The sequence below is a fragment of the Procambarus clarkii genome, chromosome 49, assembly GCF_040958095.1.
Source record: "Procambarus clarkii isolate CNS0578487 chromosome 49, FALCON_Pclarkii_2.0, whole genome shotgun sequence".
NCBI lineage: Eukaryota > Metazoa > Arthropoda > Malacostraca > Decapoda > Cambaridae > Procambarus > Procambarus clarkii.
This window is the reverse complement of record NC_091198.1, coordinates 27,612,265-27,684,353: the sequence shown is the minus strand read 5'-3', so window position 1 is coordinate 27,684,353 and position 72,089 is coordinate 27,612,265. Positions and strand designations below refer to the sequence as shown.

The following is a 72,089-nucleotide window of genomic DNA, read 5'->3' as shown; positions in this document are numbered from 1 at the left end:
GGTTGGATAACAAGAACTTTTCACACTAGAGATGCTATACCGATGATGATGCTTTTCAAAACGCTTGTGCTCTCTAGAGTGGAGTACTGCTGCACAATGACAGCACCTTTCAAAGCTGGAGAAATTGCTGACCTGGAGAGCGTGCAGAGATCCTTTACTGCTAGAATCCACTCAGTAAAACATCTAAACTATTGAGACCGACTAAAGAGCCTAAAACTGTACTCCCTTGAGCGCAGGCGGGAGAGGTACATAATAATTTACACATGGAAAATATTAGAGGGGCTGGTCCCAAACCTGCACAAAGAAATAACATCACATGAAACCAGAAGACATGGCAGGATGTGCAGAATACCCCCGTTGAAAAACAGAGGTGCAACAGGTACTCTGAGAGAGAACTCTATCAACATCAGAGGTCCGAGACTGTTCAACACGCTTCCACTACACATAAGGGGCATAACTGGCCGACCCCTCGCAGTGTTCAAGAGAGAACTGGATAAGCACCTCCAAAGGATACCTGATCAACCAGGCTGTGACTCATACGTCAGGCTGCGAGCAGCCGCGTCCAACAGCCTGGTTGACCAGTCCGGCAACCAGGAGGCCTGGTCGACGAGCGGGCCGCGGGGACGCTAAGCCCCGGAAGCACCTCAAGGTAACCTCAAGGTAAGGTAAGGTACTTTTCGGAACACTGCATTTCAACCCCATGTATTTCTCAGAAAAATGTATTCCCGCTCCCGGTATTGGACAGAACGTTGTATTCCTGCACACAGTAGTTCTCAGATCTCTCTATCATAGCACCAAGGAGTGCTCAGAACACTGTATTCCAGCAACTAGTTGTGATCAAATCACTGTATTTCAGCACCCCATTGTGGTCAGAACACTGTATTCCAGCACCTAGTAGTGATCATTCCGAACAATTTATTCCAGCACCTAATAGTGTCGGAAAATCCGACACCATTTAATAATCATACAGATAATAGCTGTATTGTATAAACAAGTTACCCATAGAAAACGTAACTTGTAGTGGAATTACCGTCTATAGAAAACGGGATATCATCACCACATACTATTACAATTCACCACCTATTATGGTGGGAATTATTCTTAAATACATTAGTCTTTGGACTTTACCATCATAAAACATCTTATATAAATTAACTTAATTATCAATATTAAAGTAGAGTAAATGTGACCCTTCTATCACTTTCTGAAATCTGGACAAAGTAGGCCAGGCGTCAGGGAGGAAGGAGGGAGCCATTGTTGTGTCACCTCCGAGACGTGTGGAGCAAATTTAGCTCCTATCATATCTGGACAATGTCGGCCAGTAACGTCAATAGTATGGAGTGTTAAACAGCCATTGTTTATATTGAGACCAGAGGCTCACATGGGAGCAAATTCGGCTCCTGTTAATTTTACTTGGACGTAGTGTTATGGAAACCAAAGGTACCATCTCCAACACGATGTCTACAATTCAAGTTAAGTGTTCTTTCCGAAACCCATGTATCTTTCATTTATGGCCATTAATGTCATTATATAGGGTGACCCGGTTAGAGCACGTGGAAGCCTCAAACTAAAGGTAATTAAGCCAGGTCTTCATGTTCCATGTACAGTTTTCTCTGAAATACTTGTCATATATAGGATTCTGGCTTCACAGCTAGCGCACTTTTGACAGGTCAAGACGAGGATGGAAGATTTTGTGCACCAGTTACTGGGTGATGGAAGCTACCTCAAAGAGGATAATTTGGTGTCTACACCCTAGTTATACCTGGTGGACTAACCTGCTGTACTATAAGATAAGGAACCTCATCAATGTATGTAGCTATTACTGTAGTTTGATTGGCTGCATATATATTAATTTAATAAACCCCCCCTAATGTGTAGAGGATCGATTTGCGAGATTATAAGATTATTGCAGAAATACAGTCCACTTAACATTATACAAATTGCTATCGAAGTATATAAATTAACGTAAATATAAATTCATATAAATTAAATAAATATAAATCTCACAGGTCGGTTCCCACAAATAGTTCTCAGAACACTGTATTCCAGCACCCAGTAGTGCTTAGTACACTGCATTATAGCACTCAATAGTTCTCAGAACACTGTATTACAACACTCAATTCTGCTCAGCACACTGAATTCAAGCTGCCAATAGTGATCATGCAGAACACTGGATTCCAGCACCCAGTACAGCTCATGAAGGACACAGTATTCCAGCAACCAGTAGTGCTCAGAATATTGTATTCCAGCACCCCCGAGTAGTGCTCAGAAAACTGTGTTCCAGAACCAGCCCCTCTGCCGAATAGACAGTAAGTTTTAATGCTAAATGTAATAAGTACAATCCTGACTATCGGTACATAAATACACCTAATTGCCAGCATCGCACCAAAATATTGTGAATATTAGAGTTTACCTGAAAAGTTGTATAGAACACAACGACCTAACCTAGCCTTGGGAGTGTAGGAGGAGGAGAAGCATGTAAATAGCATTTATTGCTTCTTAATTACAGTTAGTACTTAACCTATAGCTATATCGATATTAATATTTTATAAAACTAATCAAACAAAACTAAAGTATTTCAATAAATTATAAAGTAACTCAGGATATTTTCAAATTTTGAATAAAATCTCTATTGTTTAATAAAATTGAAAAAGAAATTCTTTATATTTAAAACTACTGTATATTGAATTAAACACGAAAATTTCAACCTAAAAATTTTGAATATATTAACAGAAAGTGAGGAGAATATATAGGGAGGTAAATGTAATGTATGTAAATAGTAGGGACGAAGCCTTAGCGTCCCTTTTTTTCGGGAAAAAGGGACGTAAAGGCGTCAGGGTTTCGAGGTAAATTGGGAGTTCGGTTTTATGAAATATATTTCAGATTTCATTTTATCATAAAAGTGTCTTTACGAGTTTATGACCAAAATTAAGAAAAACGATCATTTTCAGAGAATATGTTCATAGATGTTTTGTTAAGGAAAACAGACATCATAGCCGTGACTTTTAGTTATTATGTCCATTTGCGACTATTTCCTCTGAAAAAGACCGATTTTCATCGGAGACCAGCTGAAGATCGATTTTTAACAGAGACCATTTTCAGATCGATTTTCTTCAGAGTCCATTTAGGACAGATTATTTTAGACTCAAATTAGTCTGAGACCAGTAAAATTTGTCTGAGTCCAGTAAAGACAGACAATAAATCTAATCAGAGTCCATTTTTCAGACCAAATTTCACCAGAGTCCAGTTTATGCCCCAAAATCGCCAGAGTCCAGTAAAGACCAAAAATTAGCAGGGGTCCAGTATAAGCCCCAAAATTCATCAGAGTCCAATAAAAGACTAAACTTAGTCAGAGTCCCATAAAAAAAACGAAAATTAGTAAAAGACCATTTTAAGACCGAAATAATTCAGAGTTTTACTTACACCTTCGTTCTTAAAGAGTTCTTATGGAAGAAATTCAAATATTGTCAGTTTGATCCCAAAAATATTCAGAGACCATTTTCAGACCAAATTCATTAGACGCCACATTTATAAGAATAGTTTCGCTACTAATAACCCAATGTTAGCCCAATTTTAAACAGTCATATTTCATATGTAGTAAATAAAATAAAGTCAGTAAGCAAGTTCTAGCTCCTGTTTTCCACCTTACGTCCCACTTGTATCTTCTTTAGTACCTAACAAAATCCCTTGAGATTTAAAACATAGCTATTTCAAATGTAGTAAATCAAATCCAAGCAGTTACCGAAGAAACTATAGCTCCTGTCCCTGTCTTAACCCACTCTTATATCTTCGTTTATATCCTATCATTGTTCCTGAAATTTAAACCTGCTGTATTTCATACACAGTAAATAGGATCCAATAATTACCGAGCTCCAGCTCCTGTGCCTTGCATATTATCTTTAGTATCTAACCAATCCCCGTGAAATTTTAATCAATCATATTTCAGACGAAGTAAATCAAATCTAGTCAGTATGCAAGTTCTAGCTTCTGTTCCCGCTTTACTTTATCCCCGTAACTTCTTTACTAACAGTCCAATAACCCTGAAATTTTAAACAGTCATATTTCAGACGTAGTAAATAAGATCCAAACAACTACCGGTCTCTAGCATCTGTTCCCACCTTAACCCCCTCTTATATCTTCGTTAATACCTGAACAATATCCCTAACATTTTAAAACAGTCATATTTCAAACATAGTAAAATAAAGCCCCAACTCTTGTCCTCCACCTTAATTCCCTCTCGTATCTTCTTTAATATCTTACAGTCTCCGTGGTGTAGTGGTAAGACACTCGCCTGGCGTTCCGCGAGCGCAATGTCATGGGTTCGTATCCTGGCCGGGGAGGATTTACTGGGCGCAATTCCTTAACTGTAGCCTCTGTTTAACGCAACAGTAAAATGTGTACTTGGATGAAAAAACGATTCTTCGCGGCAGGGGATCGTATTCCAGGGACCATAGGATTAAGGACTTGCCCGAAACGCTACGCGTACTAGTGGCTGTACAAGAATGTAACAACTCTTAATTGTATATATCTCAAAAAAAAAAAAAAATAATCTAACCAAATCCCTTAAAATTTAAAGTATAGCTAATTCAGACTCATGTAAAATAAATCATCAAGTAATTTACCGAGTTTCAGCTTTTGTCCCCAGCCTTAGTTCGCTCCTGTAAATTCACTACTATCAGTCCAAATCCCCTGAGATTTAAAGCCCCAATACATTTCAGACCCCTGTAAAATAAATCAACAAGTAAATTATAGTGCTAAGAACTATAATTTAGAATTTTGGTACTCGCCTATGTAAATAATCACTAATGTGCTAATATTTACATGGTCAGATCGCACCCTACTCTCAATACCTTTTGTTTACTCAACTAAGCAATAATCACACGGGTCAAATTTCACCTAACCATTGTCCTCTCTTACCTTCTCATCCCTTACCTACCCCTTTATCTCGCCCATTCCCCAACTTATCCAAACCTTTAATAATCGTACCTTATTTGCATATTCTCTCCAGATTCTTAAAATATACTCCCAAATGCCCATTCCATGTTTTTTACCTGTTTCTCCATTTTTCTATGTTTTTGTCATATTTTCTATATTAGCTGTGTTCTTTATCATGCCTTCATGTTCATCTCATGTTCTCTGTACAACTTTTATACGCACTATTCTTGTTCATGAGTTCTTTCTCAAGTTCCTTACTTGTTCAATGCATTCTCTTCACGTTCTATATGTTCTTTGTCAGGTCCATCTTGAGCTGCCGTGGGGTGAGGACGTGTCGCCTGACCCCTTCGGTAGTTTGGGGTGTTTGCCGTTTTCGTCGGAAGGGAGTGTGGGTGTTTCTACCCTCCCTGCTGTCCCTGACTGGTGTTGACGTGGCGCTTTTGCGATGAGCGGCCATTTTCCCCCTGTTGTGAGGGTAAACTCCATGGGTTTGGAGTTTACCTGCCATGCAGGGTATCCTCTCATGGAGCAGGTCATGTGTGACGTGCTACATATCTCGGTCATGGAGATCTACGGGGTTGAGCTGATGACTGCTCGCTGGGTGATCATCAAGTTTGTAGGAGAAGCGGCGTACAGTGACTTTCTCCGGTGGTACAAGGGACGTACGTTGAAGTTGCTGGATGGCACTGGATCCGTGGCCATTTCTGAGCGGAGTGGTGCCGTAACGTATGTGAGTGTCCATGGAGTTTCCTGAGTCCCTCTTCCGGCGTTTCTTTCAGAGATTTGGCTCCGTCGTCAGTGTGAGGATGCACAAGCTATCTTCTGGGAAATATACGGGAGTGAAGATGAACATTCGTACCCTTGGGATGCGCCTGAGGTCGGACATTCCATCCTCTGTCCGACTTTTAGGATATTACGTGCAGGTGTATTATGCCCGGCAACCCTGTACTCGTTTCCAGTGTGGCATGTTGGGGCATCAGGCTCCCGGTTGCACTGCGGATAAGTTGTTCCAGTCAACTTGTTCCGGGAAGAGGATTTCCCGCCGCTCCTTCTGGAGGAGGTCTCCGGGGATGAGGAGGTGAGCGTCCAGTTAGCAGATGCGGCTCTCCATGCGTCGCCCGACGTTCCTCCGGTTGTTGCAGACCCTCCTCCGGGTATTACAGTGCCGTCGGATGGTCTACGTGCTCCTGTCATTGTCTCCGCTGCTCCTGAGGGCCTTCCTGATGATCATTGTGAAGCGCCGCCATCTTCTCCCTTGTCTTCGGCTGCTGCGCTTGGCCCTGTGTCCTAGCCTCGGGTCCCAGCTGTGCTGGGTGCTGGGGTGGCTGCGGAGCCTCCTGCTGTGTGTGGCCCAGTTCCCCCTGTGGTAGAGGCTGCTGCCGTTCTGCATCGGGCGTCGGTTTGTCTGGCAAGTGGTACCTGTGTTTCTGGGTCCTCTTCCGGCTCTGACGATTTCTGGCCGGAGCCCAAGCATTCCAGGCGTTCGTCGTCTGCCTGGGCCGATGTTGGGGAATTCAGTGACTGTGGGTCTTCGTGAGTTGACGGTGTGGAACCGGATGTGTCGCTGTCTCCACGGTTAGTGGTGGCGGAGGTCCATGTGCCTGCTGGTGCTCGTGTCTCGGGAGTGCCTTCTGTTCCTTTTTCGCCTGGGGACTCTCCGCAGTGGGGAGTGGTGGCTTCCGCTCCCAGGGATGGTGTGGTTGCTGGTGCTGGGTGTAGCCTGGTTGTGACATTACGGAAGGATGCTTGCCGCCCTGGTTCCCTGCAGTCATCTGGTGGTGTACCCGTGGCCGCTGGTGCCCCGGTGGTGGTGTCCTATGTCCGGGTTCCTCCTGTGAGGGGACCTGGAGAACGTGTTGCCGGCGTCTGTGATGCCGCCGGGTCACTGGGCGGCGATTGCGGAGTTACTGCTGAATGACGAGCTGGGGAATTTCATGGTGGGGGGATTCCCATGATGTGGGGGATTGTGGCAGTTACTCACGTCAGAAGTGATACCATCTGGGTCCCCTGTTTGCGGGTGTTTGTTGCTAGGGTTCCGGATGATATAGCGTCCCCGGTGGATGAACGAGACCCTTGGGGGTGGTTACGTTGGGAGGCGTACAATGTGCGGTTCCCACAGGTTTTGTTCCCGGGCAAGTATGTCCGCTGATTTCCTGTTTCTTTGCTAATTGTAGTGTTGTGTGCCCCTCTGGCGTTTTGTTTGCCCTACTGTATCTTGTGCCCATGCCTCTCCTTTTGTTTGTTGAGGGGCCGGTGTTTTGAAGTGAGTGTTCTTATTCATGTATTTGCTTTTGTGTTGTTACTTTCCCCTGTGTATTCTATTCATGTATTGCCATGTTGTGTTGTATTTCCTTTTATTTTTTATTTTTCCCTTGTTTTCCTTGTTTGTATTTATGGCTTGTTGTGTGTGTATTTTCTTGTGTGATATTTTTTTATACCTTATGATGTGTTTTGTTGTCGGTCCTTCCGGCCGGTGCTTGTTTGATTTGTTTTATATTGTTCCTATGTTTTGTTTTATTGCTTGCATTGTTTGCTTGTTTGTTATTGTTTTATATTTTGTGTCTTGATGTATGCTGTGTTTCTCAGGCGTTTCTCCATTTTTGCTAATTGTTGTCTTGTGCTGTCGGTCCTTCTGGCCGATGGCTTCTTATTTTGTTAGTTTGGTTTTCTGTGTTATTTTATTGTATTTATTGTATTTACCTTGCATGCTTGCATGTAAAATAAAATATATATGTTCTTTGTCATGTTCCCCCATATGTTCCCTACTTTCATTAGTTTTTCTTACATGTTTACTGTGTTCTTTGACATGTTCCCCACAAGTTCACTGTATTCATCTTACCCTCGTTCTTGTTCTCTACAAATTCCCCTCATGTTCTCTATGTTCTTTGCCATATTCTCCATGTTCTCTGCAAGTTCATATTACCCACAAGTTCACTGTGTTTATCGCATTCCCTTAATTATTCTTTATAATAAAATGTACCAAGACATTCTTTTCTTAACATTCCTTAACTAAATCAATCGTCAGTCAACTGAAAATAGTCAGAATTAACCTTGTTCAACACTGTTCTTAAATAAATAACCTTTTTCTCTTGGCTAATTAGTAAAAGGAAACTTTCCAACACTGTTCATAACTAACTTTATTCATCGTCAATCAACTAAAAAAATAGTCACTTTCATCATTTCCTAACTAAACTTATTTGAAAATCAACAGAAAATAACCATGTTCGTCATGTTCCATTGTCATTGCTTAACTAAAATTATTCGTCAGTCAACTAAAATATAGTCAAGTATAGCTTCGTTCAACACTTTCTTAACAAGAGTTATTCATCGATAAACTAAAAATAGTCATGTTCAACATCTTTTCTTGTTCATTTTCACTAAAATTTTCCATCAATCAACTGATAATTGACGCTTTCAACATCTTCTCTTGTCATTTTTAACTAAACTTATTTATCAATCATCTGAAAATAGTCATGTTCATCGTGTTTTCTTTTTGTTTGTAACTAAAATTTTTCGTCAATCAACTAAAAATTAGTCAGGATTAACCTCGTTCAATACTGTTTTTATCTAAAATATCCTTTTTCTCTTACTTAAAATAGTTAAAGGAAACTTTCCAACACTGTTCATAACTAACTTTATCCATCGTCAATCAACTAAAAGTAGTCAAGTGTAGCTTCGTTTAATACTTTCTTAACTGTTATTATTCTTAGTAGAGTAAGAAAAAAACAGTCGAGGACACACTCAAACACATCAAAGATATCAATGACAGACTCAAAGACATCAAAGATACACTCAAAGACCCCAATAAGATACACTCAAAGACGTCAAAATACTTTTCATGTCCTCGAAAGTTATTCTCAGAACTATCAAAAATACTACTCATGTTCTCAAAAGTCATTCTCAAAGTATTCAAAAGTAAATCTCAGTCATCAAAGTTAATTTCAAAGTCACTTTCGTTCATCATCGTTATTCTCTAAGTCATAAAAGTTATTCCCAGAGACATTAAAAATTAATCTCAATCATCAAAGGTATTCTCTAAGACATCAAAACTTATTCTTAAAGTCATCATAGTTATTCTCAGGGACATCAATAGTTAATCTCTAACTCACTTTCGTTCATTAAAGTTATTCTCTAAATCATCAAAAGTTGTTTTCTAAGACATGAAAGTTATTCTCAGAGTCATCAAAGGTAATCTCTAACTCACCTTCGCTCATCAAAGTTGTTCTCTAAGTCATTATAAGTTGTTCTCTAAGACATCAAAGTTATTCTCAGAGCCTCAAAAGGTATTCTCATGTCCTCAAAAGTTCATCTCTAAGTTATCAAAGTTAATCTCAGTCATCAAAGTTGTTCTGTAAGATATCTTCGTTCATCAAAGTTATTCTCAGAGTCATCAGAGGTAATCTCTAACTCTCCTACGTTCACAAAAGATGTTCTCTAAGACATCAATATTGTTTTCTAAGACATCACCAGGCATAAAATTTCTCTCCAAAATGTAAGAAGTCCAGCTTTTCATATCAAACTTGTACTTCTGTTAAAATATATATCACATCTAACCTAATCTATTCCCTCCTGTTCCTCCTCTAACTGATGTATCTTACCTAATCAAACTTACCTAATCTAAGCTAACTAACCTGACCTAATGTAACTTACCTAGCCTAACTTACATAATCTAACTTAACCTAACCTAACCTGATACAACTTACCTAACCTAACCTATCCTAACATAACTTACCTAACCCAACCCTTTGAACCTTATCTAACCTAACTTAACCTAACCTAACTTAACCTAACCTAACTTAACCTAACTTAACCTAACCTAACTTAATCTAACCTAACTTAACTTGCATAACCCATCATATCTTATGCTAACTTAACGTATCTTACCTAATCTACCCTAACTTAACCTATCCTAATTTAATGTAAATTACCTAACTTAACCTATCCCAACTTAACGTAAATAACATAACTTAACCTATCCCAACTTAATGTAAATAACCTAACTTAACCTAAGCTAACCTAACCTAACTTAACTTGCATAACTTAACCTATCCTAGTCCAACCCAACCTAACCTAACTTGACTTAACCTAACTTAACCTAACCTAACTTAACCTAACCTAACATAACCTAACCTATTCTAACCTATCCTAACTAAACTAAACAATCCTAACTAAACTAATCAATCCTAACCTACCCTAACTTAACATATCTTACCTAACTTATCCTAACCTAACTTAACTAACCTAACCTAACCTAACCTAACTTAACCTAACTAACCTAACCTAATTTAACTTCCATAACCTAACCTATCCTAACTTAACTAACCTAACCTAACCTATCCTAACTTAACGTAAATTACCTAACTTAGCCAATCCTAACTAAACATAAATTACCTAACTTAACCTAACCTAATTTAACTTGCATAATCAACCTAACCTAACTTAACCTAACTTAACTTACATAACCCATTCTATCCTAACTTAACTAACCTAACCCAACCCAACCTAACCTAACCTAACTTAACTTATACTTACTTAAGATAACTAATCTAACCCATTCTAACCTAGCCTAACTTAACCTAACTTAACTTACCTAACCTAAGATAACTTACCTAACCTCCTCCACCTAATGAATCTCACCTAACAAAACGTCCCCAAGCTGACATAACCTAACCTAACCTAACTTATACAACGTATCATAACTTATCTACCCTTACCTTCCCAACCGCTCCCACCTAACCTTTACTTAGCTTATATTCTCTCATACTTTCCCCCCTTTAACCTAACCTCGATTTGATCTTAGTTTATTTATTAGGCTTTATATAATTTATTCCTATTCTCCACCCCTTAACCTAACCTCTTTTTGATCTTAGTGTATGTATTGTGTTGGATATAGTTAGTTCATATTCTTTGACCTTTAACCTAACCTTTCAGATATAGTTTATTTGTTTATTGTGTTTTTATATATTTGTTGAATATGTTATCTTTATCCTAACCTTTCAGATGTAGTTTTGTTTCTCCTTTTTGTATATTTTTACCCAAATCCACCATCCCACTTAACTTTCCCTCCTTCTTTTATTTTGTTTTCTCTTCCTCTTTCTCTCTCTTCCTCCCCCTCTCTCTCTTCCTCCCCTTCTCTCTCCGTCTCTTGCTCCCCTCCCCATGCTTTTTCCTTTTTCAGTCTCGAATCTTGGAAGATCTGTCTCTTTGCTACTGTACTCATATTATTATTATTATTAAGATAAATGAACACATATAAAGAACATATATATATAGGTTAGATTAGGTTAGGTGGGTTGGTTTGGTAAGTTATCTTAGGATAGGTAAGTTGCATTAGGTTAGGATATGTTAGTTACATTAGGTTAGGTTAGTTACATTAGGTTAGATTAGTTAGCTTAGGTTAGGTAAATTTGATTAGGTAAGATATATCAGTTAGGGGTGGAATAGGATAGAATAGATTAGGTTATGTTAGATATATATTTTAACAGAAATGCAAGTTTGATATGAAAAGCTGAACTAGCTACATTTTGGAGAGAAATTGTATGCCTGATGATGTTTTAGAGAACAACTTTGATGAACGAAGGTGAGTTAGAGATTATTTTCGATGACTGAGAATAACTTTGATGAAAGATATCTTATAGAACAACTTTGATGACTGAGATTAACTTTGATGACTTAGAGATTAACTTTTGAGGACATGAGAATACCTTTTGATGAATCTGGAAATAACTTTGATGTCTTAGAGAACAACTTTTGATGACTTAGAGAACAACTTTGATGAGCAAAGGTGAGTTAGAGATTACCTTTCATGACTCTGAGAATAACTTTCATGTCTTAGAGGACAACTTTTGATGACTTAGAGAATAACTTTATTGAACGAAAGTGAGTTAGAGATTAACTTTTGATGTCCCAGAGAATAACTTTGATGACTTTGAGAATAACTTTTGATGTCTTCGAGAATACCTTTGATGACTGAGATTAACTTTTAATGTCTCTGGGAATAACTTTTATGACCAAGAGAATATATTTGATGAAGGAAAGTGACTTAGAAATTAACTTTCATGACTGAGAATAACTTTTGATGACTTTGAGAATGACTTTTGATGACTTTGAGAATGACTTTTGAGAACATGAGTAGCATTTTGACGTCTTTGAGTGTATCATATTGGGGACTTTGAGTGTATCTTTGATGTCTTTGAGTATGTCATTGATGTCTTTGATGGTGTCTTTGATGTGTTTGAGTGTGTCCTCGACTATTTTTTTTCTTACTCTTTGAAGTATAATGGCAATTAAGAAAGTATTGAACGAAGCTACACATGACTATATTTTAGTTGACTGACGAATAATTTTAGTTAAGCAATGACAAGGGAACATGACGAACATGGTTATTTTCTGTTGATTTTCAAATAAGTTTAGTTAGGAAATGATGAAAGTGACTATTTTTTTAGTTGATTGACGATGAATAAAGTTAGTTATGAACAGTGTTGGAAAGTTTCTTTTAACTAATTAGCTAAGAGAAAAATGTTATTTTAGGTAAGAACAGTGTTGAACAAGGTTAGTTCTGACTACTTTCAGTTGATTGGCGAATGATTTAGTTAAGGAATGTTAAGAAAAGAATGTCTTGGTACATTTGATAATAAATAATAAGTAAGGGAATGCGATGAACACAGTGAATTTGTGGGGAATACAAACTTGCAGAGAACATGGAGAATATGGCAAAGAACATAGAGAACATGAGGGGAATTTGTAGAGAACATGAACGAGAGTGAGATGAAGACAGTGAACTTGTGGGGAACATGACAAAGAACACAGAAAACATGTAAGAAAACTGATAAAAGCAGTGAACATATCGGGAACATGACAATGAACATATAGAACGTGCAAGAGAATGCATTGAACATGCAAGGAACATGAGGAAGACCACATGAACAAGAATATTGAGTATAAAAGTTGTACAGAGAACATGAGATGAACATGAAGACATGATAAAGAACACAGCGAACATAGAAAATATGACAAAAAACATAGAAAAAATGGAGAAGCAGGTGAAAAACGTGGAACTGGCACTTGGGAGAATATTTTAAGAACCTGGAGAGAATATGCAAATAAGATTCGATTATTGAAGGTTTGGATAAGTTAGGGAATGGGCGAGATAAAGGGGTAGGTAAGGGATGAGAAGGTAGGAGAGGACAAAGGTTAGGTGAAATTTGACCCGTGTGATTATTGCTTAGTTGAGTAAACAAAAGGTATTGAGAGTAGGGTGCGATCTGACCGTGTGAATATTAGCACATTAGTGATTATTTACATAGGCATAGGAATTTACAGGAGTGAGCTAAGGCAGGGGACAAAAGCTGAAACTCAGTAATTTACTTGTTAATTTATTTTACATGAGTCTGAAATAGCTATGCTTTAAATTTTAAGGGATTTAGTTAGACACTAAAGAAGATACGAGAGGGAACCAAGGTGGAGGACGAGAATTGGAGCTTTATTTTACTATGTTTGAAATATGACTGTTTTAAAATTTTAGGGATATTGTTCAAGTTTTAACGAAGATATAAGAGGGGGTTAAGGTGGGAACAGGAGCTAGAGTTTGGTAGTTGTTTGGATCTTATTTACTATGTGTGAAATATATGTGTGTGGTATATTTCAGGGAAATTGGACTGCTAGTATTGAATCTACGACAGGTGACTAAGGTGAGGGCAAGAGATGGAGCTCGGTAATTATTTGGATTTACTGCACTATGTCTGAAATACAGCGCTTTTAAATTTAAGGGAAAATGGTCTGTTACTAAAGGAGTTATACAAATGAACAAGGTTAGGGGACAAGAGCTAGAGCTCAGTAATTACCTTGCCCTTATTTCCTACACTTGAAATGTGAACATTTACAATTTTAGAGATATTGTTCAGGTAATAACGAAGATATAAGAGGGGGTAATGGAGAGGACAGGAGCTATAACTCGATAATTGTTCGGATCTTATTCACTACGTCTGAAATATGACTGTTTAAAATTTCAGGGGATTGGACTGTTAGTAAAGAAGTTACGGGAATAAAGTAAAGCGGGAACAGGAGCTAGAACTTGCATACTGACTAGGTTTGATTTAATTTATCTGAAATACGAATGATTAAAATTTCACGGGGATTAGTTAGATACTAAAGATGATATGCGAGGGAACTAAGACGGGGGACGGGAGCTGGAGCTCGGTAATTGTTTGGATCTTATTTACTGTGTATGAAATACAGCAGGTTTAAATTTCAGGAACAATGATAGGAAATTAACGAAGATATAAGAGGGGGAAAAGGTAGGGACAGGAGCTAGTTTCCTCGTTAACTGCTTGAATTTGATTTACTGCATTTGAAATAGTTAGGTTTTAAATCTCAAGGGATTTGGTTAGGTACTAACGAAGATATGAGAAGGACATAAGGTGGGGGACAGGAGCTAGAACTTGCTTACTGACTTTATTTTATATACTATGTCTGAAATATGACTGTTAAAATTGAGCTAACATTAGGCTATTAGTAGCGAAACTATCCTTATAAATGCGGTGTCAAATGAATTTGGTCTGGAAATGGTCTCTGAATATTTTTGGGATCAAACTAGACTCTGTTAATTTTAGGTCTTCAAACTGACTCTGACAATATTTGAATTTCTTCTATAAGAACTCATTAAGAACGTAGGTGTAAGTAAAACTCTGGACCTAGATTCAGGAAGCTCTGTGTATTTCTTCGTAAGTGGGTTTGCTACGAAGGTTCCTAAGTGCGCCCTAAGAAGATGCTTAGGTGCGATTCAATAAGGTATACTTAGGAAGAAAATTGTTGGTTCACCTGCGTGCCGATAGAGGTCACTACTGTGTTTCGTTTGGCCAATCAGAGAGCAGCAACATTCTTCATATTGAAGATTTAGCGCTGGCTTATCGGAGCTCTACTGCCTCCTATATACGTCGAATTTTCTTATAAAATTAGTATATTTCGAAGTAAAACAATGTTTTTTCAACTTCTACCGCCAGCACCGACATTGTAGTAAACAAATATGTTACATTTGTTGTTTACCTACGTAATTCTAAGAGATACTGTGTAGCTGTCCTTGTTGCTCGGAAGATGCGCTGACAATTATTGTATATATTTACTGAATTTACCCATGGGCCACTAACTATCTTGTGACCTCGAAGCGGACATAAAGCCGGCGGCTTGTTAAAGGGCCCGCCAATTGTCTTAATGATATTTTTTAGCTGGAATTTGGCATTTACGGCTTCAGCGGGTAGGCAGTTCCATGGGTTTATAGCCCTCTTGGTGGAAAAAAAAACATCTGTTTTCAGTCCTACTTGAGAGAACATACTCTCCAACACTATATCTGTGATTGTCCTGTTATCAGTGACTTCATACCAAATGGTATGAGGTATTTTGAGCTCTGTAATTACTTCATACATTCAGGAATATTGTAAGATAGTCTTGTGCTGCACCCAGATTTTGCCAGTGGAGGCTAATAGATCAGCATTAAGTATTTTGTTCTCTCCTAATTCCATGTATGACTGGCCATCCTGTGAGGTGAGGATGTTGGGTGAGCTTGTAGCTGGTTTTTGATCTACACTGTGTGGTCCTTTATACAGAATAGGGAAGCAGCACATTGCTGTGTATACCTAAACATGTTTAAAAATACATTGTTTGAGAGGAGTTTTGTAGAAACTGGTAAGAGTAATTATAATATAATGTTTCCATGATTCAGTGCTTACCTCTTGTGAAAATTGCTTAGAGTTGTTTAGTCAGAGTTGATTTGTTTTTTGTATTGAGGCTGGTATTTTCTAAATTGATTCCATGTACAGTATGTCTAACCATCCTGTAAGAGGGGAGTATTAGATAAACTTATAGCTAGTTTTTTATCTACACTGTGTAATATTCCATATAGAATAGGGAAGCAGCACATTGCTGTGTATACCTAATCTTCTTAATAAAAAAAATCAGTAATAAAGATTTTAAATTATAGTTTGTATTATTACAAATACAGTACTGTATTATCCTTATTAAATCATGTTGATCATGGATCATTATGATCTCATGTTGATATGTAATACAAGTCATATTTCTTTTGAACTGCTAATCCATGCTAATCATTCATTAAATTGTGCATTATGTCTCAATTTTTCACTTTCTTGGATATACTGTACAGTACAAAAAGATAGGATAAAAATAAACCAGTAATATTTCTTTCATTATATTTTTCATTTAAATAACTGCATCAATATTTTTACAGCTGACAGGATTTGTTTTACCATACAGGTGCATTATTTGTTAAAAAAAATTTGGTTTATTGTTACACACAATGGTGCTACATAGCCTTCCCAGCTTGGTGCCTTCTTTTAATACTTACTGATTAAAAAATAAATAATAAATACATTTTATTCAGGAAAAGTACATACAGTTGATTTACAAACATAATGTTGGATTTATAGGCAGAGCTAGTACATACAATACCTAAAGCCACTAATACTCATAGCATTTCGGGCAAGGTGTGGGGGGAAAAAAACACAGACTAAAACTTAATAGTAATCGGGATTAGGTATAAATTGTGTTGAAAGAAGGAATAAAAAATACAAAAAGGGGGTTAACATAGCATAAATCAGCAATTGCACATGTTAGTGAACAGCGTTGTTTAAAAAATAGCAAGACATGGGTTGACATTTAGGAGGTAAGTTAGGTTACATGGAGTTAATTAGGCAGTACTTGGTTTAACTCTTAAACTGGTTGAGAGAGGTACAGCCTTTGACATGATTCGGGAGGTCATTCCACATTCTGGGTCCCTTGATTTGTAGAGCACTTCTAGTTTGGTTACACACAGCCAAATTGAGTAACAGGAAGAGGTCTTGGACACAAATTTGTTCCATGCTAAATGTACAGGAATCAGCTGAGTATTCCTCAAATAAAATAAGTTGCCTCAGCTTATAAGGTAAATAAAATAAGCATTTCTCAAATAAGTAGCTGCCTCACCTCACTGCCTTACTGCTACATAGCCTTCCCGGCATGGTGCCTTCTTTTGATAATTACTTGTTCCACACCCAAATTGTATAACAGGAAGAGGTCTTGGACCCCTACTTCCCTCTCTCTTTTTTAATAATCTATATAGTCATAATTATAGCTTTAAGTATTCAATGAATAAAGTTTTTGACATTTTTACCCTTTTCCTTACCTAACATCATTTGTGCAGCATATATTTATTTTATGTCTCACCCAGATTTAATTTCAAAATAAAACCAAACTAAATAAATTAGAAATGGGTATGTATAGCTAAGGTACACCCTTACTACTAGGTGAACAGGGGCATTTGGTGATAGTAAATGATCCCATCAGGCAGGGCTCATCACCTTCTCTCATATTTCATGTTCACCAGTGTTTATTTACTTAATAACTACTGGTATAATATCTTGCTATTATAAAACTAATTCTACTATCATCAAACACATATTTACTTCAAATTTCAAACAGAGAATGCATATATAACTAACACGAAGGACTCCTCTCCACTAGATTAACCAGCTATAATATTTTGGTCATGTTCCAATATCATAAATCGATCCCAGTGTTATGTAGTAGAGAAAAAATGACTTATATCCAGTTTACGTAAAGCTACGAGTGGTCGAAACCACACTTAAATCCCGGAATGAACTTACGAAGGTTTTTCCACTTAGGGTAGTTAATTGAATACGGACGTAGCCGCCACGAAGGCGCTAAGACAGAAAACGCTCTTAGCTAAGAGGAAAAACCTTCGTAAGTACCTTCCTGAATCCGGCCCCTGAATTATTTCAATCTTAAAACTAAATTATTTCAATCTTAAAACCAGTTTAAGCTTAAACTGGACTCTGATGAAAATTGGTCTGAAAAATGGACTCTGATTAATTGTCTGTCTTTACTGGACTCTGACGAATTTTACTGGTCTTGGACTAATTTGAGTCTAAAATAATCTGTCTTAAATGGACTCTGAAGAAAATCGGTCTGAAAATGGTCTCTGATGAAAATTGGTCTTTTTCAGACGAAATAGCGATAAATGGATATTAGAACTAAAGGTCACGGCTAAGATGTCTGTTTTCCTTAACAAAACTTCTACGAACATATTCTCTAAAAATGGTCGTTTCTCTAAATTTCGGTCATGAAATCGTAAATACACTTCTATGATAAAATGAACTTTGAAACATTTTGATAAAACTGAACTCTGAAACTTTTTGAATTTCTCCCATAAGAACTCTTAACAAACTTCTAAGATCTCTGAAATTATTTTTATCATAAGAATTCTTTAACACCAAATGAATGATTTTGAAAACAAACAAAAAATGTCCGTAGAGTTTATTCTTAGTAAGAACTCTGAAAATTTTAAATTTCTTCCATACGAAACCTTTAAGACCTTTGCGGCCTCTTCCCCAATTTCCCTGGAAACCCTGACTCCTTAGTGTCCCGTCTTCCCGAAAAAAGGGACGCTAAGGCTTCATCCCTACTACTTATATTACAATTACCTCCTTATATATTTTTCTCATTTTCTGTTAATACATTCAAATTTTTTTGGCTGACGTTTTCGTGTTCAATTCAATATACAGAAGTTTTAATTATAAAGAATTTATTTTTTAATTTTATTAAACAATAGAGATTTTATTAAAAATTTGAAAATATCCTGAGTTACTTTGTGATTTATTGATGACGCCTTAGCATCCCTTATTCCCCAAAAAAGGGACGCTAAGGCTTTATCCCTACTAATGTAATATCACAATTAAGTGTATTTATGTACTATACAGACAGTCAGGAATGTACTTATTGTATTTATTATTAAACTGTACTGTCTATTCGGAGGAAGGGATGTCCAGAACCCAATAGTGCTCAGAACACTGTATTCCAGCCCACAGTAGTGATCATGCTGAACACACTATTCCAGCACCCATTAGTGCTAAGAAAACTGTATTCCAGCACACAGTAGTTCTCAGGCAAAACACAGTGTTCCAGCATGCAGTATTGCTCAAGCAAAACACTGTATTCCAGCTAAAAGAGGTGCTCCGAACACTGTATTCTAGCGCCATAAGTGCTCAGAACTCTGTATTTCAGCCCCCCCAATAGTGCTCAGAACACTGTATTCCACCAGTAGAGCTCAAACACTGTATTCAATCACCCAGTAGTGCTCAGAACACAGCACTCCATCATCCAGTAATGTTCAGAACACTGAATTCAATTACTCAGCAGTGCTCAGAATACAGAATTCCAGCACCAAATAGTGCTGTGAACACTGTAGCGCCCCAAGAAGTTCTCTAAACACTGTATTTCAGTACCCATTAGTGCTCAGAACACTGTATTCAAGTACACAGTAGTGTTTCTGCAAAACACTGTTTTCCAGCACCTTCTAGTGCTCAGAACACTGTATTTAAGCACCAAATAGCGCCAAGAACATTGTATTCCAGAACCAGGCATTGATCATGGTTAACACTTCTTTCTCCCATCCAGTTGTTCATAGAACACTGCATTTCAGCACCCAAAAGTCAACAGAACACCGTATTTCAGCCCTAAGATTTGATCATGCAGAACACTGTATTCCAACACCCAGTAGTGCTCATAGCACTGTATTGTAGCACATAGTAGTGCTCATGCAGAACACACTATTTCAGCACCCAGTAGCGCTCATAACACTGTATTCCAGCACACAATATAGATCTCAGAACAATGTATTCCAGCACCCAGTAGTGCTCATGATGAGCACTGCATTATAGCCCCAATCAGTGCACAGAACACTGTATTCCAGCCACCTCTAGTGCTCAGGTAACTGTATTCCAGCCTCCAAATGATACAAAAACGCTGTATTCCAGTCCCCAATAGTGCGCAAAACACTGTATTCCAGCACCCAGTAGTGATCATGCAGAACACTGAATTCCAGCACCCAATAGTGCTAAGTACACTCTATTCCAGCATGCAGTAGTGCTCATGCAAAACACTGTATTCCAGCAACAAGTAGTGCTTAGAAGAATGTATTCTAGAAACCAGTAGGACACAACATTATATTCCAGCCCCCAATATTGCACAGAACACTGTATTCCAGAATCTAGTAGTGCTCAGAACACGGTATTAAAGCACCCATGTAGTGCTCAGAATATTGAATTCCAGCACCACGTAGTGCTAGGAATACTATATTTTGCACTAAATAGTGCTCAGAACGCTGTATTCCAGTCCTGAGTAGTGTTCAGAACACTGTATTCGAGCATCCAGAAGTGCCCAGAACTCTGTATTTCAGCACCTAGTAGTGCCCAGAACTTGTATTCCAGCACGCATAAGTGCTCATGCAGAACACTGAATTACAGCACCTAATAGTGCTCAAAACACTGGATTCTAGCACCCAATAGTGCTCAGAACACTTTATTACAACATCTAGTAGTGCTCAGAACACTATATTTAAGTACCCAGTGGTGCTCAAAACACTGTATTGCAGCACCCAGTAGTGCTCAGAATACTGTATTCTATCCCCCTGTATTGCTCTGAACACTGCATTTCAGCATTCATTAGTGTTCAAAACACTGTATTCCATCATACAGCATTTCTCAGAACACTTTATTTACGTTCCCAGTAGTGCTCAGAACACTGTATTCAAGCTCCAGTTGTGATCAGAACACTGTATTTCAGCACCCAATAGTGCTCAGAACACTGTATTTCAGAACCCAATAGTGCTCAGAACACTGTATTCCAGAACCCAATAGTGCTCAGAACACTGTATTCGTGAACCCAGTATTGCCTATGTATTCGTTGCTTTCTTTGGTTGAATGTTGGTTGTAGTTATACACTGCAGACACTTCAGTAGTTTTATTGAGTGAGGCAACAAGGTGTATAACTGGCCAGCCGAGGTCCAACCTACTCTGGGTCTGTGACAATACTGAGGCCTGCTGGAAGCACGGCTGGTGCCGCTCTGTCTGGCATGACGTCAGAGGCCTACTCGCCTGTGATTGGTTATGTTTCAACCGTCATACAATTTGAGTATTAACACCGCTCGGACACGCTACCAAGTCGACAAGCTCTGGCTAGCTATATAGTTACAATGATACTGAAAGGACCTCGGTGGCATTCAATAATGGCTTACATGTGAAATTTGCATAATAACCATTAAAAGAAGATCAGGTGTGAAAAATCATGGTAACAATGCTTTAAATAAACTAGAGCATTAAGAACATGTGTGTGTCTACTTATCAGATATGAACAATACAACTCAAGGTATTGCCTAAACAAAGTTATTAACATGTGTTAATGGCATGTGCTTGGATACAATACAAAATTAAAGACAATTATTTACATTAATGGAGCAAAATTTCTACCTAACTACCACAAATGAATTTTAAGATTAGATAATGAGGATTTTTTTTTTGTTAATGTACCATATATTTACAATATATTTACAAGCTATATAAAAGACCTGGATCAAGAAGACTAACATATGAGTGATAGCAGTCAGGATTCACTGGCCTCAGTGTGGCTGCTAGAACGTTAATAAACTCTTTATGACAAGCACTGTAAAAAAATAATACAAATGGCAGTAGACTTAACAATGGCATCTAATTTATAACACAAAATAAAGTTGAGAAAAAAACTTCATTATACTATATATATAATGGTAATAATAAGACACATGTGGTGGAAATACTGCAAATGAGGTTTGCAAAACAAAACAGAATATCTGCAGAGTGCACTTAATTATAAATTCTGCGGATATCTACACCAAGCTCATCCAGAGCACTATACAACTCTGGCTCTGACTGAAGGTCAGGAACAGATGAAACTGCATGTGACAAACTATCATCTTGAGAGATAACCTCGTTAACATGTAGCCAATGGACATGGGGTGAGTGCATGGTTGAAACAAGAGGTCTAGATCTAAGATTATAGGTGCTAGTATGGGGTTGCTGAACATCAAGTGGTCTGTCAACCACAGAAGGTGGTGTCCCAATAGGAGGATCTGTCTGGGTAAATTCATTGTCATTTTCCTCATCAGTCTCATCAACAGTCATTTTAGTTAACTTCATGTGGTCTAAATGTTCATTTATATACTCTCCTGTTAACAAGTTCTAAAGACTGTACTTGTTACCTTTAATAAGCTCGATTACCTTATATGGACCCAAAAATTTCTTAGTTAACTTGTACATAGGACCAGACCTGTGTTGGTTAAGTAACAATACTACAGATCCAATAGTTATTTTACTGGGTTTAGCTCGTGCATTCCTTGCTAGAGTGAACTCGGCTGTAGTTTTAGACAGTTGTTCTTGTATTTTCTTGAATACTAGTTGCATTTTTCTACGTTCACTTGAACAAAATCATCTACGTTATATAAGGGAGTAGGAGGTACGTTAATCAATTCATTAGGGAGGATCTTATCTGTACCATAAAGAATAGCGTGAGGTGTGTCACCTGTAGAAACATTAATTGAAGAATTTATGGCACACTGAATTAAGGGTATAAAATCATCCCAATTGTTGTTATCAAAATTCAACGTGACTCTCAAGGCATCTAACACTTTCCTGTTAGAACGTTCTGCTAATCCATTACTTGCTGGATGGTAAGGCATGATACTACATTTTTTAATGTTATATAAATCACACAAGCTAGTTAAAATACTATTACTGAATTCTGGACCATTATCTGAAAGGATTACTTTAGGCAAACTATATCTACAAATTATTTGTTCATGGAATGCAGTGGTTATAGTTTCTGCTGTTTTATTCGGGATAGGAACTAGTTCGCAAACCCGTGAAAAATGATTAACAATTACAAGCAAATGTTTGTTCCCTTGCTCTGTTTCCACAAAATTTGTCAACAAATCCATCGATACTCATTCCCAAGGAGCTTTAGTTGCTGGGTACACCTGAATTGGATTAGGTCCTGAAACATGACCCTTGTGCTGTAAGCAAGTTAACCCTTAAACTGTGCATGGCGTATATATACGCCCTGAGTAACATGTCCCATGGTGCGCATGGCGTATATATATGCCATAGGGTGCCAGGTCTGATTCAAATGGCCCGCAGCTACACAGGGTTCACAGTAGCTTCCTCAGGGCTCTTGTAAACAGATGCCATTTAAAAAAAAAATCGTGGGCAATATTCTCAGGTGTGAGAGGCACAGTACTGTTGTAGCAACCAAGGCCAGCGCACGCAGCATGAGCGAACAGCATTGCTGTTCAGCTTGTGACCACAGCATCGCCGAAAAATGTCAAAATAAATATATAATTGTTATTATTTAGCGATGACAATATTACAGATGACCCATGACTGTGATATAAATAACCAGGGTTGTGATAATAGCAGGATTGTTGTAATAATTAGCGCTGTGGGAGGAGTGATTCTGAGAGATGGAGGGAGACAGCATCGTTTACTGACTGTGTGGCTACCTTTTATTGTTGGCATTCACCATACCAGCTCAGTGGTTCTCTATGGTGAACACAAATGTAGATACTTATATATAATGTGTGTATTAGTGTAATAACAGCAAAAGGATTATGCTGGGAGGAGCCATATGGGTGACGGAGGTGACGTCGTCTGCACGATTTGTCTAGCTGTTTAGAGGGTGGCCACTATGCTCTTTGGGCGCACTACAAGCTTAGGTGTACAGTTACGGTGCATAAAACATGTAGATATTTATATATAATATGTGTATATAGGGTAATAACACTGCAAAATGTATTGTTGGGGAAGAAAGTTTAGTGCGTGTGACCTTGAAAGAGTGAGGGAGCCGCCAGCCGCCATCTGTGTATAGCGACGACTCTTAGTGCCTGAACTAACTATATCAGCTTAGCTGTACAGTTGTGGTGAACAAAATATATACATACTTATATATAACGTCTGTATATAGTGTAATAACACCACAAATGGTATTGTTGGGGAAGAAAGTTTAGTGCGTGTGTTGAGGGAGTGGCAGCGAGTGGCTGGCTGGTGTGTGGCGGTAACTCTTCGTTGCTTTTCGACTCTCAATACCAACTTAGTGGTTCGTTATGGTGACCAAAACATGCAGATACTTATATATAACCTGTGTATAGAGTGTAATAGCAGCAAAACTATTTGTTTATTGTTCTATAAACATATTAATTGAATCACTAATATGCACATCATACTTTTGAGTATAGTGATTATTCACCACTTTTATTATATATTGTTGGGGTTTTCACTCCTTTACTCTAAGTCTTGTCTTAATCTGGGGTGAGCAAATGCTATGCTCAAGGTAACTCACCGTAGCCCTGCGGGTCTTCCCTCGATCCTCACGGCGCCACTGCACGCCAGGAGAGTCTCCCAGTCAATCTTAACGGCCTCTTATTAAGAAAGAGTGAGAACATGACTCGATCACATCGACTGTCGTGTGCCCTCCCCAACAATAGGGCTCTACGGTTAATCACAAGGTCGCCAACTGGTGTTTTTAGGTGGCCAGTAACACCATCAGTGGACTGGTGTATTCAGTGGTAGTCTTGGCAAGGTCACACTCAAAGATCAGGAATCAGGCAGGTACTTATTGTTATCACTCTATGTTTACCAGTATAATATAGCCACAAGATCAATGGAGGGGATGATATAAACACAAAGATAGTTTTGTATTTTACTTAAAATGTATGAAAGATGTCATAAAGGCCAAACAATAATTAATAAATCAACTGATCCTGACGCGGCCGATAATTCCCACGGTTAGTATGCGATCACGAGGCGGCAACATCTCCCTTCCTCATCAAGTGTCAAGAACAGCTGATCGCAATGGCCTCTCCGCGCGACTTTGCTTGTTTTCTAGATTCACGCGCGCTGTTCCTTTAAAATTCTCCAATATTACTAGAAACTCGCACACATTCGATATTGGCACAAATAAACCGTATTACTCAGTTACACTGTACTCAGGCTCAAACAGTCTTTTCTATAATCAGTGCTATAATGATTCACTGTAATGGCTTTACATTGTTCTTCACTCAGCAATATATTAAGAACTATTAACACTGGAGTTTTCAATACTTTCTCTCATGGGCGATAACGCAATAATTCACTGTACTCACAACTGATTATTCACTGAATGAACATAGACATATATATGGTATATAAATCAATCATCAATACATGGACAATAAATAGTTTCTGGGCACATAGCCTAACCTCCAAATACTGGCATAATATTATATATAATTCACCACTATATGTTCATACTAAAATCTATAGAAAGATATACACAACACAGTAAATTTATCACTGGTTCCTGGTGCCTGTACACACCAATAATCAACATGAATATTACAAGTACTCTTGATAGTACTGTCTAGCACACTGGTGCTTTACCGTGACATGGGTGAGACTTGCTCACGACATATAAAATCCTCAGGCTAGATAATATAGCCGAATAACATAGCTAACTAAAGGGGAATGGGGAGGGAACTAGAACCACCTACTTCACCCTATCCTCCGATGAGAGTCGAGATGTAGCTCCTGGTCCTCGTGTCGGGAACGCCCCCACACTACACGTCGTCGTGTCCTACCAGAGCCTCTCGTCGTCCCACCGTTTAGCGCGTCGTCTCCGTGCCTCCTCACTGCAGGTCCGTCCTCCTTCTTAACTTCTTGAAGGTTGGAGTCGGTCTCCTGGCCGTCGTCTTCTCCCAGCAACGGCTGTCGCCTACGTCTCAGCTACAGTCGTCCGGTTTCCCCAAATAGTCCTCTCTTTCCTCAGCTACCCAGTGGCTCTGTCTGCCACTACGCTGTCATGAACTGGTGAATTGCCACAGACGCCACATACGTCACTGCACGGCTTCACTGCTACTGGCACAGTACCTGACTGGAGCACTTGTTGCTCAAATAACCGTCAATTCCCTCTTCTGGTTCAACACATGAACTAGGGAAGACTTCTCAGAGTACTGGCGGACTTCCGGTGACGCGTAAATCCACGGGAGCGGGAATAACTGTCCAACTGACAGGACCATCCGTCGCACGTCCGACCTCTGTGACGTGTCGTGTCTGACTGATGGCGCCAGCTCGGCACGCTGGCCGGACCCCTTTCCTTCGTGACGTCACTTTTGCCACGGGAGGTTTTCATTGGCTCCCGGTGCCACATTGCTGTCGGTGACCAATCCGGTGCCACTGACGTCACACGGTTTTGGCGGGAGATCAGGGAAGCAAGCGCCATCTTGGCTCCCTAAAGGGCCTAAACCACAGGCCAAAACATTACTATTTCACAAATTTCTCGGCTCTCCGAGAACACTCCACTCTCTCCCATATATCAAATTGTAGCCTGCAACGTAGAGAACGCTTGGGAAAAGTAGACATGACTCTTACTGCAGGCGTGGGAGAATTATAAGGGGGAGAACTCCGTCACATACCCCTCCCCTTAAAATAAGAGTCATGTCTGGTTAGTGGATGCGGGATATGGCGTCCGCTACTACGTCGTCCTTCCCCTTGATGTGCTTGACCTCGATCCTTGTCAGACTCTCAGTGCGGGTGAGACTGGTGCCGTCCGCCCTGGACCACTTACTTTCCTCCTCCGGGAGTTCTCGGTCCCTCGGTACACTCAGACCCGTCTTCCGCTGGGTTTCTCGGGACATCGTTCCGTCCTGCGTGTCGGCTCTTCCTTCCACATTGAAGAAAGGTCTTAGGCGGTCTGTGTGACACACCTGTTTCTTTCGGGGTCCATCCGGCTTCCCAATCTCGTAGGACACTAGACCCAACCGTCGCAGCACTCGGTATGGTCTCTTGAACCGCGACTTGGTCACTCTACCTTTACCTGGCAGCACAACTATTACTTGTGATCCGGCCTGAAAATCCCTCTGCGCAGCTCTCCTGTCGCACCACTCCGACATCTTACGTTGCGCCTTCTTCAGGAGTTTCCTAGCCAGTTTCTTCGCTCTAGTGAGACGTTCTTTGAACTTTTGGACATATTTATTCACCGTTCTCACGGTCGCTCCTGGTGTCCATCGTTCCTTCATCACGAATAGCATGGCATATATAATATAGATAAATGGAAAGTAAGCCTTCTCAGGACCCACACGTCCTCCTTCGGCCTTACTAACCAATTCGGGGAACTCCTCCTGCTGTAACTCTCCGAGACGAGCGCGGTTTACCCCTGGAGAACCGGTGAGTGTCACCTGCAACTCACCATTCGGGCTACCTTCGCCCTCCACTCGTTCTCCGGGTCCTACGAAGAGGTGATCTGTTCCCAGGCTGTCAGTCGTCTCCTCAGCCCCATCAGATCCACAACCTCCTGGTTCTTCGCGTTGCCTCGGTGTCACAGTACAAACTGGGATCGCCACCGGTGCGATTCCCTTCTCGTCCCCACAGGCGTTCAACTCTCCGCCTGTCTCCTCGTGTTGTTCTGTGCACTCTTTGCCTTTCACGAGATGTGGGAGGACGTATCCTCCACATGCGTCATTCCCCAAGATGACCTGTGCCTCCATCTTGGGCATTGATGTACAGACTCCCACCACTAGGGTCTGGCACCCATAATCGGAATCCAAAGTTACCTGGTGTAGGGGCATCCTCACTGGGCCTCCCACAGTGGCCACCCGTGCCACCCCCACACTGGTACTTTCGTAACCCTCGGGGAACAGGGTTTCACTTACCAGGGTAAAGTCAGCCCCGGTGTCTCTTAGCATCTTCACTGGGATGGGGTCTGCGACCCCCATCCTTACGGTTCCTTGACACATGAATGGGTGAACTTTCTTCTCCCCATTCAGCACGGGTTCATCCCGCACTCCCTCGGCCCTCTGGTCCTCGAACATCACTAAAGCAACGTGTCCCCGCTGCTTAGGGCGTCTGCATTCCCGCGCGACGTGTCCGGGTATTCCGCAGTTGTAGCAGCGACCCCTCGGCGGAGACCATCCGCCACCGCTCGCCTTAGCACTGCCCCCAGAGACCGTCACACCCTGTGTCTTTCCCGCCTCACTTGTCGTTTCTTTCCCTGCAGTAACAGTTCCCGAGCTCTCAGCTTGGTTCTCCTCTATCGGCGCTACAGCACCTTTTGATCCTCGGGTGTTCCAACTTGAGAAATGGGACTTGGGAGAACTCGTTCCTGTCCTCCATCCATCCGTCCTTCTATAATTCCTATCGTTTCCGACGTATGCGGGTGGTCGGTTCTGTCCCTCTCGGCGTGGGCGTAGGGTTTCTTCTAACATGTCGGCCCGGTCGGCTGCGGCCCTCAGGTCCTTTATGTCCGCCTCCTTTATCCTCATCCTGATCTCAGGAGAGAGCACGGACATAAACTTTTCCATGACCATTAGTTCCTTGATTTCTTCGGCCGACCCCGCTTCTTCAGAGTCCATCCACTTAAGGAACTTTCTTTCCATGTCCCTCGCCGTCTCCGCATACGATTTTCCTGGCAACCGGGTACATTCTCTAAACCTCTTTCTGTAACACTCTGGCGTGAGCTTAAAGGAACGGAGCACAGCTCGTTTTACCGCATCGTAGTTAGTGCATTCTTGGAAGTCGAGCATAGTGAAGGCTTCACGAGCTTCACCTGTGAGCCTCCCTTGGACCAACTCCGCCCACTCCGCCCTCGGCCACCTCTTCATAGCAGCAACTCTCTCAAAGTGATCGAAGAAACTTTCGGCTTCACTAGGCACAAAGACCGGCAGGTCTCGTTCCCTCACTCGTCGGTCTTCCTGTGGCGGGGCAGGGGCACCTAGTCCCAGTTCAGCTCGCTTCAGCTCCACCTCCTGGTTGGCTTCTATTTCCATTTGTCTCAGCCTAACTTCTTGCTCTCGTTCTTCCCTGCGTAGCTGTGCTTCTCGCTCTTGCTCTTCCCGGCGTAGCTGTGCTTCTCGTTCCTCACGCTTCATCTGTGCTTCTCGCTCCTCACGCTTCATCTGTGCTTCTGCTTCTCGCTCTCGTTCTTCCCGGCGCAGCTGTGCTTCTCGTTCCTCACGCTGCATCTGTGCTTCTCGCTCCTCACGCTTCATCTGTGCTTCTCGCTCTTGCTCTTCTTTGCGCTGTTGTGCTTCTCGCTCTTCTTTTCACTGCTGTGCTTCTCGCTCTTCCTTGCGCTGCTGTGCTTCCTCTCTCCTCAGCTGCGCTTCTGCTTCTCGCTCTTCTTTTCGCTGCTGTGCTTCCAGCTGCAGCTTCATTATTTCCAGCTTAATGCTGTGCCTGCTGCCGCTGGATCCCCTGCTGCTTCCACCAATACTCAGGTGTTCACCCTCACTGGCAGGTGTTTGGGGCCGTTCCTCCCCCAAAGCTTCGTCTCGAGCCTTGAGCTGAGCCATTATCTCTAGCCTTCTTTCACCAACTCTGGCAGATTTCAGCTTTATTCCGAAATGATCCGCTATAGCCTGTAACTGTGCCTTGGTGCACTCTTCCAGCACCTGTTCGTCTCTAGAGTCAATAAACCTGGTTACTTTATCACCCTCCATCTTGTGCTATGAGTGATAACCTGCGCCTGATCTCTAACACCACTGCCAAGTACCACCACTGCAACCTTTACTTCGATCGAGATCCTGGCAAGGTCGCCAATGTTGGGGTTTTCACTCCTTTACTCTAAGTCTTGTCTTAATCTGGGGTGAGCAAATGCTATGCTCAAGGTAACTCACCGTAGCCCTGCGGGTCTTCCCTCGATCCTCATGGCGCCACTGCACGCCAGGAGAGTCTCCCAGTCAATCTTAACGGCCTCTTATTAAGAAAGAGTGAGAACACGACTCGATCACATCGACTGTCGTGTGCCCTCCCCAACAATAGGGCTCTACGGTTAATCACAAGGTCGCCAACTGGTGTTTTTAGGTGGCCAGTAACACCATCAGTGGACTGGTGTATTCAGTGGTAGTCTTGGCAAGGTCACACTCAAAGATCAGGAATCAGGCAGGTACTTATTGTTATCACTCTATGTTTACCAGTATAATATACCCACAAGATCAATGGAGGGGATGATATAAACACAAAGATAGTTTTGTATTTTACTTAAAATGTATGAAAGATGTCATAAAGGCCAAACAATAATTAATAAATCAACTGATCCTGACGCGGCCGATAATTCCCACGGTTAGTATGCGATCACGAGGCGGCAACATCTCCCTTCCTCATCAAGTGTCAAGAACAGCTGATCGCAATGGCCTCTCCGCGCGACTTTGCTTGTTTTCTAGATTCACGCGCGCTGTTCCTTTAAAATTCTCCAATATTACTAGAAACTCGCACACATTCGATATTGGCACAAATAAACCGTATTACTCAGTTACACTGTACTCAGGCTCAAACAGTCTTTTCTACAATCAGTGCTATAATGATTCACTGTAATGGCTTTACATTGTTCTTCACTCAGCAATATATTAAGAACTATTAACACTGGAGTTTTCAATACTTTCTCTCGTGGGCGATAACGCAATAATTCACTGTACTCACAACTGATTATTCACTGAATGAACATAGACATATATATGGTATATAAATCAATCATCAATACATGGACAATAAATAGTTTCTGGGCACATAGCCTAACCTCCAAATACTGGCATAATATTATATATAATTCACCACTATATGTTCATATCAAAATCTATAGAAAGATATACACAACACAGTAAATTTATCACTGGTTCCTGGTGCCTGTACACACCAATAATCAACATGAATATTACAAGTACTCTTGATAGTACTGTCTAGCACACTGGTGCTTTACCGTGACATGGGTGAGACTTGCTCACGACATATAAAATCCTCAGGCTAGATAATATAGCCGAATAACATAGCTAACTAAAGGGGAATGGGGAGGGAACTAGAACCACCTACTTCACCCTATCCTCCGATGAGAGTCGAGATGTAGCTCCTGGTCCTCGTGTCGGGAACGCCCCCACACTACACGTCGTCGTGTCCTACCAGAGCCTCTCGTCGTCCCACCGTTTAGCGCGTCGTCTCCGTGCCTCCTCACTGCAGGTCCGTCCTCCTTCTTAACTTCTTGAAGGTTGGAGTCGGTCTCCTGGCCGTCGTCTTCTCCCAGCAACGGCTGTCGCCTACGTCTCAGCTACAGTCGTCCGGTTTCCCCAAATAGTCCTCTCTTTCCTCAGCTACCCAGTGGCTCTGTCTGCCACTACGCTGTCATGAACTGGTGAATTGCCACAGACGCCACATACGTCACTGCACGGCTTCACTGCTACTGGCACAGTACCTGACTGGAGCACTTGTTGCTCAAATAACCGTCGTGTCTGACTGATGGCGCCAGCTCGGCACGCTGGCCGGACCCCTTTCCTTCGTGACGTCACTTTTGCCACGGGAGGTTTTCATTGGCTCCCGGTGCCACATTGCTGTCGGTGACCAATCCGGTGCCACTGACGTCACACGGTTTTGGCGGGAGATCAGGGAAGCAAGCGCCATCTTGGCTCCCTAAAGGGCCTAAACCACAGGCCAAAACATTACTATTTCACAAGTTTCTCGGCTCTCCGAGAACACTCCACTCTCTCCCATATATCAAATTGTAGCCTGCAACGTAGAGAACGCTTGGGAAAAGTAGACATGACTCTTACTGCAGGCGTGGGAGAATTATAAGGGGGGAACTCCGTCACAATATATATATTACAATACACACTGTTGAATAATATTACTGCAAAAAAACTAAGAAAAAATCAATGGGAGACATTGAAACAATTAGGTAATAATATCTTTGTCGCAACTCCCATCTGTCAGCGCGGGTGACGCTGACTGGGTCTGACGACCGCTCTGTCAACGCCCACTTTTTGCCAGACTTCCTCGGTCAATTGCGCCCAAAATATGTCACCTACGATTTTTTTGTTATTTTTTCCGTGCTCAGGGGACACAAATTAACATGTTTAGAAGAAGAAAAAAAATTTTTGAATTTTTTTTTTCTTGCGCACAGGGGTGTAAATGTCCCAAGGACCCCTGAGCAGTGTAAGGGTTAAACATCTGTCAACATAATGAGCAATCTCCGTAGCCATTTTTGGCCAAAAATACTTTAATCGACCTTGTTGGAGTGTACGATCCTTTCCTGGATGTGCACTAGCGGGAGCATCATGGATAATTTTTAACACTGTTGGTACCAAGACAGCTGGAACAACTTACTGACAACATTTCCTCGGGGCTGTCCTTAGCTTTACTATTCTACACAGTAAATTGTCTAACATCACTAATTCTTTCAATGGCAATGGCGGTTTATGAATCGGGCGAGTATCTTGCTTTGTCAAAAATTTAATGACGGGTGCCCATATGGGGTCTTTTCTCTGTTCCGTCTCGACTACTGTAGCATCTAATGCTGGGTAATTTAACTGAAATGCAGCTACGTGTCGAGAAAACGCATCGGCTACAACATTTTGCTTCCCTGGAATATAACCGAATGTGGGATTGAATTCTTGAATATTGAGCAAATATCTAGCAAACTTTCCAACTGGATTCTTATTTTTGAACAAGGGAATTAATGGTTGGTGATCTGTAAGAACATGAACTGGGTAATTATAAATTGTATCCCTGAAATGTTTAAGTGCCCAGACAACTGCCAAGGCTTCTCGTTTTGTTGCACTATAATTTTTCTCTTCTTTAGATAATGTACGGCTTGCGTAAGCTATTGCGTGATCTCTGTGACCTTCTGTTTGAAGTAATACAGCACCTAAACCTATGTCACTAGCATTTGTAACCGAATTAAAAGATTTAGAAAAATCTGGGAACCTAAGGACAGGTGACGAGATCAAGGCTGCCTTGAGTTTTTTGAATGACTGATCCTGGGTCTCTCCCTAAATATAGGGTTCATCTTTCCTTTGCAACTTCTAAAGTGGAGCGGTTATAATAGAGAATGCAGCAATAAATGAGTGATAAAAAATCCTACAAGACCTGTGAACTGTCTTACGGCTTCTGCGGAACGAGGCGTTGGAAAATCACGAGCAGCAATAATTTTTTAATCATTCAATGTAATACCTGAAGGTGTAACTGTATGAACTAGGAAATTAATCTTCTCCTTTAAAAATGAACATTTTACAAGCTTTATTTTTAAATTAGCTTCTGCGAGCTTTGCAAGTACTTTCTCAAGGTCCTGGAAATGAGTCTGAACATCTTGCGACATGATTATGAGATCATCAAGGTAAACTAGAAGAGTACTTCCTATCAATCTACGAAATAGATTTGTCATTAGCCGTGAAAAGGTTATTGGACTACTCAGCAAACCAAACGGCATTCTTTTGAAATGAAAATGACCAATGGGAGTGCTAAAGGCTGTCAATTGTTTACTTTCCTCATCAAGGGGGATTTGCCAGAATCCCTGCAACAAATCTAATGTTGAGAATACTTTGTTTCGACCAATACTTTGCAACAAATCATTTAGGACTGGAAGTGGGAAACGATCAGGTATCGTTACTCTGTTAAGCTTCCGATAATCGTTTACAGGTCTCCAAATCCCATCTCGCTTTGGTACAAGAATCAATGGAGCGTTCCATGGCGAATTACTCGATTCAATTACATCACTCTGTAACATTTCCTCTAAGAGTCTATCGGCTTCTGCTCTCTGAGAATGGGGAAGACGATAAGCTGGTACATAAATAGGCGTAGTTCCTTGTTCAAGGGGAATTTTATATGTAATAAGAGGAGTGAGACCTAACTTTTGTCCTGGTAGAGCAACAACAGCTCTATTCCTGTTCAAAATTTCCAAAAGATGAGCCACAAGGTCAGGAAAAACAGGAGGACTGAGGTGTAGCACTTGCACCTCTGGCTGAGATCCCTGTTCTCCTGGCGTGAGAGTACAAATAGTACAAATATCCATGGAGACATCATCCACAACTCGCACCGGTAACGAGTAATGGGCAAAATCTACAACATGGGTACCAGACTGGAGATGGATGTCGGCATTACTAGTGTTCGCAATAAATAATGTAACAGTACCATCCTGCACTGTGTGCCAGGAGGGTTCAACAAACGTACCATTCACTTTACATGTTTCACTTTCCGCAATCACATCCGACAACTCAGGCACTCCCTGAACCTTAACTCTTATTCTGGTGAGAGAATGAGAGTGCAGCAGAGTGTCAGTAGCCGTGGAACCACTGACTTCAGAGATGGAAGCTGCCAGGCGAGCAAGACAACGAGAATCCGTTAGGGCGTCCCCTTCCAGAAAGTCCCAATACTCACTCTCCTTAACAACTGCACAACTACGATACTTCAATCAAGTGCCTGTTTTCTCGCGTATGCTACCACGGCAAGGATCTGACAAACCTACGCTAGCAAGGTGGGTGTCAACAAAATTAACATAGTCTGATTGAAGGTTGAGCTCATGGCCCTGTCGATACATGCTACACAAGGGTATGACATGGTCTTTGATACTAATGTTCCAACGATGAGGAAACAATGCAATATTTTCATCAATCATGGTGTACAGACCTAGGAGAATGTCTCCAGAAAAATTAATAATGTCAACAACTAAACATGTTATAGACAATGTGACGTCATTTAACTTGAGTGGGAGGTCAATTTCACCCTGAACTTTTACTTTATTTCCTGGAACACCACTTAGAAAAGGTATGGGTGACTGTTTTACTGTAGTAGGATGCTTACTTTCAATGTCTCTAAGAGCTGAAGGCTTGACAATATTAATTTTTGCACCTGAGTCAAGAAATTTTTTTAATACTCTACCATGTACAATGGCTGAGACAAGGGGACCATCACTTGAGACTGGACAAGTTTCTACTTGTGACTTATGTTGTCTGGGATATCTGTGTCTCGTCTGGGTCAAATTCACTCTGGTTCCGTCAACATCTACAACTGGGCTAGAGTCAGTGTCCTCCTCTGTCAAATGTCCAAATCTATTTTGGGTAGCTACTGAATACACAGGGAGGGCACTAGGACTGGCTAGCTTAAATTGGTTAGTGGATGGCCTTGGGGGTTTCCCGACGACATGGAGTGAACATTCTGAACTCCAGAATTCTGTGACCGAGTATTATAATTCGAAGTTGCATTATAGCTGGGCTGGGAGTTGTAATTACGCGAGTTCTGATAATGTCTTGGACGCTTTGCACCTCGCCAAGACTGACCGTGGAAGTTACGAGGTGGGGATGTCCTTTGCCTAGCTCTTCAATCTGCAGTGTGGTAACAAACTTGTTTATGGTACTTGCAATATGGGACCAGAGAATGATTAGATTGATGAGGGGACCGAGAGAATTGTCTAGGGGGTGATGATCTAGGAGTGGACCAACAGTCCCTTGCGAGGTGGTTACTCTTACCACAATGCCAACATGAGGAAGTGGATGATTGTGGACTATGGCGTCTCGGCAACTTATGAGGAGGCAAATTTGACTGTGGGCTACAATCATGGGTACGGTTCTGCGACCAAGAGTTTTGAGCGTTTGTGGGAGGATGCCGAGAACTTGTTACTACATTCACAGTATCAGAGGATGGCAACAGTTGAGCACTTCGGGGAGCTAGTTTATCGGCGGCACTGTTCATAGCCTCAAACACTACACTAATTTCATGTTTAACTCCAAAATTTTGTTGCTCAATGATCGGTTTAGTATGCTCTGGGGCAAAATGCATTAAAGTTCCAAATGCTATCATTTTGGCCATAGCTTCAGGGGATAGATTATTGTCTTCATCTACCCAAGACGAACTAATCATAGCAGACACTAAGGCATACAGATACTGATCAAGACGGCTAGTAAACGCATTAAACGATTCACCAGGCTGCATGGTGGCATTGGCAATTTTCTTGACTAACCTATATGGGTCGAGGTCTACTTTATTAACAAAGCGCCAGCGAAAGAAATCCTTAAATTCAGACCAAGACTAGAGGCTAACAATGACTTTCTCATCAACAACAAAACGTGTATCACCTTTGGTTGTGTCCACAGCTGACCGTGCAATTGCCAAGTATTCGACATCAGTAGGCTTAGAAAAACGTGCGACTGTTTTCGTTTCAACCTTACTAAACCATGACTCTAATAAGAGGGATTCACCAGCAAAAAGTGGGATAACCATTTCCTGAGCTTATCTCTGGACACTGGGACGAGCAACTGTTCCAGTTGAGTCTGAAGGGTTTCAACAGTGGTAGGCATTGTCACTACCGAGAAAGTGGCAGTTGATCGCAAAATATAATTAAGTACACTAGGCATAAGGAATAGAGTACACAAAAACAAATTAAAACACTCAAAAAAATATATCCAACTTGGCTAAGGTAAGGAAATGGCAGAATCAAAACTATTAAATTGTACTAGGCAACAAATAATTAAGAACAAGCAAAATTGTGAATTAAATTAGCAATCTGGTATGAATATGGCTGGAATTAGAAGCATGTAAATTAATTAAACCAGGCTAAGCACAGCAATTTAGAATAAAAACTGGAAAGTGCAATTGCAAAATTTCCTTAAAATGATTCAACACAACAAGTGGCAATGCAAGAAAAATGGGTGTAGCACAGAAAATGGACACAGGAATATATATAACTTGCTATGGTAACATTATAATGTGAAATGTTGAAGGAATAAATGTCAAAATAAGGCCTGGAGGAATTAAAAAAAAAAACTCTATTATGCAAATCCTTAACTGCTACTAAAACAATAATTTTTTACTTTACTTTAAAACAATAATCTTTATCTTTATTCTTTATCATTTATCAATTCTGATTGAAATTACCTACTTAGAATTATCTGCTAGATTAAGGACCTGCCCGAAACGCTGTGCGTACTAGTGGCTTTGCAAGAATGTATATACTGTACTATCCAATGTATTCTCACAAACCCAATGTACCTTGTATATATGTATAAATAAAATAAATAAATAAACTTCACTGGAATTTGAATTTACCAATAACACTCTAGTAGCACAATTAATGTTCAATGAAATTACTGTGAGAAGTAGGAATGTTGAAAATTCCTCAGAGAAACTGAATGAGTGGAGTATGCAACCAGCTCCAATATTTAAAAAGTCACTGAAAGGTTAATTCATGAGATATTGTGGATATACTTACGTTAAACCTCTTTAAACCATAGCACACGAAGTCTTAGCTCTTAGTTACTTAACTCAGGGCTGCAAGATTTGTAATCTAACATTGGCCAACACGAAAAACGGCGACAAGGCGTTTGAAGAGGCACATGCACGGTTTGTTTACATCTGAAGCAACAGGCAGCGCTCCTAGCGGCAGTGGCGGGAACCTCGGGGGACCCCACACAAAGGAATGTGTGTGATGTTGAGGGCGTGACAATAATTATATCTTCGAATTGCGAGTGAAGGCCAGTTGCTATGGAGGCGTGTAGACAGAAGTTCACTGTAGAATGGTGTAGCAGAAAGCTGTAGCGATGGTGAGAGGAGGCAGTGTGGCGCTGCGGCGTCGTGACTGCGAACTGGCGACGCTAGTCAGACGGTTGTAGTCATCCAAATATTCTCAAATATCTGTACAACACACACAATGATCAGTTGATATTTGGGACGATGACTGACGGTGATTGCAGTAACTTGAACACTAACAAGGCTTGATGCTGTGATGATGGCTTGGGTGATGATTGTGGTGATGGCACAGATTCCTAAATGGCGCGGGAAATTAAAAAATCGCTGGCGGCGAATTACTCTCCCCTCGCTGATGAAATTTCGTTCTCACTTGTAAATGTTGACCCGTACTTCTGAGACGTTGACCTGGAGTAGCGGCTAATGGTAGGACCCCGGAATGGCACCATACCATTGAATGTCGATGAGTAGGTGGCGGGTGGCAGGACGCAGGAGGCGCACACGTGATGTGATGTGGGCATTTGAGATTTCGTAGCTCAGAAAATTAATTCTGAATCACATCGCTGCTACCAGTATTCGTTGCTTTCTTTGGTTGAATGTTGGTTGTAGTTATACACAGCAGACACTTCAGTAGTTTTATTGAGTGAGGCAACAAGGTGTATAACTGGCCAGCCGAGGTCCTACCTACTCTGGGTCTGTGACAATACTGAGGTCTGCTGGAAGCACGGCTGGTGCCGCTCTGTCTGGCATGACGTCAGAGGCCTACTCGCCTGTGATTGGTTATATTTCAACCGTCATACAATTTGAGTATTAACATATGCAGAACACTGTATTACAGCATCCAGTAGTGCTAAGAAAATTGTATTCCAGCACCCAATAGTTCTCAGAATTCTGTAATCCAAAACCTAGTAGTGAATATGCAGAACAATATTTTCCAGTACCCAGTAGTGCTTGGAACACTGTATTCCAGCAACCAGTAGTGCTCCTGCAGAACACTCTATTCCAGCACCCAGTAGTGCAAACAACTGCATTCATTCTACATTCAGTAGTCATTCCTGTATTACAGGAATATGTACACCTGTTGATTGACGGTTGAGAGGCGGGACCAAAGAGCCAGAGCTCAACCCCCGCAAACACAACTAGGTGAGTACAACACTGTATTCCAGCACCCAGTAGTGCACACAACACAAATATTCCAGCACCCAGTAGTGCACACAACACGGTATTCCAGAACTCATTTGTGTTCAGGACACTGTATTTCAGCACCCAGTAATGCTCAAGCAGAATACTGTATTCCAGCCGCTAGTAGTGCTCAGAAAACTGTATTCTCTCCCCCAATAGTGCTTTCACTATTTCAGCATCCCAGTAGTGCACAGAACACTGCATTCCGGGACGTAATAATGAATAGAATTCATAGAACTGTATTCCAACACCAAGTATTGCTCCGAACACTGTATTTTAGCACCTATTACTTCTCAGAACACTGTTCTCCAGTACCCAGTAGTGCATTTGTAGAACACTGTATTCCAACACATAGTAATGCTCAGAACACTGTATTCCAGCCCTTAGTAGGGCTCAGAACACTGTATTCCAATGTTCTGGAATACACCCAGTAGTCCTCTTAATACTGTATTCCAGACCCCATTATTGCTTAGAACACTGTATTCCAGCACCCTGTAGTGCTCAGGACAATGAATTCAGAACCCATTAGTGCTCAGAATACAGTATTCCAGCATCAAATAGTGCTCAGAACATTGTATTCTAGCACTCAGTAAGTCATAGAACACTATTCCAGCACTCAGTAGTGCTGAGAATATTGTTTTCCAGCTCCCATCAGTGCACATAAAACTGTATTCGAGCACCTATTAGTACTCAGAACACGGTATTCCAGCTTCCAAGTAACGCTCAGAAAACACTATTCTAACACCCAATAGTGCTCAGAACACTGAATTCCAGCACTAAGTAGTGCTCAGAACATTAATTCTAGCACCAAATATTAATCAAAACACTGTATTCCAGCACAAAGTAGTGATCAGAGCACTATATTTCAGCACCGGGTAGTGCTCAGAACACTATTTCAGCACTCAGTAGTGCTCATAGAAAACACTATTCTAGTACCCAGTAGTGCTCATGCAGAACATTGTATTCACAGACACAGCTGTGCTCTGAACACTATTCTTGATCCCAGTATTGTTCAAGCAGAACACTGTATTGCAGCACCCAGAAGAGCTCAAAACGCAGTTTTCCAGAACCCATTACTGCACATAACATTGTTTTCCAATACCCGTAGTAATCTTGCAGAACACTGTATTCCAGCACCCAGTAGTGCTAAGAACACTATTCAATCACCCTGTAATGCTCAGAACACTGTATTCCAACACCCAATAGTGCTCATGCAGAACACCGCATTCAAGCACAAGAGCTCAGAACACTGTACAGCAGCATCCAGTAGTGCTTAGAACACTATTCCAGCACCTAATAGTGCTCAGAAAACTATTCCAGCATGCAGTAGTGTTCATACAGAAGACTGTATTCCAGCACCCAGTGGTACCAAGAATATTATATTCCAGACCCAAATAGTGCTCAGAACACAATTTTCTAGTACCAAGTAGTGATCAGAACACTATTACAGCACCCATTAGTGCTCAGATCACTAGCATTCAGTAGTGTTCATGCAGAACAATGTATTCTATCACCCAATAATGCTTAAAACGCGATATCTATCATAATATTTAATGCTACAACTTTCAGGTCTCTGAATTTGTTAGGTCGGTGAGATCATCATTAGATATTTGTTTGAGTATTCTCTTTGTCACTGCTAATGAAACCCATATCAATTTCTACCACTGGTTTTCTACAGACTGTCTTTGCAAGCATATCAACAGTGTCATGCCTCGAGATGCCAACATGTGATGGTATCCATAGGAATTTAATTTCAAATCTGTTTTCTTTAGCAGCTAAAACATTGGGCATTCACATATGGAACTAATAGAACAAGAACCCGGCAATGTGACGTTATAGTGGCCAGAATACGCCTGGGATATAGACGTATCTGGCAACTTTCTCAAAACCCAAATGTCGAGCACGCAATGTGTCAACTTTGAGAGAGAAAACATGCACTCTTGAACATTATACTGTAGAATATCCCATACCGACTGACTTTCATCCTCCTGGGCTAAGGTATGCTGAACTGTGTAATTACTATATGAGTACTAGAACACTTGATATATTGGACTTGTACCCAAGATGAACTATGTAATGTATCAATTATACAATGTGTGTATGTGATGTAACTATAACCCGAGCTTTAAAAAGCACCTTAATCACCTTCAGTGATTAAGTGCTTAATTGCACACTAGTTTCTCTATCAGCTATCTCACCCTGTCAGAGTAAAAAGAGACAAATGTATGTGAATGCATATGTGTGTATATATGTATGTATATATGTATATGTACGTATATGTGTGTGCATGTATGTGTATAAAGTATATATGGAAGCTGATCAGAATTACATTTCACATTTGTAAATGCACATTAATGACACTATGTAAAACACACATCAAACACTATGTAGGTGTGACGGGAAAGTGCTGGAGTGTTGATGTTCGGCAGTCCTCCAATGGCAGGTGTCAATGCCTGGTCACACTTACAAAAGAAAAGATACTGCTTGCCTGTGGTAAGTGAGAGGGAGGAACACGTAAAACACAAAATATGAACAATGAAACTTTAATATATTTACTTTAAACATAAATGAAAATAAAGACAAATCTCGGGAGAATGAAAAGTACAATTAAATAACAAAGATAAATGCAAAGAAAATGTGAGACAATAGTATAAAGGTGAAATGTTAAAATGGTGCTGAGAATATCGGCTATGGCTGAGACCTCCCTTCGTATACAAGCGCGTGAGCTTAGTATGCCAGAGAGATGTCAACTCTAAGAGCACAAAGAATATTCTGAAGTTGATAGCTGGTCAGGGCTCCGACGTCGATTCAAGTAGATGGCGTGGAGGTGCAGTGTGCAGGTGCGCGGTCGGCGAGTCACCAATCAGGAGCAGGCAGGCTGGAATGGGTAGTTTGCTGGTTGACGGCAAGTCGGCGTGGAGGGCGTGTGGAGTAGGGGGATCTTGGGTACGTTTTGCTTCCTGGTCAAAACGTTTTGTGCTACGGTGACGTATCTTTAATGTAGCATCTTATACTTGTTAACTGGACGTAACTTGAGGTAGGGAAGAGCAGGCTCAATCTCTCTAGAAAGATTATCGTCACAACTCTCCCCCGAAGCCTGCGGTTCTAGGTGAAGTTACGTCTTCAGGAGGTAGAGTGGTAGGTGGAGCAGCCTCTATCTCAGACTCTGGAGAGGCCGTCGGCTATGATGTCAGAACCCTTGATGTAGAAATCTCCAGGTTGAAATTCTGCAGATATCAAGCCCTTCGTAGGAACCGTTGATTGTCGAGTTGGGCTTGCTGCAGGAAGCGTAGGGGATTGTGGTCCGAGTAGATGGTGGTAGACCGAACACTTTGCAGGGACGATTTGAAGTGCTGCAAGTTCAAGACAATGGAGTGTGGCTCCCTTTCGATCGTTCTGTAGTTCCTTGTAGCTGTAGTAGCTAACAGGTCGAACCTCCTCGCCTCGTTGTTGCATCAGGACGCCTCCGATGCCGGTACCACTGGCGTCGACATGGAGGATGAAAGGCTTCGTGACATCTGGCGAGGCGAGAATAGTATTAGAACATGGCAAAGGAGCACTATTATAGTCCTGTAAATTGGGATGAAGATCAAGTTGGATTTCAGATTTGGAAAGCACCGTCTCAGTGTTAATGCTTTCGGAAGAAGCAGGGAAGGTTTCACTGTGGAGGTATAGACCTTTAAATGTAGGGACCGATACCAACACAGTGGGGGGGAATACCTTGATACTGCTTCAGGAGGTTTACGTGGCACAACTGGGTCTTCCGCCGCCTATCTGGAGTCTCAAGAACGTAGTTGTGGTTGTTCCTGCACTCCTTGATACGGTAGGGTCCTGAAAACTTGTTTTGCAATGGAGAACCTGGGATAGGAAAATATGCCAACACGAAGTCTCCTGGTTTAAATTTCCTTAATTTGCTGCTATGGTCAAAATGAGTCTTCATCCTCTCCTGGGCTTTCAATAGGTTGTCATTAGCAAATTTACGTATTCTCTCTAGAATGTGTTTTAAGTTTTGAAGAAACAGAGGCACATTGAGGGTCACTGAAGGTGGCATTACGAAGAGAGTCTTTGAAAGCTTTGAGAGGAGTACGGCACTTACGTCCGTAGAGTATCTCATAAGGAGATACTCCTAGAGACTCATTGGGGAGACTTCTGAAAATGCACATAATGAGATCAAGTTGTTTATCCCAGTCCTTCAAGGTGTCATTGCAGAATTTCTTTAAGAGTGCTTTAATTGTCTGATGACTACGTTCAAGAGAACCCTGTGAAGCAGGATGATAGGGGCTGGACAGTACCTGTGTGATGTTTAACTCCTCCAGTGTCTTCTTGAAGAGATCACTGGTGAAGTTGGTGCCACAGTCGCTTTGAACCTCTTTGAAATCCATACTGGGTGAAGATCTTCAATAGGTGTTTGACCACAGTAGCAGCCGTAATGTTCTTTAATGGAACTGCTATGGTGAATCTGGTGGTAGGACACATGATGGTTAATATATAGGCGTTGCCAGAACTGGTCCGGGGTAATGGACCAACACAGTCTATGATGAGACTGGAAAGGTTCCGCAGGCATCTGGATGGGTTTTAGTGGAGCCTGAGGAATAGAGATGTTAGGTTTACCTGCCATCTGACATTATGACACTGTTGTACGTACTTTGACGTCTTTTACCATACCTGGCCAGTAGTAGTCTTGTCCGATTCCGTGGTAGGTTTTGTTAAAACCATAGTGAGAAAGAGCTCCGTGGGCCAGGTGTAGAATATCGGGCCGTAGGCTGTTGGGAATCACTAGTAGTTCGACATTGGCCCAATCGTCATCCTCCTTCAGCTTGCTGGGTCTGTATCTGCGGTAGAGCAACTCATTCTCTAGGAAGAACCCAGGGATACTGTCAGGTTGAGTCTCAGCCTGGAAGAATAACGGTGTTAATGATTGATCTTCCCTCTAACTTACGGAACTCCAAACTGGTAAGATAAGGAGGTAGATTCTGAGGGTCTTTAGGAACAGCGGTTGCAGTAGAGTCAGCTGGTTGCGGGCGTGCAGCTTGTGCACGGGTGGTCACCAAAACAGGAGGAGAAACTATCACTTTCTTGGACCTCTGCTGTAACACATTCAAAGATGGGATTATCCATTACAGAGGTACACACCTGGGGTTTGTCCGTGATGATTAGGTTGGGCGGTTGCAGATCTTCTGCCAAGTCGTTGCCAAGGAGAAGTTGCACTCCAGGCATGGGAAAAGGCTTTTCCCAGATGGCGACTTTGACTTCACCGGTCACGAAGGGACAATTCAGGTGGACTCTGACGAGTGGATATGGAGTGGTAGCAGTGAGGTCAGTGATAAGGACGGTTTCTCCGGTGTAGGTGATGTTAGGCACAGCCGATTTCAATATAATAGACTGAGGAGCCGCTGTGTCCCTCAAGATCTTCAATTTGAAACGTCCCTCCGAATCTGTACCGTTGGTAGAGACAGTTCCAGGATACAGGTGTTTACTAAAGAGAGAAAGATCATTACCATGAACACCAACATTCATCACAGGCTTACCGGACTTAGGAGGAGTGTTTGGGTTTAGTAGATTCATTGCTCTTTTATTGAGCCTTTACACATTTATCTATGGTATGTCCATAGAGTTTGCAATACAATTGTGAGCTCGCTTCCTCTGTACTCACTTTATCGTAACTGTACCAAGACTTCTTACTGGGAGGTGGTGATGGTGTCAGCCGGTGGATGAGGCTGTAGGTGTCAGCCGACTTCGCACATTTGATGTAGTCGGTTTCTTCTTTATCTGCTAGATATAAACGGACGGAAGGGGGAACACGTCTCAAGAATTCCTCACCTAGCATGAGGTTGACGAGTTCTGCAAATGTAGAGACATGTGCTGCTTCCAGCCATTTCATAAAATATAGTTTCTTGGTATTGGCAAATTCTAGAAAGGTGGTGGTACTTGCCTTAAGATGGTCACGGAATTTTCGTCTGTAGCTTTCGGTGGAGAGAAGGTAGGCGTCCAACACTTCTTGCTTCAGGGTCTGGTAGTCATTCTCAGACGCTAAGGTACTGAGAGTAACTGCAGCTCTACCTGTAAGATGCACTCCGAGAAGGGTGGACCATTGGTCAACAGGCCAGCTAAGTTTATTAGCTAGGGTCTCAAAGGTGGTAAGAAAGACATCAATCTCTGTCTCAACGAATGGTGGCATTAACTTTCTTGCATGGGAGACATTGAAACTTACTGGAAGACTGGCGGTAGCTTGCTGGCGTTGAGTGAGGTGTGTAGTCTCCAACGTGAGTTCTTGTTGAAGACATTTTATAGCCGTAGCCGCTTGCTGTTTGTCATGCTCGCGTTGCATCTCCAGGTGGCGTTGTTTTGCTTCAATCTGTACTCGTTCACGCTCACAGAGTATTGTAGTCTCACGTTCCTTGAGGGCCACCTCTCGTTCTTTCCTGATTACAGCCTCTCTTTCCCTTAGGGCCCCCCCCTCTTTCTCTCTGGGCCGCCTCTCTTTCTTGCTCTTCCTTTATTGCAGCTTCTTTCCTCATTTGTAGAGCTGCTTGCTGTTGCTCCCTTTCGAGCTTGGCGAGTTCAAGTTTGAGTTTCATAGTTGCCAATTCATGTTTATCTGCAATAGAATAAGTTTCGTGAGTTTCAGAGTCAATTTTCCCTTCATCTAAGAGGTAATCCATAATTACGTTTTGCAGTTCATTTTTGTTGACTATGGGGAACATCTAGTTGATACTCGTGTGCAAGAGTTTGTAATTCAGTCCTCTTGGCACGACATAAGGTCCCTATTTCACCAGCTGGATCGTTACGGAAAGCTTGGAGACGAAACATTGTGAAAGATAGCAAATAAATGTACACGAATATAGTTGTGATATGGTAAATGTCAGAAACAGGATAACGTGGCAACTGATAACTATCCTGTGGAATTTTAATCTTTAACAATTAATGTTAATTTTAAGATGGTAAATGATTAGTAAATCAAAATCGCAGGAAATCTTGTACCCGGTACTCAATGTAAGAGAATAAGGGCAAGAAAATCCTACTAAATAAGCGAAACCGAGTTTCTAAAACAAATGAAACATTTAATTGCTCCAAATGTGAATTAGGTAGTCCAAGAATGTAGGCATACCTTGCCGAGTCTATAGGACACAAGGGTTTCCCACTAAATGAATATGATACTTACAGAATTAGCGAACTTTATGCTCTGTAAAAAGAAAGCTAATTCCATACCTAAGTAAATATCATCTTTGACCGACGTGTAGGGGTGCGAGTGTCAACTGGTGACGAGAACTGCTGCCGAGGTCCCAACTTAGTCCGTGCTTGAGGAACTATGGCCCTCTTATCCTCCTTCGATCGGATTGCAGAAGATATGGTGCTTTGACCCGAAGATAAACCAAAGTACCAGGGTACCACAATGATGATCTGCCGATAATGTGAGAAATATCCTAGAGACAAAAAGTGGTAAACACGAGTAATAACACGGAGGGAGAGATGACCAATTAAGAGAATGACCGAGGCCTACAGTCACCACGTAATCCAAAGTTCTCACACTCACCATATGCAACTCTGAGTGCACAATACACACAGCACCATATAAATATGAAAATTAATGATAATATTGAAAAGCTACCTTAGCAAAGCGAAGTACGCTTACCACAAATTTACGTTCTGGTACTAGTACCCGAGTGAAGCTCATAGGACAGGCCCCCACTAAATGTGACGGGAAAGTGTTGATGTTCGGCAGTCCTCCAATGGCAGGTGTCAATGCCTGGTCACACTTACAAAAAAAAGATAGACTGCTTGCCTGTGGTAAGTGAGAGGGAGGAACACGTAAAACACAAAGTATGAACAATGAAACTAATATATTTACTTTAAATATAAATGAAAAAGACAAATCTCGGGAGAATGAAAAGTACAATTAAATAACAAAGATAAATGCAAAGACAATGCGAGACAATAGTATAAAGGTGAAATGTTAAAATGGTGCTGAGAATATCGGCTATGGCTGAGACCTCCCTTCGTATACAAGCGAGTGAGCTTACTATGCCAGAGAGAGATGTCAACTCTAAGAGCACAAAGAATATTCTGAAGTTGATAGCTGGTCAGGGCTCCGACGTCGATTCAGGTAGATGGCGCGGAGGTGCAGTGTGCAGGTGCGCGGTCGGCGAGTCACCAATCAGGAACAGGCAGGCTGGAATGGGTAGTTTGCTGGTTGACGGCAAGCCGGCGTGGAGGGTGTGTGGAGTAGGGGGATCTTGGGTACGTTTTGCTTCCTGGTCAAAACGTTTTGTGCTACGGTGACGTATCTTGAATGTAGCATCTTATACTTGTTAACTGGACGTAACTTGAGGTAGGGAAGAGCAGGCTCAATCTCTCTAGAAAGAGATTATCGTCACAGTAGGGCATACGTAAATCTGTGTATCTATGTATTTGCGTATGTAGGTTAGCTTAGCATTTTAAAAGCACCGAATCACCTTCTCTGGTTGATTGTTCAATAAACCCCTGAACTATATGTTTAACACATCTCTAACCCTGTCCATGGAGGACAGAATAAAATTTATATATGCTGGTTAGCATTGTAAATGTGAAGGCCACGTCTGTGGTAGAAAATAATAATAATAAAAAAAATGCTTAAAACACTTTATTCCAGCACCCAATAGTACTCAGAACCGTTTATATCAGTTCCCAGTAGTGTTCTGAACACTGTATTCCAGCGCTCAATAGTGCTCTGAACACTCTATTTCTGCACCGAGTAGTGCTCAGAACACTATATTCCAGCACCTAGTATTGACCGTGCAGAACACTTTATTCCAGCACTTAATAGTGCTCAAAACACTGTATTTCTAGCACGCAGTAGTGCTAATGTAGAACACAGTATTCTCACAACCAGTACTGGGTGCTGGAATACAGTGTTCTGATCACTACTGGGCACTGGAATACAGTGTTCTGACCACTATTGGGTGCTGTATTCCAGCACCCAGTTGTACACAAAACACTGTACTCCATCATCCAGTATGGCTGATGGAGTACAGAACAGAACAGAACACTGTATTCAAATACCTAGTAGTGCTCAGAACACTATATTCCAACCTCCACTAGTGCTCTGAACACTATTCTAGTACCCAGTAGTGCTCAGAACACTGCATGCAAGAAACCAGTAGTGCTCAAAACACTGTATTCCAGCACCCAGTATTGCTCAGATTAAAGTACTCCAGCTCCCAGTAATGCTCAGAACACTGCATTCAAGCTCCCATTAGTTCTCAGAACACAGTATTCCAGCATCAAGTAGTGCTCAGAACACAGTATTCAAACACCACGCAGTGCTCATAACACTGTTTTCAAGTACCCAGTAGTGCTCAGAACATTGTATTCCTACCTCCACTATTGCTAAGAACTCTATTCTAGTACCCATTCTATTATGTTTATATGATCAGAACTCTATTTTGTTCTGAGCACTACTACACTACTACACTGAGTACTACAATAGGGCTCAACACTACTGTAGTGTTCTAATCACTACTACACTGAGCACTACAATAGTGCCCAGTAGTGCTCAGAACTTAGTATTCCAGCACTAAGTAGTGCTCAGAACAGTGTAATCCAGCCAGCAATAGTGCTCAAAACACTGTTTTCCAGACCCCAATAGTGTTCAGAACAATGAATTCCAGCCCTAAATAGTACTCAGAATACTGTATTCTAGAATCTAATCGTGCTAAGAATAATGTATTCCAGAACCCAATAAGGCTCAGAACACTGTATTCCATCACCAAGTAATGCTCAGAACACTCTATTCAAGCACCCAATAGTGCTCAGAAAATTGTATTCCAGCATCCAGTAGTGCTAATGCAGAACGCTGTATTTCAGCACCTAATATTGATTATGCAGAGTACTGTATTCCATCGCCAAGTAGTGCTCATGCAGAATGCTGTACTCCAGCACCCAGTTTTGAACAGAACACTGCATTCCAGCACCCATTAGTGATCATGCAGAACACGGTTTTCCAGCACGCAGTAGGTCTTGGAACACTATTTTCTAGCACCAATATTACTCATGCAGAACACAGTATTTCACCACCCAGTATTCAAACACTGTATTCTACACCCAGATCTCATGCCAAATACGGTATTCCAGCACACAATAATTCTCGGAAAACTGTATATCCCCGCCCAATAGTGTTCATGCTGAATTGTTTGTTCCTCCACCCTGTAGAACTCCTTCAGAACATTGGATTCCAGCACCCAGTAGTGCTCATGCAGAGCACAGTATTCCAGCACAAAGTAGTGCTCAGAACACTGTATTCAAGCATCCAGTAGTGCTTGGAACACTGTATTCCAGCACCCAGTAGTGCTCAGATCACTATATTCCAGCACCCAGTAGTGCTCAGAACATTGGATTCCAGCACCCAGTAGTGTTCATGCAGAACACTGTATTCTAGTACCCATTAATGCTCAGATTACTGTATTCCTGCACCCAATAGTGCTCAGAATTCTTTATTACAACATCCAGTAGTGCTCAGAACACTATATACAAGTACCCAGTGGTGCTCAAAACTCTGCATTCTATCCCCCAGTAGTGAAGAGAACACTGTATTCCAGCACCCAATAGTGATCAGAGCGTGAACTGTATTCACGTTCCCTATAGTGCTGAGAACACTGCATTTCAACATCCAGTAGTGTTCATAACACTGTATTCCATCATACAGTATTTCTCAGAACACTGAATTCACGCTTCTAGTACTGCTCAGAACACTGTATTCCAGCCCTTATTTGTGCTCAGAACACTGTTTTTTGCACCCAATTGTACTCAGAACACTGTATTTCAGAACCCAATAGTGCTCAGAACAGTGTATTCCAGCACCCAGTAGTGCTCGGAACACTGTATTCCAGCACCTAGTAGTGCTCAGAAAACTGTTTTCTAGCACCCAAGTAGTGCTCAGAATACTGTAATCCAACACTTAGAAGTGCTCAGAACACTACATTCCAGCACCCAGTAGTGCTCATAACACTGTATTCCAGCCCCTATTTGTGCACAGAACACTGTATTCCAGCCCCCAGTAGTGCTCAGTATAGTGTATTCCAGCACCCAGCAGTGCTCAGAACACTGTATTCCAGCACCCAGTAGTGCTCAGAACACTGTATTCCAGCACCCAGTAGTGCTCAAAACAGTGTATTCCACCACCCAGTAGTGTTCAAAACATTTAATTCCAGCACCCAATTGTGCTTATAACACTGTATTCCAGCCCCCAGTAGTGCTCAGAATAGTGTATTCCATCACCCAGTAGTGCTCAGAACACTGGATTCCAGCTCCCAGTAGTGCTCAGAAAACTGGATTTCAGTACCCAGTAGTGCTCAGAACATTGCATTCCAGCACTCAATAGTGCTCAAAACACTGTATTCCAGCACCCAGTAGTGCTGAGAATAGTATATTCCAGAACCCAGTTGTACTCAAAACAGTGTTTTCCAGCACCCAGTAGTGCTCAGAACAGTGTTTTCCAGCACCCAGTAGTGCTCAAAACAGTGTATTCCAGCACCCAGTAGTGCTCAGAAGAGTGTATTCCAGCACCCAGTAGTGCTCAGAACAGTGTTTTCTAGCACCCAGTAGTGCTCAGAACAGTGTATTCCAGCACCCAGTAGTGCTCAGAACAGTGTTTTCCAGCACCCAGTAGTGCTCAGAACAGTGTATTCCAGCATTCCGTAGTGCACAGAAGAGTGTAATCTCCCCTGCAGCAACCGCAGGTTGCTGCTCTTGCACTACCTTACTCTGGATGCAACTTGTATGGATGTTCAGCGGCCACTCCCGATGTCTCTTTCAACGCTGTCAGTTCACTCCCGGGTATTCTGGGCGACTATATATTGATTTGACCTGTCACATCTGTGTTACACCTCAGCGATCAGTTCACAATGACCTTAAGACTAGTCGGAACTTTTGTGACTTTACAGTCACAGTAAAGTGCTACTCTGTAAAATGCCACAGTTTAGTGCTACAGTGTTAAAGTGCTACAGTTAAGTGCTACAGTGCTAAAGTGCTACAGTGCTAAAGTGCTACAGTTAAGTGCTACAGTGTTAAAGTGCTACAGTAAAGTGCTGTAACTCAAAGAGCGAGTACACTTCATATTAATAACAAGAGGTATATGAACACTTTGAGTGGGTCCAGCAGTGTCTCACTTGTAGTCAAATATGTATTAAGGCGCTTTGTGCTTCACAAACATAATGAAACCTCTGTCTTTATGTGTGTGTATCCCTGTAACTGTGTCTGTATGTATCCGTACATAAGCACACACACATATATTTACTTAGTTGTATGCACCTAGTTGTACTTGCGTAGGTTGAGCTCTGGTCTTTCGGCCCGCCTCTAAACTGTCAATCAATCAACTCATACTATATGTCACACACACATACACACGTTTGTGTGTGTGTGTGTACTTACCTAGTTGTGCTTGCGTGGGCTGAGCTCTGTCTCTTTGGCCCCGCCTCTCAACTGACAATCATCTAATGTACAGGTTCCTGAGCCTATTGGTCTCTATCATATCTACACTTGAAGCTGTGTTACGAGTCAGCCTCCACCACATCACTTCCTAATGCATTTCATTTGTCTTCTTCTCTGACACTGAAAAAAATCTTGCTAACTTCTCTATGGCTCATTTGGCACTCAGTTTCCACCTGTGCCCCCTAGTGCGTGGGCCCCTTGTGTTAAATACTCTGTCTTTATCTACCCTATCAATTCCTCTGAGAATCTTGTATGTGGTGATCATGTCCCACATAGATAAAAAATAAAAATAAATATAAAAGATATTTTTAATTTTTATTTTAAAAATATATATAAAAGATACTTTTATCTTGTTGACTGTATATAAAAGGAGTCAACAAGATAAAAAACTTGTTGACTCCTTTTATATACTGTCAGTGAGACTTCTGCTGCTGCATAACTGATGACAGAGATTTTACATCGGGTTTATATTTAGTAACATTGAGAGATATGCATGCACCGCTAGTTTCATCTGTCATGCTACTCCTGTTACGAGACTTAACAAAGTTCATAATTGAGAACAAAGATTCGCAAGCATATGTACACGAAAATATGGTTAGCAATGCTGTTGCAAGGTTTTTTAAACAGACATAATTTTCTGGAATAGTATTCCAAGTCCTTAATACTTCGTTTTCCGCATTTCTCTTTGTTACTTTCATCTCTAATCTCTTTCAATGTTTTCCAAGTCAACTCTAAGGTCAACAAATTTCTGCTTCCAAATTGAGCTACTCTGAAATTCAATCAACTGCATCTCAAAATCATCAATGTCTATCCATGAAAACATTTGCAAGTTTAGTTCATCCATATTGATGCTGTCTGGAAACTTGATGAACTTTGCTGTGTCTTCCAGTTCTCTGAATTTGGCAAATCTTGTAGAGAACTGCCAAACTGTTGACTCGATAATGTTTACAAACAGCTTTTGAAGACATTTGTGGTCTGTTCTGTCATCTTTTAGATCACTGATGTACCTCTTTAGGTTTGGAAAGTATCTAAATCTCTCAATATCTACATCCCTCTTAAAAACTTTAAGCTTCATTTCAAAAGCTTTTATGTAACAAAACATAACATCAAGGGGAATAATTTTCACATGGAGATGAAGTACTGGCCTTCTCGGGGAGGCGGCAAGTGAGCAACTGTGAGAAACACTACGAAGCAAGACTGCGAGAGAGAGTTACGAGTCTGAGATCGTCTGAACATGTGTTCATTACGGGGACTTCATGGGGGTGGGGGACTGTTGATTTCACTGGTTATATTACGGCCGTCAATGGAGAGAAGGGGAGAGCATAAGAATTCTTATCTTTCTTTAGCTTTCGAAGGTGCAGATGCTTTAGATTTAGATAGTAAAGTGAGTTTAATTAATATGCGTCAAACTGAAGTCGGGCGGCATTCAAACACATGAGGTTTAGGGGGGGGGGAGATGTTGTGGGGGTTTAAATTCAAAGTTTACGTAATTAATTTTTAAAGGTGGGCAGGCATGGCGTATTTTGCCTTCACAGATATGATTGTCAGTGTACACTATGGTTATGGGTGCAGCCTTTAGGTTAGAAAGGCTTATTACATAAAATATGAGCCAAAGTAAATAGAGGGGAATCATCATACATCGGCATGATCGATGACGTAAAAAAAGAAGGTAACTCTGGCAACAAGATCAACTTCTTTTTCTTTAGACCTCTTTAGCTTCGTAGAGCTTAAACCTCTTCACCACCAGGACGTACATATACTGTCATGGCATGTAAGCTTATACCCCAAGAAAAGTAGTTTTTTTTTTGTCTGTGCTTAGGGTAACATGTGCTTGCATCTGTGCTTAGGGAAACCTATGCTCTTGCGTGCCAGAGACAAGTCATCGGCGTGCCAAGTTTGGCACGCGTGCCAGAGGTCGCCCTCTATATTATAGAGGGCGGCAGAGGGTCTGCAGTTGTCTAGCAGCGTCAACCCACCCCCCCCCCCACCGTCCGGCCGACAGCCTATCTCGGCAGCTGTCCTCTGCTCTGCTCTGCTCTGCTGGCTGTTCTTCTATTGCTTATCTCCCGAATCGACAGCTCCCTCAGTATATATTGGGAAACCTAGTAGCTAACTCCGCCCACAAGTAGATAGCCCCAGGCTCTCTACCAAGCCACTCCTTAAACGTCGGCATGTTTGAAGGCTATCAGGCTACAATTATCAGATTAGCAGAAACAAGGTGAAATTCGCGTGAGCTGACCTCAGGTCAACTTGAGGTCGTTATTGCTTAGAGGTGTGAGTTTTAGGCCGACAGAATGGCGCCTCTCAAATCCTTATCTGTGACTCATGAACTATATAAATATTAAATAAAACTAAACAAAACACCTTTACGGTGTTACTCAGAGCCCTGTGGGACCCACACAGAGTGTGTGTGTGTGTGAGTGTGTGTGTGTGTGTGTGTGAGTGTGTGTGTGTGTGTGTGTGTGTGTGTGTGTGTGTGTGTGTGTGTGTGTGTGTGTGTGTGTGTGTGTGTGTGTGTGTGTGTGTGTGTGTGTGTGTGTGTGTGTGTGTGTGATTATCTAAGTGTAGTTACATGATGAGAGCTACGTTCGTGGAGTCTCGTCATCCCAGTACTCTGTCATATAACGTTTTGAAACTACTAACGGTTTTGGCCTCCACCACCTTCTCACTTAGCTTGTTCCAACCATCTACCACTATATTTGCAAAAGAAAACCTTCTAATATTTTTCGGCACCTTTGTTTCCTTAGCTTGAAGCTGTGTTCACTTGTTCTTGAAGTTCATGGTTTCAGGAATTCCTCTTTGTAAATTTGATCGCTTCCTGTTATTATTCTGTAAGTGGTGATCATATCACCTCCTGTTCTTCTATCTTCCAGTTTTGGCATATTTAACGCCTCTAGTCTCTCCCGCAACTCTTGTTTTTCACTTCTGGAAGCCATTATGTAGCATGCTTTGCGTCTCTTCCAGTTTATTTATGTCCTTTTTGAGATATGGCGATCATGCAACTGCTGCATTTAAATATTTGCTCACAAATGTCATGAACAGTTTCTTCAGTATTTCGCCATCAATGTAATTAAAAACAAGTCTGAATGAAAGCAATTAATACGTTCCTCTCACAATGTTCGTTATGTGTTCCTCTGGTGACTACTTACTAGCTAACCCCCCCCCCCCCCATCCCTAGGTATCGTTCTTTATTAGAGTTCTTTAACTTCTTTCCAAATAATTTGCCACATGACGCTCCAAGCACTTGTTTTATCTAGGTCAATTTGAAGGGCATTACAATTGCCAGCGACTCCTATCTTTCCCAGTATCTTAGTGTCATCCGCAAACATGTTCTTATAATTCTGTATTCCTTCTGGTAGATCTTTTATGTAGATGATGAACATTACTGGTTCAAGAACTGAACCTTGTGGTACTCCGCTAGTAACACTCCCCAACCACTTGGGCTGGACGGTAGAGCAACAGTCTCGCTTCATGCAGGTCGGTTCAATCCTCGACCGTCCAAGTAATTGAACACTATTCCATTCCCCACGTTCTATCCTAAACCCTTATCCTGATCCCTTCAATGTACTATATAGTTCTAATGGCTTGTCCCTTTCTCCTGATAATTCCCTCCCTCCCTCCCTCCCTCCTCCAGTCAGATACATTGTCACTGATTACTGTCTTCACCTGTCTGTCAGAAAACTTTTCATTTATGTCAGAAGTCTCCCAGTCACCCCTCCAGCACGTTTCAGTTTCCAGAACAGTCTCTTGTGTGGGACTCTGTCAAAACCCTTTTTCTTTTAGGTCCAGATAGATATAGTTAACTCAACCATCTCTTTCCTGTAGAATCTCTGTGGCTCTATCATAAAATCAAATTAGATTTGTTACACAGGTCTTTCCTGTTAGAAAACCATACAGTCTGTCTGTTATTATGTCGTTACTCTTTGTGTTCTACAAACCTGGTTGATACCTGGTTGATGGGGTTCTGGGAGTTCTTCTACTCCCCAAGCCCGGTCCGGGGCCAGGCTTGACTTGTGAAAGTTTGGTCCACTAGGCTGTTGCTTGGAGCGGCCCTCAGGCCCACATACCCACCACAGCCCGGTTGGTCCGGCACTCCTTGGAGGAATAAATCTAGTTTCCTCTTGAAGATGTCCACGGTTGTTCCGGCAATATTTCTTATGCTTACTGGGAGGGTGTTGAACAACCGTGGACCTCTGATGTTTATACAGTGTTCTCTGATTGTGCCTATGGCACCTCTGCTCTTCACTGGTTCTATTCTGCATTTTCTTCCATATCGTTCACTCCAGTATGTTGTTATTTTACTGTGTAGATTTGGTACTTGGCCCTCCAGTATCTTCCAGGTGTATATTATTTGATATCTCTCTCTTCTTCTTTCTAGTGAGTACATTTGGAGGGCTTTGAGACGATCCCAATAATATATGTGCTTTATCGCGTCTATGCGTGCCGTATATGTTCTCTGTATTCCCTCTATTTCAGCAATCTCTCCTGCTCTGAAGGGGAAAGTGAGTACTGAGCAGTACTCAAGATGGGACAACAAAAGTGACTTGAAGAGTACAACCATTGTGATGGGATCCCTGGATTTGAAAGTTCTCGTAATCCATCCTATCATTTTTCTGGCTGTCGCAATATTTGCTTGGTTACGCTCCCTAAACGTTAGGTCGTCAGACATCATTATTTCCAAATCCTTTACATGATGTTTTCCTACTATGGGTACATTTGATTGTGTTTTATACCCTGTATTATGTTTAAGGTCCACATTTTTACCGTACCTGAGTACCCGGAATTTTTCATTGTTAAACATCATGTTATTTTCTGATGCCCAATCGAAAACTTTATTAATATCAGCTTGAAGTTTTTCAATGTCTTCAGCCGAGGTAATTTTCATACTGATTTTTGTGTCAACTGCAAAGGATGATACGAAGCTGTGACTTGTATTTTTGTCTATATCTGATATGAGGATAAGGAAAAGCAGCGGTGCAAAGACTGTACCCTGAGGTACAGAGCTTTTAACTGCACTTGGACTAGATTTTATATGGTTGACCGTTACTCTCTGAGTCCTGTTTGACAGAAAACTGAGTATCCAGCGTCCTACTTTACCGGTTATTCCCATTGACTTCATTTTGTGTGCTATCACGCCATGGTCACATTTATCGAAAGCCTTTGCGAAGTCCGTGTATATCACAACAGCATTCTGTTTCTCTTCTAATGCCTCAGTGACTTTGTCGTAATGCTCAAGTATCTGTGAGAGGCACGATCCTCCTGCTCGAAATCCATGTTGGCCTGGGTTGTGAAGGTCACTGGTCTCCATGAAATTGGTGACCTGACTCCTAATCACTCTCTCAAATACTTTTATTATGTGCGATGTTAGTGTTACTAGCGTTACTTTGCAATGTCATTGTAGCAATGTCTGCTACTTTAAGTGCATCTGGTATCTCCCCCGTGTCCAAGCTCTTCCTCCACACTATACTGAGTGCCTGTGCTACCGGCACTTTGTATTTCTTTATAAATATTGAATTCCATGAGTCTGGACCTGGGGCCGAGTGCATGGGCATGTTTTCAATTTCTCTTTCAAAATTTAGTGCGCTCGTGTAATATCAGTTATATTTACAGGGGTTTGAATATCCTGCATAAAGAAATTGTCTGGATCTTCCACTTTCATGTTGTTTATTGGAGTGCTAAACATGTCATACTGCTTTTTTAGGATTTCACTAATTTCTTTGTCATCCTCCGTGTATGAACCTTCACTTGTACGAATAGGTCCAATACTGGCAGTGGTTTTTGCTTTTGATTTTGCATATGTGAAGAAGTATTTTGGGTTTTTCTTTATTTCCTGAATTACTCTCTGTTCTAACTGCCTTTCTTCAGTTTCATATGAGTGTTTCAATTTCCGCTCGAATTCTTCAATCTCCCTATTTAAATTATTCCTTCTTTGACGGGAAATTCGTGTCTGCACAAGCAGTTCCGTTATTTTTTCCTGCGTTTATAGTGTCGTCTGCGTTCTCTTTCTACGTTGGATCTCCTTCTGGCTTTCCTCAAAGGAACATGTTTCAGACAGACTTGATATGCTTCCGAAGTCAGTTTTTCTATTCCTTCTGTAAGACTTGTATTACTTAAAACAGTTTCCCATGGAATGTTTGTAAGTTCCCTGTTTATTATCTCCCAGTCTATCATTTTATTATTAAAATTGAATTTACTGAATAGCCCCTCTTGCTTTATCAACGTTTTAGGTCTATTCTGAGTATTGATGGTCGATTCACTTCAATGAGTTTGTGATCTGAGTATGTTGTATCTGATATCGTAATGTCTCTGATAATTTCTTCATTGTTCGTAAAGAGCAGATCTAGAATATTTTCATTTCTCGTTGGCTCCGATATTTACTGATTGAATGAAAATTTGTCACAGAATCTAAGTAGTTCTCTAATCTGTGGTTGGTTAGGTCCTGATATAGATTTCCTGGTATAATATTATTGTTTGCTATTCTCCATCTGAGACTAGGCAAGTTGAAGTCACCTAGGAAGATAGTATCAGGTATCGGGTTCTCCAAATTATCAAGGCTATTCTCTATTTTGTTTATCTGTAGGAGCCGGTCGGCCGAGCGGACAGCACGCTGGGCTTGTGATCCTGTGGTCCTAGGTTCGATCCCAGGCGCCGGCGAGAAACAATAGGCAGAGTTTCTTTCACCCTATGCCCATGTTACCTAGCAGTAAAAAAGGTACCTGGGTGTTAGTCAGCTGTCACGGGCTGATTCCTGGGGGTGGAGGCCTGGTCGAGGACCGGGCCGCGGGGACACTAAAAAGCCCCAAAATCATCTCAAGATAACCTCAAGAAGAAGATCTGTTCTGTGAATTCCTCAGCCGTTGCATCTGGCGGTTTGTATATAAGAATAATTACTAAATTTATTTTCTTTATTTTTAATCCCAGTACCTCTACCACCTCATTTGTAACGTTTAGGAGCTCCGAGCATACAAGGTCTTCCCTAATATACAGACCCACTCCTCCATGTGACCTAATTTTCCTATCACACTTGTATAGTTATATCCTCGAATCCAGATCTCACTGTCTAAGAACTTCCCTGCATGGGTTTCTGTGAAAGCTCAGAATACTGCATTTGACTTCGTGAGGAGGCCATTTATGAACTGTACTTTGTTGTTTGTTCTTGTTTTCAGTCCTTGTATGTTGGCAAAGATGAATGAGGTTACTCTATTAGTGATAGTTTGACTGGGAGACTTTTTCGGCAAGCCCATTATGCGTGGACATAATGAGTTTGTTCTGACCAGTACTGATTGTTGTAGGGCAATTGCCTGTCGTAGTTGTAGTTCCCTTTCAGTGTGTAATTGTATCTGTAATTCTGGAATGCAAGTGGATCTGGCATCCAGTTCCATACACTCTCCATGCTCCTCCTTTTGAATTCTCTTTCGGTCTGGTATAAAAATTTATAGAGTTTCCTCCAAATTCATTATCCTGCTTGCCGCTCTTTATGTAGCGTTCCGTGCCTTTCACGTGAAAGTATGGGCCGCTGAGGTCATAGCATTTTCTGTCCTCCAGTGAGGTTTGGCACATGTCAGGATGGAAAAACCTACATATTGATCCAAATCGACACTCACCTTTCCTAAGCATATTTATACATTTTTTGGGATGGTAGTAACTGCATTCTAATCCTTTCTTATTACCAGCATATCTATGCCTACATATTCCCTTTGCATAAAATTTGCACAAGTCTGTCCATCTGTTATGACTCGCTCTATCGGGAACCGTTGTAGTGTCTGTACCTATCGAGCTGTCAGTGCTGTCTGTTACACTTTCTAGTTTACTGTCATCTACATCCGGGCCTACTGAGTCAGAGTTTACAACTTCCTGAGTTTCAGCCTCAGTTTCATCCCTGACTATAGCCTCCGCCCCTGGTATATTAGAATTGTTGTTGTTCCTTTCCCACTCCTGGGTGGCTGGTAGGCTTCCAATGAACGATGTTTTCCGTTCATGCGTCATGTTATCTAGAAGGTTTTTTAGGATATTCCAAGCTGGCAGGTCATTTTTACACACCCAGAGCAAGTGGCCAGCTCTCAGTGCCGTAGTGTTACTCACTCCTGTACAAGCCGAATGAAATCTATTCTTCCAGATATAACACATTTGTCATTATCTTACAGATAATGACACATTTGTCATTAATTTTTTGTTCTAGTGCTTTGACTACCACCTCGTAGCCTGGTGGATAGCGCGCAGGACTCGTGATTCTGTGGCGCGGGTTCGATTCCCGCACGAGGCAGAAACAAATGGGAAAAAGTTTCTTTCACCCTGAATACCCCTGTTACCTAGCAGTAAATAGGTACCTGGGTGTTAGTCAGCTGTCACGGGCTGCTTCCTGGGGGTGGAGGCCTGGTCGAGGACCGGGCCGCGGGGACACTAAAAAAAGCCCCGAAATCATCTCAAGATAACCTCAAGATAACCACGCTTGTTAATGATACGTGTCTATAATTTAAAGGTTCCTCCCGACATATCATTTTTATAGATTGGTACAATATTTGCCTGTTTCCTTATACTCTGTGCACGATTCCTGAGTGCGTGCGTGCGTGCGCATGCCGGCACCTCACAGCTGTGTGCTACACTGAAAACAAAATACAAAAATTATAATAATTTTATATGATCAAGTACTTATTTTTTCTCCGCTTGAATTCGTGTTAGCAATAACTTCTTTTTGTACACCGTCGACCTCGCCTCCAACACCACTGTTAACGGTGTGACACACGCACCACCGTACACATACCTGAATTTACCTGAGAGCCACTAATACTAGTGGCCTTGACGAAGACAGGAAGCCGGCAGCTTATTGAAGGTCCCCTCCCCCACCACCCCCCATCTGCCTTGATCTTTTCCAGCTGTACTTTAAAAGTAAACACACTTTTGGAAGTTACGGCTTCTGCGGGTTCCGTGGGTTAATAACCCTGTCGGTAAAAAAGCATCTCCCATTTACAGTCCTACATTGTGGCTTGTTGAGAAACCGTTGTTCCTTGTTTGTTACATCTGATCTTTTGAAGAAATTGTGTGGATCAATATCCCCAAATTGTTCAGTATTTTAAATTTCAATAAGATTCGCCGCCATGCCTGGTTTGTAGTGTTGTTAGCCCTGTGACTTTCAACCGTTCCTGATACGGGAGTTGACTAAGCTCTGGAATGACTTTTGTTGCCCGGTGTTGCACCTTCTCCAAAGCAGCTATGTCCTTCTGTAGATGAGGTTCACATGCCTGGATGCAATAATCCAAATGGAGGCGCACCAGAGATTTATACTATTGAATCACTCCCTTCTTTTACTTAGAGTCAAAGGTACACTTGATTATTCCAAGTAATTGGTTAGCTTTTTTTTTTACTGCTGCCCCTACTTGCTGTGCCACTTTCTGTGAGTGGTAGATTTTGACTCCGAGGTCCTTGTCTTCATCAATCTGCTGTTATGTAATGTTATTAATTTGGTAGTTGTGGGATGGATTGTTATGCCCCTCATGCAGGGTCTTGCATGAGTCAATATTTAAAAGCATTTGCTAGTCTTCTTACCATTTGTGGAGTTCATGTAGATCTCTTTGTAAGGCTTCAATATCATTACCATTTCCCACTTTACCATAAATCTTTGTGTCATCTGCAAATTTGATGATATGTTTGGAATATTCTCATTTATGTCATTTATGTACATTACTAAAAGGGTTGGGCCCAAATTGGACCCCTGTGGCACTCCACTTATCACATTTCTCTAGCAAATTTATTCCCATTTAGCACGACATAAAGTCACTGGTGACAAAACGGTGCTCTTGTGATCTAATTCCTAACACAGACACTGAAGTATCTTTATTTTATTTTATTTTATTTTATTTTATATTATTTATATACAAGCAAGTACATTGGGGGTTAACAGAGAACATAAAAATTAAGTTGAATTTACATTCTTGTAAAGCCACTAGCACGCATAGCGTTTCGGGCAAGTCATCTTATATAAATTGTTCCTTATGCCGCTGTGTGCTTGATGCTGTGTTAAGTGCTGTGCTAGGTGTTGGGCTAGATTATGTGCTAAGTAATGTGTTAGGTGATTTGCTAGATGCTGTGTTAAGTGTTGTGTTAGATGCTGTGTTAGCTGCTGTGTTTGAAATGTTAGAGAATGAGTTACATGGTGTGTTAGGTGCTATATTAGACGATGTGTTAGATGATGCTGTGTGAAAATACTGTGTTAGATGCTGTGTGAAGATACTGTGTGAAACTGCTGTGTTAGATGTTGCATTAGAGGTTGTGTTGAGATGTTATATGAAGGTACTGTGTGAAGATACTGTGTTAGATACTGCGTAAAAATACTGTGGGAAAGTATTGTGTAAAAATACTGTGGGAAAGTATTGTGTAAGATGTTGTGTTAAGATACTGTGTGAAGACACTGTGTTAGATTCTGTATTAAAATACTGTGTGGAGAGACTGTGTTATATGCTGTATTAAGTTGCTGCGTTAAGATGCTGTGTGAAGATACTGAGCTAGATTTTGTGTTAAGATACTGTGTGAAGATGCTGTGTTAGATGCGGTGTTAAGATGGTGTGTGAAGATGCTGTGTTGCATGCTGTATTGAGATGATGTGTTAGAATACTGTATTAGAAGCTGTGTTAAGATGATGTGTGTAGATAATGTGTTAAGATACTGGGTTAGATGTTGTGTTAGGATGCTGTGTGAAGATAATGCGTTAGGATACCGTGTTAGATGCTATGTTAAGATCCTGTTTAAAGATACTGTATTGGATGTTGTGTTATGAGAGTGTGTGAAGATTCTGTGTTAAAGCACAACCTAACTGAAGTTCTGACAAGCATGGGGAGTAGACCTACACAACAAGTCCCGAGCCCCAGGGAAGGAGAATTCCGCAAATTAAATTTTAATAATAAATCGAATCAAAATCAAAAATCAAAATGTTTATTCAGGTAAAAGTACATACATAGAAGATGAGTTACAAACATAATGTTGGATTTATAGATAGAGCTAGTACATACAATACCTAAAGCCACTAATAAGCACAGCGTTTCGGGCAAGGTGTAGGGAAAAAACACTTAGACTAAAACTTAATACTAATTGAGATTAAAGTAGAAATTGTTTTAAAAAAAAAGAATAAAAAAAGGGGGAGGAACATGGCAAAAATCAGGAATTATACAAGTTGGTCAACAAACAGTATTGTTTGAAAATAGCAAGACATGGGTTGACATTTAGAGGGTAAGGTAGATTACATGGAGTTTATTAAGTAGTACTTAGTTTTCTCTTGAACTAGTTAAGAGAGGTACAGCCTTTGACATGATTGGGAAGGTCATTTCACACTCTGGGTCCCTTGATTTGTGGAGCATTTCTAGTTTGGTTTTTGGCGCACTCTTGGAATATCAAATAAGTATTTGTTTCTGGTGTGGTGCTCATGGGTTCTGTTACAACCTTCTAGGAAGCGTTGAAGGTCAGGATTGGCATGACAGTTGAGAGTTTTAAATATATAGAATACACTAAGAGGATGTGCAGTGACTTAATATCTAACATATTCAAAGATTTAAGTAAGGGTTCCGAGTGTCTGGGGCCAGAGTTTGATATTGTTCTAATAGCATCTTTGTGCTGAGTAATTAGAAGACGTAGATGATTTTGAGTTGTAGAACCCCAAGCACAAATACCATAACTGAGATAAGAATAGACAAGAGAGTAATAGAGCGTCACCAGGGCGGGGCGAGGTACATAGCATCTGATCTTAGAAAGAATGCCAACAGTTTTAGAAACATTTTTTGCGATATTTTGAATGTGTCCTTGGAAATTCAGCTTGTTATCGATGAGGACACGAATGAATTTACCATCTACTTTGTTTCTAATTTGGATATTGTTTATTCTTAAATTAAATTGATCTGAGGATTTATTACCAAACAAAATATAGAAGGTTTTGTCAATGTTATGGGTGAGTTTGTTAGCAGTTAGCCAAAGGTTGAGTTTATTTAGTTCAGTATTCACTGTAACATTCAGAGCAAAAGGTTCGAGACTAGAAAAGATTAAAGTTGTGTCATCAGCCAATAAGATTGGTTTGAGGTGTTGAGAGGCATTTGGAAGGTCATTAATGTAGATGAGAAAGAGGAGAGGGCCAAGTATGCTGCCCTGTGGAACACCAATGTTGATGGGTAAGGTGGGATCTCTTATCTTGAGGTTATCTTGAGATTATTTCGGGGCTTTTTAGTGTCCCCTCGGCCCGGTCCTCGACCAGGCCTCCACCCCCCCAGGAAGCAGCCCGTGACAGCTGACTAACACCCAGGTACCTATTTTACTGCTAGGTAACATTGGCATAGGGTGAAAGAAACTCTGCCCATTGTTTCTCGCCGGCTCCCGGGATCGAACCCGGGACCACAGGATCACAAGTCCAGCGTGCTGTCCGCTCGGCCGACCGGCTCAAATGCAATTATTCACAAAAACATACTGGAACCTGTCACTAAGATAAGACTGAAGGTATTGGAATAAGTGACCTCTGACTCCATAATGATGTAATTATGAAAAAGGTTTTGGTGATTGACAGTGTCAAAAGCCTTACGTAGGTTAACAAATAACCCAACAGGGAACTCATTTTTATCAAGAGTTGTATGTATCAAGTTAATCATACTAATCAGTGCATCGTTAATGCTTTGTTTGGGTCTAAAGCCATATTGGCAAGAGCTAAGTATATTGTGTTTGGCTAGATAAGAGTAAAGCTGCTTGTAGATTAGCTTTTTCAAATATTTTGACAAAGTTGGCAGAACTGATATAGGTCTAAAATTGTTGACATCAGAGAGATCGCCACATTTATGGACTGGGGTTACTGATGCTTTTTTTTAAATTTCCAGAAAGGTTTGGAGTTCAAGTGATTTTTTGTAGAGCAATGCAATGGCATGAGCTAGAAATCTGGAGGCTTTTTTGTATATTAAAATTGGTATCTCAGCAAGGACACCTGACTTTGATTTAAGAGAAAGGAGTATCTCTCTAACATCAGTGGAATTAATGGGAGTTAGGTAAAGAGACTCTGGATAGTTACCTGCAAGGTAATCCTTAACATTAGATTGGGAGGACGGGTTAACTGGGCGCGAATAAACCAAGACCTCACAGAAATTAGCTGGTAAGAACAGCTAGAAAATGCAAACCTGAACCAATGCTTGAAAAAAATAAACTCAGTAGCTTTAGAAGTATGCACAAACCGAATACCTCTACGAAAAAAGAGGAAGAGATGCAGACTGAAACGGGAACGGCGTTCCCTCTATAGGCGGAGAAAACTAATCGCGGAACAACTTGGATCACACCCTAAATTAAGAACGACGAACAGGGCTAGGCAGAGAAATGGACACGATTGAACTAAAGCTACAAGAATTGTACAAAATCCAAGAGAGACAAAGAGAGCAAAAGGCCATCAGTAAAACAGAGAAAAATCCGACGTTTTTTCTCCTATGCAAAATCCAGATAAAAAATTACATCCAGTACTGGGCCACTGCGAAAGAGAGAAAGAGAAAAACACTCTCTCAGATGACAACAAAGAAATGAGCGAAATTCTGAGGAATCAGTACGACTCATTAAACACATTAAAGATTGATAACCCAAATGAATTTTTCATGGATGTGAAGCCAACATGAAACCATATATCAGTTGTCACCATACAACCCGTTCTCGCACTTTCGTATAGTCAATATTGACTTATTAAATTCGTGCATATGTGACATACTAATTTATTGTGAATATTTTAGTTTACCTTACCTAACCTTCTTAGTATGTTAAGATAAGCATCTTATTGATTCGTAATTACAATTATTGCTTAACCTATTATAGGTATATAGGTATTACTTAACCTATACCTATTATAGGTATAGGTTAAGTAATAATTGTAATTACGAAGCAATAAGATGCTTATCTTAACATACTAAGAAGGTTAGGTAAGGTCGGTGTTTTCTATGAAGCTTTTCAAGGTAAATTAAAATATTCACAATAAATTAGTATGTCACATGTGCACTTATTTAATAAGTCAATATTGACTGTAAGAAAGTGCGAGAACGGGTTGCACCCTATACCCGCTGGATTTTGAAGAAGCCATAGACAGTATGCCTATGCACTCTGCATCAGGTCCTGATTCCTGGAACTCTATATTCATCAAGAACTGTAAAACAAAAATCTGTCGCAATCCTTCACATTCTTTGGAGACAAAGCCTAGATACTGGTATTATCCTGATATACTAAAAACAGCGCAGATAGGACCACTCCATAAAGGAGGAAATAAGGCAGAGGCAAAAAATTGCAGACCGATAGCACTAGCATTACACATCATAAAAATCTATGAGAGAGTGCTGAGATATAAGATCACAAAACACATGGAATGCCAGAATCTACATAACCCTGGACAACATGGTTTCAGAACAGGGCGCTCTTGCCTATCACAGTAGGTGGACCAAAACGACATAGCCTTAGATGCCATGGAAGACAAGCAAAAAACCGGTGTAATTTACGCATATTTTAAAATCCGGTTCATCAACCCTGAAGAGCTCAGTCCCTCAGGGTACTGTGCTTGCTCCAGTAGTTTTTCTCATCCTCATATCGGACATAGACAAGGACACAGTCTATAGCACTGTATCATCCTTTGCAGATGACACTGATTTTTTATGAGAGTAGACAACATAGAGAGCACAGCAAACCTCCAATCAGATGCAAATCAGGTCTTTCAGTGGGCTACAGAAAATAATATGGTATTTAATGAAGATAAGTTCCGCCTCATGCGCTACGGAAAAAATGAAATATAGAAGCAGAAACCACGTACAAAACGCAGTCAAATCATAACATAGAACGAAAAAGCAATGTTAAGGACTTAGGTGTACTCATGTCGGAAGACCTTACCTTTAAAGAACACAATAAAGTAGCCGTCACAACTGCAAGAAAAATGACAGGTTGGATAACAAGAACTTTTCAAATTAGAGATGCTATACCAATGATGATACTCTTCAAGACGCTAGTATTCTCTAGAGTAGAATATCGCTACACAATGACAGCCCCTTTCAAAGCTGGAGAAATTGCTGATCAGGAGAGCGTGCAGAGATCCTTTACTGCTAGAATCCACTCATTAAAACATCTAAACAATTTGGACCGACTGAAATGCCTAAATCATTTTTAGGCATTTCACTGAATGCCTAAATTTAGGTATTTAACTGACCGACTGAATTGCCTAAATTACCAGTCTCCGAGGCGTAGTGGTAAGACGCTCGCCTGGCGTGCCGCGAGCGTTTTGTCCTGGGTTCGTATCCTGGCCGGGGAGGATTTACTGGGCGCAAATCCTTTACTGTAGCCTCTGTTTAACTCAACAGTAAAATGGGTACTTGGTAGTAAAAATGATTCCTCGCGGGGGTTGTATTCCAGGGAACATAGGATTAAGGATTTGCCCGAAACGCTACGCATACTGGTGGCTGTACAAGAATGTAAGAACTCTGATGTATAAAAGAAAATCTGTATTCACTTGAGCGCAGGCGAGAGACATACATTATAATTTATACGTGGAAATTAGTAGAGGGGGCTGGTCCCAAACCTGAATACATAAATAACACCATATGAGACCAGGTGTCGGAAAATCCGACACCATTTAATAATATCATACAGACAGATAATTGCTGCTGTATTGTATAAACAAGTTACCCATAGAAAATGTAACTGTAGTGGAATTTCCGTCTATAGAAAACGGGATATCATTCCACATACTGTTACAAATTCACCACCTATTATGGTGGGAATTATTCTTAAATACATTAGTCTTTGGACTTTACCATCATAAAAACATCTCATATAAATTAACTTAATTATCAGAATTAAAATAGAGTAAATGTGACCCTTCTATCACTTTCTGAAATCTGGACAATGTAAGCCAGGCGTCAGGGAGGAGACAGTGGGCAGCCATTGTTTGTATTGAGACCAGAGGCGCACGGGAGCAATTCGGCTCCTGTTAATTTTACTTGGACGAAGTGTTATGGAAACCAAAGGTGTACCATCATCAACACACTGTCAACAAATTCAAGTTAAGTGTTCTACCGAAACCCATTTATCTATCATTAGTGGCCATTAATGTCATTGGATAGGGTGTGCCGGTTAGAGCATAAGATCGCCTCATACCAAAGGTAATTAAGCCCAGGTCTTCATGGTTCCTTGTACAGTGTTTTCTCTGATATAGTTGTCATATATTAGGATTCTGGCTTTACAGCTAGCGCCCTTTTGACAGGTCAAGACAAGGAAGCATGCTTTGTGCATCAGTTACCAGGGTGTTGGAAGCTACCTCACACGAGGAAAATGTGGTGTCTACATCCTGGTTATACCTGGTGGACTAAAGCCTGCTGTACAAATAAGATAAGGAACCTCTTCAATGTATGTAGTCTAATACTGTAGTTTGATTGGCTGCATATATATAAGGGGCCATGGTACCAGGATTTAAAAAATTGTTGTAGGGTATTCATAATTTATTATCCTGATACATGTGAAAGGTGCTGCACCTAGGCCAAGTTTCAGCATCTCAGCCTAAATAGAGATGGAGAAAAAAAAAAAAAAAAAAAAGAATTTTTCAACCATGTTCAATTGATTTCACAGCCCACAATTGTGAACCAAAATCATTTATACGACACTCAGCTATGACCTTACTATATAATAAAGATTTGCATGTCACATCATTATCCCAGATGTATTTAGTGCAATAATACAGATTTATAAAAGTTTCCCAAAAACGTATGCAACAAAATGAAGTGTATCATTATTTATAAAATCAATAAATCTACGTAGATAAGAATAATGACATGCGTTTATAGAGGCGTAAACTCTACATATAATGTGCAAGTTTCATGTAAATTGAATAATAAATAAAGGCTGTGAAACGAGATCTAGTTGTAAAAGTTGGAGTTGCGTAGCGCGCTCGACAAGTTTACTCAACCTGCAGTCACTCGTTACTGGTGATTTACGCATTGCGGCCAGCTCGTATGGAGAGCTCGCATGCATCTAGCTGTCAATGCTTTTCTCTTGTTCGTTTGGTAAGTCATATTGCAGTACAAATAGCAAAAATAGCATGTTCTGGGAGATATTGTGTGAGCGCGTCAGCATACATCCTCTCTCCATGAGAGACACGCAGTCACTGACGGTACCACCCTCGTGTCAGACGATACTGTTGCCATATGTGTTAGTTTATATTCATTTTATGCATAACATGTTATTTTCAACGCTATTACGAAAAATAAGACATCTACAACGTAAGATACAATACCCCGCGGCGTACTCACGGCGCGAGGACCAGATTCACGAAAGTTGCAGCGGGAAATTTGACTCTAATTACGTTATTTTTCAAGATATCATTAAACGGTTTGGACCACAGTGTTGCCAGAACGTTGTAGTATTTTTCGTAATTGTTCGTAAATATTCCATTTTTCATCGGATTTTCGGGTACCATGGGCCCTAAATTCAATTAATATAAACCCCCCCTAATGTGTAGAGGATCGATTTGTGAGATTATGAGATTATTGCAGAAATACAGTCCACTTATCATTATACAAATTGCTATCGAAGTATATAAATTAACGTAAATATAAATTCATATAAATTAAATAAATATAAATCTCACAGGTCTGTTCCCACACCAGAAGGCATGGCAGGATGTGCAGAATACCCCCGTTGAAAAGCATAGGTGCAACTCTATTAATTCAGCAACGCTGAGAGAGAACTCTATCAACATTTAACGATTCTTCGCGGCAGGGGATCGTATTCCAGGGACCTGCCCGAAACGCTACGCGTACTAGTGGCTGTACAAGAATGTAACAACTCTTGTATATATCTCAAAAAAAAAAAAAAAAAAAAAAAAAAACATCAGAAGCCCGAGACTGTTCAACACGCATCCAATACACATAAGGGGCATAACTGGCCGATCCCCTCACAGTGTTCAAGAGAGAACTTGACAAGCACCTCCAAAGGATACCTGATCAACTACGCTGTGACTCATACGCCAGGCTGCAAGCAGCCGGGCCCAACAGTCAGGTTGCCCAGTCTAGCGAACACGAGGCCTGGTCAACGACCTAGCCCCCGAAAAAACTAAAGGTAACTTCAAGGTAGATGCTGGGGATATAATACTGTGTATATATATGCTGTTAGATGATGCGTTAAGATAATGTGTGAATATGTTGTGTTAGATGCTGTGTTAAGACACTTTGTCAAGATGCTGTGTTAGATACTATGTTAAGATAATGTGTGAAGATGCTGTGTTAGATGCTGTGATAAGCTAGTGTGTGTGAAGATGCTATGTAAAGAGTGTGTCAAGATGCTGTGTTAAGATAGTGTGTCAAGATGCTGTGTTAGATGCTGTGATAAGCTAGTGTGTGTGAAGATGCTGTATATATTTGAAGGTCAACTGACCATAATATTTATCAGTGTAACAGGTGTGGTGAGGCTCTCCAGCGGCCGTTGTTGTACTACAGGACGGTGCTCGTCCCGTTGTTGTACTACAGGACGGTGCTCGTCCTGTTGTTGTACTACAGGAAGGTGCTCGTCCCGTTGTTGTACTACAGGACGGTGCTCGTCCTGTTGTTGTACTACAGGACGGTGCTCGTCCTGTTGTTGTACTACAGGACGGTGCTCGTCCCGTTGTTGTACTGCAGGACGGTGCTCGTCCCGTTGTTGTACTACAGGACGGTGCTCGTCCTGTTGTTGTACTACAGGACGGTGCTCGTCCCGTTGTTGTACTGCAGGACGGTGCTCGTCCCGTTGTTGTACTACAGGACGGTGCTCGTCCCGCTGTTATACTACAGGACGGTGCTCGTCCCGTTGTTGTACTACAGGACGGTGCTCGTCCCGTTGTTGTACTACAGGACGGTGCTCGTCCCGTTGTTGTACTACAGGACGGTGCTCGTCCTGTTGTTGTACTACAGGACGGTGCTCGTCCCGTTGTTATACTACAGGACGGTGCTCGTCCTGTTGTTGTACTACAGGACGGTGCTCGTCCAGTTGTTGTACTGCAGGACGGTGCTCGTCCCGTTGTTGTACTGCAGGACGGTGCTCGTCCCGTTGTTGTACTGCAGGACGGTGCTCGTCCAGTTGTTGTACTACAGGACGGTGCTCGTCCTGTTGTTGTACTGCAGGACGGTGCTCGTCCCGTTGTTGTACTACAGGACGGTGCACGTCCTGTTGTTGTACTACAGGACGGTGCTCGTCCCGTTGTTATACTACAGGACGGTGCTCGTCCCGTTGTTATACTACAGGTCGGTGCTCGTCCCGTTGTTGTACTCCAGGACGGTGCTCGTCCCGTTGTTATACTACAGGACGGTTCTCGTCCTGTTGTTGTACTACAGGACGGTGCTCGTCCCGTTGTTGTACTACAGGACGGTGCTCGTCCCGTTGTTGTACTACAGGACGGTGATCGTCCCTTTGTTGTACTACAGGACGGTGCTCGTCCAGTTGTTGTACTACAGGACGGTGCTCGTCCTGTTGTTGTACTACAGGACGGTGCTCGTCCAGTTGTTGTACTGCAGGACGGTGCTCGTCCCATTGTTGTACTGCAGGACGGTGCTCGTCCCGTTGTTGTACTGCAGGATGGTGCTCGTCCAGTTGTTGTACTACAGGATAGTGCTCGTCGTGTTCTTATTACCAGTTGTCATACTACCAATTGACTCCAGCAATTCATCAATATATACACCCTGGTCAGGTGCTCAAAGTGGCACCTTTGTTTATGGATCTCGTGCCAGATTAAATATTCCATTACAATTTGAGCAGTTACCAGCCACAAGTAGAGGGCAGCTCCTGGCCACAAGTGGTGGGCAGCTCCTGGCCACAAGTGTTGGGCAGCTCCTGGCCACAAGTGGTGGGCAGCTCCTGGCCACAAGTGGTAGGCAGCTCCTGGCCACAAGTGGTGGGCAGCTCCTGGCCACAAGTGGTGGGCAGCTCCTGGCCACAAGTGGTGGGCAGCTCCTGGCCACAAGTGGTGGGCAGCTCCTGGCCACAAGTGGTGGGCAGCTCCTGGCCACAAGTGGTGGGCAGCTCCTGGCCACAAGTGGTGGGCAGCTCCTGGCCACAAGTGGTGGGCAGCTCCTGGCCACAAGTGGTGGGCAGCTCCTGGCCACAAGTGGTGGGCAGTTCCTGGCCACAAGTGGTGGGCAGTTCCTGGCCACAAGTGGTGGGCAGCTTCTGACCACAAGTGGTGGGCAGCTCCTGGCCACAAGTGGTGGGCAGCTCCTGGCCACAAGTGGTGGGCAGCTCCTGGCCACAAGTGGTGGGCAGCTCCTGGCCACAAGTGGTGGGCAGCTCCTGGCCACAAGTGGTGGGCAGCTCCTGGCCACAAGTGGTGGGCAGCTCCTGGCCACAAGTGGTGGGCAGCTCCTGGCCACAAGTGGTGGGCAGCTCCTGGCCACAAGTGGTGGGCAGCTCCTGGCCACAAGTGGTGGGCAGCTCCTGGCCACAAGTGGTGGGCAGTTCGTGGCCACAAGTGGTGGGCAGTTCCTGGCCACAAGTGGTGGGCAGCTTCTGACCACAAGTGGTGGGCAGCTCCTGGCCACAAGTGGTGGGCAGCTCCTGGCCACAAGTGGTGGGCAGCTCCTTGCCGCAAGTGGTGGGCAGCTCCTGGCCGCAAGAGGTGGGCAGCTCCTGGCCGCAAGAGGTGGGCAGCTCCTGGCCGCAAGAGGTGGGCAGCTCCTGGCCGCAAGAGGTGGGCAGCTCCTGGCCGCAAGAGGTGGGCAGCTCCTGGCCGCAAGAGGTGGGCAACTCCTGGCCACAAGTAGTGGGCAGCTCCTGGCCGCAAGAGGTGGGCAGCTCCTGGCCACAAGTAGTGGGCAGCTCCTGGCCGCAAGAGGTGGGCAGCTCCTGGCCACAAGTGGTGAGAATACGTGGGAATAATTGATAAATATATTTAACAAAACATCAGAGCTGAGAGGAATACCAGAATCATGGAGGTTGCTTAAGTGGCGCCAATTTATAAAGAAAAGACTTATCACTTGCTTTGAACGATTGTCCAATTAACTACACGTCTCTTGTGGTAAAATTGCTTGAATCGATAAAAGCGAACCCCATTCGTTTACAACTTAAAAAACACAGATTAATAAATGATTTACAGCATGGTTTTTACTAACCGGCAGCTCATGTTTGACAATTTGGCTTTCATTATTTTATACCATATTTTAGGCAGCTAAAAGTGGAAAGAATTGTGACGTTGTGTACCATGATCTTAGCGAAGCTGTTGATACAGTGCCACACGAGAGGGAATTATCAGGGGACAGCGGCAAGCCAGTACGACTATATTGCACTTGGAAAGGGACAGGATAAGGATTTGGGATGGGACGGGGGGGGGGGGTTATGAATGGTGCCCCCAACCACTTGGACGGTCGGGGATTGAACGCCGACCTGCATGAA

General features: G+C 41.7%; 1 protein-coding gene across 1 annotated transcript in view; it reads right to left on the bottom strand.

The window, feature by feature from the left end:
* Positions 1 to 70,460: 70,460 nt before the first annotated feature.
* The window catches only part of LOC138351473 (Kruppel-like factor 18), a 3,710-nt gene continuing 2,081 nt past the window's right edge, over positions 70,461 to 72,089 (bottom strand). The window contains exon 2 of the mRNA XM_069303301.1: positions 70,461 to 71,543. Within this exon, the coding sequence (XP_069159402.1) occupies positions 70,461 to 71,543 (1,083 nt within the window). The remainder of the gene's footprint in view (positions 71,544 to 72,089) is intronic.